Here is a 72,089-nt window from a genome sequence, read left to right as displayed (position 1 = left end):
AACGAGAAGCCACGTGCTGATTCAAATTCCGAACTACGGCTTCAATTTCATATCATTTCAAGATGAACTTGACTTCACGACGGAGGAGTCATCCGTAACTCAATTCGACAGGGAGTTATTGAAACATCAGAGTCAATTTTCAACTCCACCGAACGAAAAGTGTGTCTTTTAATCTTTGCCCTATCCCCGTTACACGACTATGGGCAAAGAGGGGCAGCTGTCAACACACCTTTTCGTCCTACTAGGATTCAAACTCCTAAAAATAGGATAGAATTTTGCTATGATTTAAACTCCTAAAAATAGGATAGAGTTCTACTATGATTTAAACTCCTAAAGATAAGATCCACAAGCACTATAAATAGCCATTGTAACTCACTATTGTAAGACACGATTTACAAACAAAATACAGAGGAAAACACGGAAAATACAAAGGCAAAGCTATTGTAAACGATTCGAAAAGGAAATAAAAGGTAGAAATTTTTTTTGATTCGTTCATTTCTCGCATGTGCACGTTATTTTTTTAGATTTGGTTCGAATAACCCAAAATGTGGGTTGCGCCGATGACCAAAAATGGGTGGGGTTTCGAAGTTTCGAACCTAGATCTACCCCGAGGCGTGTTCATTTTTATCCCCCAAATGCGTGATATCAACGTTAATTGTCTTTCAAATTTGGCCCCGATCTTTATTTTTCTTTATATTAGTCTTTTTATTTATTGTATAGATATTTTTATTTATTTATTATTTACATTATTGTCATTATATAAATATATATACGTATGTTCTTTTAAATGATTTTCAATTGATTTTTTTACACTATATATTATTATTATCTATACATATATTTTTTATTTATTTATATTCATTTGGTTATTTTTTAATACTATATTTATTTATATATATATATATATACTTTTTTTAAAAAAAATATTTTACTTATAAGCGTATTATTACTATATATATGTATATATATTGTAATTATCTTTATTTAGTTTTTTTTTACTTTATCATTATACATATATATATATGTATGTTTTAAATAGTTTATTTATAAGTCAATTATCATTATATGTATACTTTTATATTTGGTTTATATATTTATTTATTTTTGTTTTTGGTTTTTTTATATTATATTATATTTTCATATTACTATTATTATTGTTATGATTATTATTTTTCTATTTTACTCATTTATATATATATATATTAATATTTCATTTATTTATTTATTTTTCCTTTTATTTTTTTTACTTATTTTTATTCTTCATTTTTTCATTTTTTCCCTCTAACACATCTTATGACTTTTTAAGGGTATTTTTTGTCAATTAATCAGAGGTAAGTAATTCATTATCAAATTTTACCTTTTAATTTAAAATTATAATTTTCTTAATTAAGACAACGGGAAATTACGTAGTACCGAAAGGGCGGTTCAAGGGTGCTAATCCTTCCTTGACCGTAATCGACTCCCGAGCCCGACATATTTCTGGTAAGACGCAGATCAAGTAAGAAATAGGGTATCCGAAATACGGTTGCGACACTACGAAGACATAGGTACTTTGGACCCTAAAAGTTACTCGCTAGGTCTATACGAAGAATAAATTCTCACAAAGACGTCATTTTCACTCTTACATAAAAAGGACAACTCGGGTATAGATCGAATGTCATGAATGATACGTGTTGTGTGTAGGGAGAAATACTCAAACATTTAATCAAATTAGCAGAGCAAGGAACATAGATAAACCAGGCAATCTCATAAATATCTAATATCTAAAAAAGTCACTCAATGCACATATTAGTATAACTGGTTAAAAGAATTAGGGGAGTACGAAAGAAAATTAAAAGGAATAATCTAAAAGGAAGGGAAATTATAGGGAAATTAAAATAATCGGGAATGAAATAAGTCTAAATTTCCTAATTTTATAATATAGGGACAAAGTATAATTGTTTTAAGGCCTGACTCTTTGAGAAAACCAAGGGTTTTGGTTTGTCCCCAGTGGAGTCGTCAAACTGTCACAACGACTTTTCGAAGTGGTGGAAATCGGAATAAATTTAAAAAATTGAATTTAAGAAAAGATTAGAAAAGTTTGGAATTGCCATCAACCTTTGGGATTAGGTAGGTTGAAAACCTGAGATACACCTTTTTAAATAAAAATTTAAAAAGATAGGATTTGGTCTGCGATTAAGAGATTTTGGGTTCGGGAGTCGATTACGCTTGGGGAAGGATTAACACCCCCACAGCGCCCAAAATTGGTGCCTCCGATTATTAATTTGTCTCTATATTAAAAATTAAGAAATTTGAATTTTTATTTAATTAATGATTCTTTTATTCCCTAAAACATTTTAAAATTTTAGAGAGATGTACAATATTTGTTATTTCCAATTAAAGAAGAAACTAACCCCTAATTGGAATTAAGGCAGTTATTTCTTATGTTTTAATCGAAATAATGAAATATTTTCATCCTTAAAAATTAAATAATTAATCAATTATTAAACCCTAAAAACAAATATTAAAGGTGACAAATTAGACATTATAAACAAATGGTGACTAAAATAAAATAAATAAAAAGCCAGAGCCCACAACCAAACACGCTAAAAGGTGAATGCTCTAATGAAGCAAATAACCCGGAAATTCTATACTATAAGGCAAAAAAAACAACAACATGAAGCTCACTTTTCAACTCCAAAAATTCTCTCTTCCTCCTTATTCTCTCTAGCCTCCCAACCAAAAATCACCTAAACACCCACCATGTTCTTCATGTTCATCCTTTTGTTCATCTAAAAGCCAAGCTTTGATCCAAAAACAACACCAAAACTCAATCAATTTTTTTTTTGGGATCAAACACCCATATTTCTCATGAAATATCAAATGTTCATCCTAAAATCCAAATTTTGATCCTCTAGCAACACCCAAAAACAATCAAAACATGTTTTTCAAAGATCAAAACCCAACTTTTTTTTTCGTATACCCAAGAACCCCCAGAACATTCCCAAAATCCAAACTTAATGTTCTTGACTTCTAAATCTAACACCATGGTTCATAAGAACCATAACCCAACTTCCTCACCTAAACCCGAAAGCACCGACTAACCTCGACCACCATCTGACTCTAGCTGGTCGCTACCTTTAATGTCGACCGAAAACCCCTTCGAGCCTCGAAAAAAAACAAATAAATGTACAATAAAGGAAAGCTCACCTTGGTCCCAGGATAAGCAACGAACGGCGATGGTACCAACCCAAAGGTAAAAAACACTACTCTTCTTATTTCTTTAAGATTTTCAAAGTGTTGCTTGGTGATGATGAATATTGCTTCAGTTGATGATTAGTAGTGATTAATGATAATGATTGGAGTTCCTAATTATACTAATAATTTTCGGTTCATAATCCAATTGTTCTCTCTCAAAAAATGGTTGGAATGAGCTTGGATTTGATAACCAAATTTTTTTTATTGATTTTTGCATGCTTCGAAACCCAACCGGTGGTGGCGTGATACAACGGTGGCTCACCGAGGAAGACGACCGGACCGGCACGTGAGCCACACGCGACGATGACGTGCCGGCGAACTCTCCCCGGCCGACGGTGGACGTTGGTAATGCCCTAGGTTTTTGGAGAAGACACAATCTTGGCTCTTGGATCTATTTTTTGATCCAATGGCTTAGATTTCTTTGTACTTCTTAGCCATGGATCGATGATGTGGTAGCATGGGAGCCATTGGACCAAGATTTCCATCCAAGGGTCCTCATCAATTTGTGCTTGTTTCACTTGGATTGAAGCTTTCATGGCCTTTGGATCAAGGCTTATCAAGGGTTGTGATTTGTTTATGCTTCTAGACATGGATAAGTGATGTAAGCTCCATTGAAAGTTGAGCCATTTAATGCATTGTTTGACTTTAAAAATCAAAGCTAAAATTTCCCTCCTACACCACAAAATTGATGGCACACATTAGATTAGGGTCTTTCTTTGTTTTTTGTTTTTATTTAATAATGCATATATATTTGTAATAAAAGAGTGGGCTTATGTATTGGGCCTATGTAAATTAATGTAAATGGACTAGCACTAATGCAAATGGACTTATTTTTTAGTTTTATTATTACTAATTCATAACAATAAAATAAATGGGCTATTAATGTGAATTAATCTAACATGCAACTAAAATGCTAATTATACAAATGAAATTAATATGACATGTACTACTATTTATGAACCATATAATATGCAATGTGACATACTAATTATTTAACACCTAATGTAACATGAATTAATAGCATGCAATGCAACATGAATTAATAGCGTGCAATACCACATGAATTAATAACATGCAATTATTATTTAATACACTATAATACATAATATATTCAACTATATAATATGCACACTACCTTATGCAAAAAATGAAACTAGATGATGTAATGTATTTAATACCTAAAATATACTATATATATATATATATATATATACTATGCCCACATTATTTATTATATTTTATACTATAATATGAAATGCCACGTGTGTGTCACCACTCGGATAAAATGGGTGATAACATTTATGTGGTGAAAAAATTGAAGAACTTGTTGGAATTTTCAAATTGCATCAACAACCTCATGATATCTTTCAAATGACAAAATTATCGTTATTGGTGATGATTCTTTTACAAAGATACTTGATGAAATAAAAAAACTATTATAAATGAGTATGAACTAACTTGAATAATTAAAGGCTTTTATTCTGTCATGCTATTGTAATGTGCTACACCCGGAGGATATGTAGTAATGACTATTTCTAATTTATGGCTTGAAATATTTTTCCATAATCTGAAATTGTCTTAGATAATGATCCATCAGAAAGGTAATCGTAACTCTACTATCATGGGAAAATATGAGTATCTCATGTTGATTTATAACAGAGACTAGAATAGAGAAGATAATTCGTAAAAGTGGGTCTAAAATAAACAATAATATTAATAAAATATTAAATAATTCAAAAATTAATAAAAATATCATATCATTATATAATTGGGGAGAGAAAACTAAAAAGTTCAATGTTCAAAGTAGAATAAAGAAAATTGAAATTTTTTAAATTTTAATAACCAAAATATAGGTGAGAATATAGTTGAATGATGAATGATGTAATTTACCCGTCAAATAAATATTGTTCCCTGAGACAAGGAAAACACCCCAAAATACCCAGTATGGGTGCGTTTGGTTCACGGAATGTAAGATTACTTCCGGGAATAGGATTATCGGAATGTAACATTACCTAGCACATTATTGGGAATGTTACATTATTGTGTTTGGTTTGTTTGGCAGGAATGTAAGATTACAGTGTTTGGTTGAAGGAATAAAAGATTATTGGAATGTATATTTTATGAAATTGACATTTTTCTATATTTTTTAACAAGTGAAATTCTAAATATTTAAATGAATATATTTATATAAAAATTCATCGAGAATATATTACTTTATTATTTTTAATATATATTATTTTTAATAAAATTTATATATAATTTTTTTTATAAAATTTAAAAGATAAATGGATAGAATAAAAGAGTAAATATATCATGTATTATTTTAATTTTAATTAGTAATAAATTTTACATAATTTATCAAAAATATATTAAAATTTTACATCAACATTTAACTAAATAAGCATATGAACATTTTAATAGATGAACCATTTTACTCCTACCAAAATATAAAAAGATGACTTTATTATAAATGAATGCATTTACTTTTTAAATGTGTATACTTAAATTAAAATTTTATATATACAATTAAACAAAAATCAAAATTATATATATTATATAAAATTGTAAATTAATATTTATGTATTTCTTTTGGTACATAATTAATATTTATGTATTACTTACGCATTTAACATAACTAATGTGTAATTTTAATAATTATCCAAAAAAAAATCAAAACTTAATTCAAGTGATTCTTAGATATCTTATCATCTTAATTTTCTTCTTCCGCCGCAATCAAGCCATCAATATGGAAAAAATTAAGGCCCCTACTTTGGTAGCTTATGCATTGCTTTTCTAGCCTTATTATGAGGCTTGCCATGTAATTACTTGAAGATGTTAAAAGTAAATAGAATTTGATCAACTCTACATACTACAAGTTAAAAACAACTCGTCCTACAATTTTTCATCAAATTCAGTTTTCTTTGTTTGGAGTCCAAAATGGCCCTTGCTTGCTACCCAAAGTCAAAATCCAGGGACTAACATCTCAACCTTGATATAACTCAAAACCAACACCCCAAGCACCAAGTAAACCTCCTTTTGAGTTTAAGCAGTTTTAGAATCTGAACTAAAGGTTCAGCTTTATAGGCTTATGGTAAAAAAACAAAGACCTTCCACTTTTCTCTCTTACCAAAATTTGTACTACCGGAAGTGCTTAATGCATAAGTGATCTCGGAGGCACCTGTGTCTATTTCAGCAAAGTTTCACAGCATATAATCGTGACATGAACAGTTATAAATTATTGTATCCTTTAAAATTCAAAAGATTTGGTTGAGTATCCATTCTTACAAACTGTGCTGCCCGTTCAACGATCTCTTTTATCTTCTTTGTCGAAACATCATTGGCAATTTCAGCACAATATGTCCTGAAAAGCAATAAAAAGTGAAATAAGAACACAAAAATAAATTGTATATACATTAAACGGTTGCATAAAACACAGTATGCATTAGATTACCTGTTGTGCATCATCAAAAGTTCAAGTTCTCCAACATTGTGCACAACAAATTTCTTAAAGCCATTTGGGAGATAATGTCGTGTCTTCTTGTCTAAACCATAGCCAATGTTGGGCATCAAAGTGCATCCCTTAAATTTTCTTCTTACACAAGAATCAATACCCTTTGGTCTACGCCAGTTTGTCTGTAACAGCACATTCACAATAAGTCAAACAAGTTTCTCACTTAGAATTTGCAAGCATGGAAAAAAACTAAAAGGGTTACAAAAAGCATATCAATGTGACCAAAGGTTTTAGTAACAGAAAGCTTGTGTGAGAAAAAGCTAACTGTGTCGCAAGACCTGTTCAAAATTTTATATGTGCCCTCAAAACGAAATGTCCAGCTATGAATATATAAGAATTGCACATCAGATACCACGGGCAAACGACTGAGGGAAATCTCATCAAATATGTGAAGTTAATTGAAATTAAACAGAATGAGTTTAGTATAACCGATATATTTAACAAATGTTCAGTCTTTTTGCTGCAGAAAATGTCTACAATCTCAACCAAAAGATGGAAATTATTTTATATAATCATCACTGAGAGATCATGTCGATGATTCTTTTTCATCGTAGATTGCTTGGAAATGGAAGAAAAAGTAGGTACTCCAGCAATTAAATCAATTGACCAGAAATTTGAAAAAAATGCAATAGGGATCATACGGTAATACAAAAAAGAATACTCTATTTTAATAAGAATGGACCAGATTAGCTATCAATTGATATCACCATCTTCCATCTAGAGCTGAAAGTATGATTGGGTATCAAACAACAATCATCACATCCACTAGCAAAATGAAACGTTGAAAATAATGTCAACCATAATAAATGGATCAAATATACGAATGATATCTTACAACTCAGTGTCAAAGATTTACTTCTCTGTGCATGTTAACTAAAATTCAAATCAAACTACACAAAAGGATGTTTTAAATCGAACTTTTGAAAGGAAGTAAAAGATGAATGGAAATAGAAGATTTTGAAGTTACCTTAACAGAGATTTTGCGGTCACTCTGGGGTCTCTTGAACTTCTTGACCCTCTTCTTCACGATTTTCTTACTTAGAAGTGGTACCGCCATCTATCCTTTTCCTTCTTCTTACCTTTACAATTACCAAAGACCAAAACAAATGTTTAAATTGCACAACTTACGGAAAATCATAAGAACTCCTGATAGTAAGAATGAAGGTGCCTACAGTAAGAATGTTCAAACAACGAAAGCCCTTCTGTCGTCAGCAGCGATGAGGGTTTAGACTGCCCGATATGCTGTGAATCATTCAACGTTGTAGAAAACGTGCCCTATGTTTTATGGTGTGGCCATACCCTTTGTATAAACTGCATCCTAGGACTTCAATGGGCTGCTGTGAACTTCCCTACTCTGCCAGTTCAACTTCCGCTTTTCATCTCTTGCCCATGGTGCAATCTCTTATCGTTTCGCCTTATTTATAAGGGAAATCTCATGTTCCCTCGAAAGAACTATTTCTTACTTTGGATGGTTGAGAGCAGGAGTTGTAATAGGTTGAACTCTCGTTATCCTTTGTGCGAAGATCGTCAGCCAGACCGTTCGTCTAGCAACAATTTAGCATCGGGAAACCAATTGACTCGGAGTAACCACAGAAGGGAATACAATCTTGATCGTCATTCCGAGTCATCAGGGTCGAGCAGCAATCATGTTCACGTTACCTATGACTTCAATTCAGAACAAATACATTCTTTCCTTTGGAAATCTATGGTGTTCTTCATCCATCTGTCTGCCAAGTTCCCATTAGTGATCATATTTCTCTTGATCACCATGTATGCAATTCCTGCAAGTGTTGTCATCTTGGCCCTCTACATGCTTCTTACCGTTCTTGTCGCACTGCCGTCGTTCCTCATTCTATACTTTGCGTATCCGAGTTTAGACTGGCTTGTGAACGAGATCATCAAATGAGATTGTATTAGTTCCATGTTCTATGTATATCAAATTTTGCAGACTCAGCACCAAGTGCTCCACGTATAGCAGAGTTCTTGGTTCTGGTATGCATTTGAATTGGTCTTTGTGAAGCTTAACATGTTCTACTTAACACAGTGGAGACTGTTATTATTGGATCTATATGTTATAGATATGTGATTTTATAACTCAATTTTTTTTTGAATTTTTTTAGTCGAGTTTATGAAATTCAAATCAAGTCGAAATGTTTGAGTTTCTGTTTAAATTTATTTAATTATAAATATTTATAATATTATGGTACTAATTGATTATAATGTAAACAACTTTCTATAATTATATACGATATAAACGTATATTTCTTCATATTTTCTCAGATGTGATATACATATATCATACAAAATTGATGGGTTTGAGACTCTGAGTCGAACTTGAAAACGAATCCACTAATTACTTAAAGTTTCAAGTTATTTGGATTCTATTTTATAATTCAACTCGAATTTAACATTTTTTAGTTGGGTCGATTTTATAAAATTACAAGTCAAATTGAGATAAACTTTTTAACATTGAGTCAATTTGAAGAAATTACTTTTCCTAAATGAAATCTAGTTTTGTTCACCTTAATTTTGAAACCAAAATGAATTTATCAAATGGACCTTTGGATCAAATTTCTTTACACCCATGGGCTGATAAGATTTAGCGAAAAGTAAATAAAATTAGTTTAACATCCAAGTTAGTTTGAATTATAAGTAACTAAAAATTCTTATATAATTTATGTACGTGAGATTCGATTTTTCTTTTTATAATTATTTATAGTCTGTTTATAAATCAATTAATTTAAGAAAGATATTATAGATGTCTATTATAAATATGATTTTTTTTAATCCAATTTATTTTTCTTATACCGTATGAATTTAAAGTCTTAACTTTACATAAGAGATTTAACATTTTATCTCATCAAACTACTTAATAATTAATTTATTATTATTATATTATATATATATATATATATATATATATATATATATATATTCTTTATATAAAAAAAAAAGAAGAGGATAGAACATGGAGTGCCTTGACATGCGAAAAACTTGTCTTGTGGAACAAAAAATGAGCATGAAAGTTTAGGAGAATCAAAGATTTACAAGTATATGGTTAGGTTGTCAGCCTCCTCAACTAAAGCTACAAAATTTTGATAAATAAAATATTTGGGTTTTTTATTTTATAATTTTTGTGGCCATAAACTTCTTTATTGACTATTTCTTATTGAATAATGATTACATTAATAAATAAAGCTGCTAAGATCATAAACTTAGTGCATTGGTGGGGATTTCAAGGAGAATCCGAGGCCAAATTTTCCAATTCCAAGCAATAAACTAAAGGGTGAATTACAAATTTATTACTTAAACTATTAGTTTTGTTTTATTTTAATACTTAAATTTTTTTAAAATTATATTTAATATTTAGCTTTTGTTTCGTTTCAGTAACTTGTAGTTAAAAATTTAACATTTGCGCATGGTAAATTTTTATGGGTAAATTGTATCATTCATCGCTCAACTATCTTCTCATTCCTATTTCGGTTATTAAAGTTTATTTTTTAAATTTAGTTACTTAACTTTCAAATTAATCATAATTTAATCACTCTAACTTTCAATTTTATTTTTTATTTTTGATTATATATTAATAAAGTAATAATAAAAATGTCATATCAAAAAAATTATTAATAAAATAAATTAGAGTGATTAAAATGAGTAATTTGAAAGTTAAGTAGTTAAATTAAAAAATTTAAACTTTAGTATCAAAATAGGATTGATAAGATAATAGAGTGATGAATGATGTAATTTATCCAAAAAATGCAGCCCTTGAGTTTTTAACGGCGATGTACTACAATGAACAAAAATTGAACGTTAGGCATTGTTTTAAAAGTTTTGAAAGTTTAAGTACTAAAATGGATTAAAAGTAATAATTTTAATACTAAACACATAATTTACCCTAAAATCAAATAGAATACTACTCACCTTTTCACTTTTTACCTTGGAAAAGTCAATTTGTCCATCCGTACGGTTTGTTAGATGCTGAAGTAAACAACAACAACAATAACAAAACCCTATTCCCATATGCAATAGGGTAAGAGGGAGGTAGGGTAGTAGGCTACCCCCAACGCCAGGTTGAGAGCAGCTTCCGTAGAAGACCTCCGGCAATCAGAAAATTAAAAATATAGAAAAAATACAATGCATGTATAAATAAAAAAAGTACATAGTTGAACATTCTTTATATGCAGTCATCAAATGCGCGTCTGTAATGGGAAGTAATCCCTGCAAATAAATCACTGCGTAAAAATCTCTGCATGTAGACAGAAACGTAAGACCCGACTAAATTTAAAAGAGGAAACATGAAGAGAAGGATACACAAAAGTCAACGATAGCCAGCTACGAGAAGGAATAAAGCCAAATGGGTTAAAACCTAAACTAAGGCAACCTTACTCCGCTACCCTAGTTCTAAGCCTTTATAAATTTCAATGACAGAAACATATAAAAAGTAGAAGTCATGGAAATTACTACAAAGGCATTAAAAGAAGACAGAGATGATACACCCTATGGATGTGACCCGCACTACTCGGCTACCCTGGTCTTAAGTCTTCATACTTTCCTATCAGAGGTCATGTCCTCGGTAAGGGCTAAATCCATCAAATCAGATCTCAAGCAATCTTCCCACTTCCGCCTTGGTCGTCTTCTCCTTCTGGCACCGTCAACTGTAATCGACTCTACCCTTCTGACCGCATCCGATGGTTGTCGCCTAAGGACATGCCTAAACCACCGTAGTTTTCCCTCCATCAATTTTTCGGATACAGGCATCACCCCCCAAGGACATCCTAATAGCAGAGTTTGGTGTCATGTCCCACAGAGTCCTACCACATACCCATCGAAGCATTCTCATTTCTGCGGCCTACATCCTCCTTACGTGATCCTTCTTGATTACCCAATATTCTAATTCATACAGCAGCGTTGGTCTTATTACCATTCTATAAAAGTTTCCCTTAAGTTTTAGAGGCACCTTCTTGTCACACAAAACTCCAGTAGCAGTCCTCCACTTTAGCCATCCCGCCTTTATACGGTGTGTAACGTCATCATCTACGCCCTATCTTTATGTATCATAGACCCTAGGTACTTAAAACAGTCCTTTGAGGGGAGAACATGTCCTTCTATGCATACTTCTACGTCTTCATCGTTTTGGTTCCCACTGAAGTTTGAACATAAATGCTCAGTTTTTGTTTCAGCAACTAAGACAATGTCGTCAGTGACAAGCATACACCATGGTACGCCATCTGGTGTCGCATAATAGATGTCGTCCATAATCAAGGCAAAGATGTAAGGGCTAAGAGCCGACCCCTGGTGGAGTCTAATTTCCACCGGGAATGCCTCGGTGTCGCCAACTATAGTCCTGAGGTATGTAGTAGATCTACAGTACATATCACGAATCGCCTGGATATAAGTAGTTAGGATCCGTCTCGTTTCCAAGGTCTTCCATATTGTATCGCGGGGAACGCTATCATACGTCTTCTCGAGATCAATGAACGCCATGTGAAGTCTCTATATTTTTCCCTATATTTCTTCATAAGCCATCGAAGTAGATGAATCGCCTCCGTAGTAGACCTACCTGGCATATAGCCAAATTAGTTTTTCGAAACCCTAGTAACATGTCTCAACCTAGCCTCTATCACCCTTTCCCATAGCTTCATGGTATGGCTAAGTAGTTTAATACCTCTGTAGTTGCCACAACGTTGGGGATCTCCTTTATTCTTATAAATTGGTATCACCGTAGACTCTCTCCACTCCTCTGGCATCTTGGCGGTCTCTAAAATAATATTAAAGATGTTGGTCAACCACTTAACTCCCTCTTCTCCTAGGGCCGGCCACACACTGATAGGAATTTGATCTGGACCGATAGCTTTGTCCCTTCTCATCTTTCTAAGAGCCATTTTGACTTCCTCAAACCCAATCATACTTGTAGGGCAGTCATTGGTCATAGTATGATGGTCGGCTGACCTATCAACGATATTATCTCTATAGGGAGAGACACCGTCATTAAATAAGCCAAAGAAGTAACTACCCCAAACCCTCTTAATATCATGATCTTTCACTAAAAGAACACCATTGTTGTCTTTAATAAACCTAATGCTACCTAGATCCTTTTTCCTATTCTCCATGGATTTTGCAAGCCTGAAGATGTCATTTTGTCCTTTCTTGGTGTCTAATCTTTTGTACATTTGTAACACCCCAATTTAGGGGCTAAAATTAAGAAATTATAAAGTGGTGAATTTAATTGGTATTTTTAAAAGAAATTGGGGATTAAATTATAAAATCGTAAAGTTGGCATACCATTTTAGGAAGTGCAGGAAATTCAGTGGCTAAGCTCATGATTTAACCATTTTTCTTTTTGAGAGAATTATAAGTTCTCTCCCCCGTTGGTTTCCAGGGGATTTTTTTTCAGTTTTTCCTTCCCCTCAACCCTCCTTTTAACTCCGATCTACTCGCCGTCCGACCTCCGATCGATGAACCAAAACCATCATCGTGTTCGTTGTCGACCGATGAACAAACCTCTCGTTGTGAATCGGTGTCATTCGTCGTTAATTTCGATCGGAAGTATCATCAGTTTTAACTCAATTTCAGCTGGTTTTCGTCGATTCATGACGATCCGATCATCCTTTTTCGACACCTCCTGCACCATCATCTTCCTTTCATTGTTTCGAGTCTGTCGGTGTCCTCTGTTTCTCTGTCATCGCCGGCGCGTGGAGGGGTGAGAAAATCAAAGTTTTTGATGTTTCGGAATCGAGCTTACCACCGTTCAAAATTTTTCGACACCGTGTCCACTGTTCACGCATCCCACGCGCCACCCCCTGAGAGTGGGCATCGTCTGGCCGCAGGGTGTTAATTTTGTAATTAATTTCTGTTAGGGTGATATTTGTGTAAAATGGCCGACTGTTTACTGTTGACTTGCATTGATCGTTGACCACTATTGACCAGAACTTTGACCGGCATTGACCGGGCGTTGAATGATCTTTGACTTTGACCGAGTATATCTATCCTGACATTTTTCGACGTTCTGAGTCCGATTCCGCAGTTTGTTTTTCGGAATTCAAACCCAAAGGCCTCGAAATTATTAGTAAAACCCGTTGGCATTGATCAAAAATTTAAAAAAATTTAAAAGTCATATTTTATGTTTTTGACGTTTCGAATCTGTGTTTGGGGTCTGTTTCGCCAAACTTGAATCCTGTAAGCTGTTTTTGACTGATTTATCACCCGATTCGATCTGTTTTTTAGAATTAAGCTCCATTTTTTGTGTAATTTATGTTGATATGCATTTGAGAAATTATAGGAAAATGATTTCAAGATTGGGGGCATTCGAATGGAATTTTTATGGTCAATCAGTATGGCACGAAAATCGAGATAATACTTTACTACCTCTTTATACTTTATGGAACATGTTATTGGTAAATGCATGAATAAGATAATGTTGGTCACTTTTGTGGAGTTGATTAATTTATACACTCGTTATGAATGCGGTAGAAATTCGGTAACTGAATACGGATCGAATGACAAAAATAAGAGATTGAGGGATTGTTAGAATTAAATTACAAGTTTTGTGATTAGTGATAAAAGAATCAGCCCTGGATTTATAACTTATATTTTATATCAACAAAGGTTAAATACTAAAGATACTCAAATGAGAAAATATGAGAATACTCTGGTTAGGTAAAATTACAAAAATACCCTTATGTTATAAAATGATAAGAATTGTCCCTGGAAGTTAATTAATAACTCTGAAAAGACTTATTGATCTGATAAAACTACAGATGTGTATAAGAAATGCTAGTTTTGCTTGGAAAATTTGGATAACCAGTTTTTAACCACATGAGGGTTTGTGCAAGATACTAGAAGTCTGTTAAGGAATCATTTCAAGATAAGAGAATGTTCAGGAAAACAATTAACTATATGATCTCTATATTATAGTTATTTTTCGTTAAGAGTTAATACCGAAACTATTTGGTTAAGAAATTATGAAAATGCCCTTGAAATGTAAAAATAGTCCGAGTTGACCCTGAATGAGAAAAATACTTTGAGGATTCGTACTTAACTCGATAAAGTACATATTTAATTGTTAACATCTTGTCTTTGTATAGAAAATTCTTGATAACCTGTTGGTAACTTTTGAAAAGACAATTGACCTGAAAATCTCCGAGTTAAGAATAAATTATCGAGGGTGCTCTTTTGTCAGAATTGTTCAAAAGGTTTGGAAAAGATGATACGTTTGAATTAAATAATAAGATCAGATGGATGAAAAGAATTGAAATACATCGGATATGTCAGAATAGTTCGATAGGACTGACATAAATGATAAGTTTGAATTTAATAATAAGATCGGACTGAATGAATTATTGGACTACAATGGATCTGTAAAATGACCAGAATACCCTTAGAATGCAAATGACCAAGAATATCACCAAGCTCAGGAATGAGTGGATATCCTCGAGCTCTGAAATGAATAGAATAAAACTGAACACCAAAATGACCAAAATACCCTTATGGCCTATACTAAGTAAATGTCTTGGATTAATTAAGAAATTCAAATAAGCATAGGTGTTGGACTACCTTTAGAAGTTATGGAACACAACTTAAGTGAGTTGATCAATCTTAATGATATGTCAGTACCTGAACGACATAGATGTTACTTGAATGCGTGTTTGTCTTCTCAAGTGTGTTTCGATGATAATTTTGAAAGTACTAAGCTCAGCTCAACTCTAGATCGCATTCGGTAATAAGAAATTGATATCCGTTAGACAAATCAACCATGAAGACCAAATTAAATTGAACAAAAGTACAATGTGTATATGAAATTCAGAAACGTCTGGATTACCGTGAAAAACCCCGAAGTAACTGTAATGGACTTGACTGCTAAATGAATTAAGTAACCTCAAGGACTAAGGATTAAGTGATTTGGATGAGTCTGGAAACGTTAATGAACATACATAATGTAATGTTCTTATGGATCATGAACTACAAATCAAGCATGTCAGCAGTTCATGATATAGTGAAAGCGTGAACATGAAATTAAGAGCATTGGAATATCTGTTCGTCTCCTTAAGATATGTTCAATAATAACTCAGAAGATGATCTGTGGATAAGAATATTTGGTATTAAAGAGTAAATACCCTGGAAGGTTAATGAATTGACAAGTTGACAATTATTAGTTCTGGGAGCTATTCCTCTGGAGTTGTTAGATAATTCGAGTAATCGACATAGATTATAAAGGTCTTGAACCTTCATTTCTTCCTTCTCAGTTCAAGTTTCATTATGAATAACTAATGATTCCATTAGTTATTGATCTCTTCTAATAGGATTCTAAATTCCAACATTCTATCGACATACTGAAGATCTGTGTTTTTTTCTGCTTGATAAGATTATCCAGTACCTCTGAATAATATCTGTAAACTCCGGTGTGTTCCCTAATCGTATAAATATTTTATCTGATTTTTGACTTGAATTATTTTCTGATACATTACCTAAATTTTGTTCTGATTTCTAATATGGATTCTGTTCTGATATCTGATCTGAATTCTGTTTTGATTTCTGATATCACCGTTTACCGACGGAGAAATGTTTTATATGGGGGGTTTATTGTTGGAGCAAGATTATCTACAGACTTCTCGTCTTTGTGCTCAGGGTCTAAATGGCATGTGCGGTTGGGTGTATGGTTCTGAGGAACCTACACATTTATGATGTGAACGGATAGGGGTATATATATATATATATATGTTTTAAAAAAAACTATATCTTTTTACTGGTTTTACGGGAACACACTAGATAGCCTATTATGATCTCATGAACCTAGATATCTAAAATATTTCCATCTGAATATTATCTGTTACTACCTGAAATATCAATGGGACCTCAGCTCAACCAAAAAAATCTGTAAATATCTGAACCAATAAGGAAAAATACATTTATCTGTATCTATACGTTCTTCAGCATCACCTGGTAGTTCTGTATTACTGAGCTTTCCGAAGCTCACTCTGTTACTCACATTTTCAGGTTAAAAGAATCGTACCAGTGCGGTTATTGACTTTAGTAAGGGAGCTATTTCAGCGTTGGTTGTAAAGTATGGTACTTGTGATTAGGGGGCATGTAATTGTATTTTGTTTTAATATTTGAGTCTGAAAATCTGTTTTATTTATGTATACTGACAAATCATTTTATAAGTTACATGTTTTAATAAAAGTTTTAAATTTTCCGCTATTTTTTTATAGAGGGTTGCTCCAATGGCCCTAATATGATACTCCAGATCGGATCAGATTACCTGCATCGGTCTGAGGGGGTTACAACATTTCCTCGTATGCCTTATCCTTTGCTTTATCCACCGTTTTCTTGGCTTCCCGCTTTGCCTCCTTGTATCTTTGTTTAGCTCTCGACCTTTTTTCGTGGTCATTGCATTGTAGAAACTCCTTGTAGCAAGTTTGCTTTGTCTTTACCTTAGTTTGGACTTCGTCTTTCCACCACCACGATTCTTTATGTTCCTTGGCCTTCCCTGTTGGCAACCCAAGGGTATTTTTTCCCACCTCTCTGATATAATTTGCCATATTTTTCCATAACATATCTGCATTATTTGAGTCTGTAGTTTCAAAACCTGTATTAGACAAAACCTTACTCCTAAAGTCATTAGCTGTCGCTCCATGTAAGTTCTTCCAAAGGATCTTAGGTTTACCAAGTTTAGCCCTCCTATGAGTGCTTCACCCGTGGCGTACGCAGAACACCAAAACCAACAATCTATTTTGTGATGCACATGCCTCTTCAGGGAACACCTTATAGTCAATGCAAGCCCATCGATCTCGATTTCGAACCAGGATGTAGTCGATTTGTGTACAATGTCCCCCGCTATGAAACGTAATCAAGTTCGCATCTCTCTTGTTAAAGAAGGAGTTAGTGACCACCAAATCGTGTGTAGTAGAAAATTCAAGCAACGTATGCCCCTCATCGTTCCTATTACCAAAACCGAAACCCCTATGAACACCGTCATACCCGTCAGTTGCACTAGCTATATGGCCATTGAAGTCTCCCCCTATGAAAACTCTTTGGTCCTCCGACATGCTCCTAAGTACATCATCTAACTGATCCCAGAAGCAACGTTTTCCCCCTCCCATAGGCCAACGTGTAGGGCGTACACTGAAAGGACATTCACCACTTCCGCTTCTATAATAACCTTAATCATCATGATCATATCCCAGTATCTACAAACTTCAACTACATTTTCCTTGAGCCTAGAGGATACCAAGATACCCACCCCATTTCTAGCGTTATCTACGCCTGAATACCACAACTTGTACCCATTACACTCTCTGGCGCAAGCCCCTTTTCCACCTAGTCTCCTGAATACATGCAAAATCTATTTTCCTATTATTAAGTACGACGGTTAGCTTCAGCAGCCTAGCATTTAATGTGCCTACATTTAACGAGCAAACTCTAAGTCTAGTCTCCTTGACACCACTCTGTCGAGCCCTCCCCCTATACGCCCTATGGGATCTAAAAGAAGGATATGACCTCAAGTAATCATCTATAGCCGAAGCTATGAGGAACTATGAAAAAGGAATCCAAAGAAGATAGAAGATGCACTAATAAAACGCTAGAGAATTGAGGGGTACTAAGAAGCCTAGTTGGTTACTTAATAGGATTTTAAGACAAAATTAACACTATCTTACTTAACTTTAGGCCAACAGCTAGAAACTATAATTTAAATTGTTCAATAAATATCCGAGCTAAGCAAAAAAAGATTAAAACTGTACAGCAAAATATAACAGCAATGAAATCAATTCAAAAGTTGAACAAATGTAAACTTAGAAGTAACCCAAATCTTGAAACAAAATAACTAGTAAAACAATATAAAAAACAAAGGCAACCCCTAAATTTCTTATCTTAACCACATAAATTATCCAAACCCATAAATAATAACTGATTATATGTGCAAGAATCGATAAGAAAACAAAATAAATATAAAAACCCAAAAACGAAATCTATGAAAGATTAATAAAAACGCAAGATCTATATAAACAAAGGGGAAACATAAAATAATAAACAAAAGTGTGAATGGGGAGCAAAGGATCTAACCCATGATACTCGATCCTCCTGAGCCAAACGTCATGGGTGATTCACTGGAGAGTTTTTTTCTTTAATGGAAATTTAGAAATCTGATCGGTAAGGGAGAAAAAAGAGGAAGATGTAGAAGTCAAGAGTGGAGAGACCTGATCAAGTGCTGATGAGATCCAGAAGTGGAGGAGAATCAGAAAGAGATGATCTAGAAGTGATGAGATCCACTACAGATCTAAAATACCCAATACTTCTCAAATCCTAATCACTTAATTATTGGCAGATCTACTTCATTAAAAACAACTTTTCAACTAAATCAAGCTACTTAACTTAATTAAAGCTAATTTAAAGATAATTTTTTTAAATAGTTTGAGAAGCTAAAGATTATCAAAGATAAAAGAAGCTTTCAGGTTATGAAAGCTAAAATGAAAAAGCTTTCAGAGATTCAAGTAAAAAGGATTAACATTAAGGATAATAAGCTAAAAATCACAGCAATAGAACAAAGTAGATGAAACGTGGAAGTGAAAAGGATCAATGGAGACCAACGTAGATTGGACTTCGTTACCAGCACGAAGACAAGTTAGATGCTGAAGCAAAAGCTATTATAAAAACTTTTCCTTTTCTCTTCTTTTGGTGGCCAAATCATAACCAATGCCTGTGCTTGAAGACATCAAAGGAAATAAATTAATAAATAGATAATAAAAAATTATTTATATAAACAAAATTTTAACTGTATGCTTATCTAATTTAATTTAATTAGATTTGGGTTGTTGACGTCTAATGATTAGAGTACTTCTTTATGGTGAAATCATATCTTGCTGCCAATAAATTTAAATTAATTGATAATATTAATGAGCACATAAAAAAATAAGAACATTTAAAAAAAAATCAATCATCATCTAATCTTAAATATAATAATAATTAAATTAACTAAAATAAACTTCAAATATTCTATTACAATGTAATTATATTTAGCCATAATGCCAAAAATAGTCCCCTATGTTTATTAAAATAGTCATTTTGGCCCTTATTCTATTTCTTTTTTAGCATTTTAGCCTCCAACGTTTTACTTTGGGCAAAAAGCTCCCTTTATAGATAAAATTCATTAGTTAACACACGATTAATACTCCAAAATAAGAGTCTTTTTAACCTAAAATGAAACGTTGAGGGCTAAAATACCCCATAAAAAAGAATAATGGACGAAGTGATTATTCTGTCAAATGTTAGGGGCCTTTTTGTCATAAAATGAAACGTCGGAGGCCAAAATGCTCTAAAAATTAGAATAGGGGGCAAAATGAAAATTTTAATAAACATCGGGGACAAAGTTTGACATTATGCCTTATATTTATGATATTTTAAATATAAACAAATTTTAAAATTTATATCACGTTATGTTATTTTCACGATCTAATTATATTTCAATTGTTTTTTATATTATATTTTCATCATGTCATTATATTTTTTCTAATATTATCGTATTTAATTCAATATATTGCCTTTAGTTCCTGTCATCAATAAATTAAAATATGGGAAAATAATGGGAAAAACGAAAAATGTGTTTTGTAAACTATGCTATCATTTGATAGTTGCAAATGTTCTTGCGTATTTTAGTATAAAAACTATGGGAGTGATTTCTTATCTTAGTTTAGAAGAAACCAATATAATTAATTAGTTCCCATGGGATAAATTAACTTTTTAAATAATAGCTATATAATAGTACAAATATCGAAAACATATTTTATTTACTTTAAAAAATAATATAAATAATTTTAAAAAATTAGACATTATTTATTTATAAATAAATAAATCTGGTCGGTTCCATAGGCAAAAGAAGGAAATAGGGATCCCTAGCCATTGAAGTAATCTCCTCCAAACCGACCAAACAAACTAAAATAAAACAAATGAAACAAAGATGGGTGACATGATCATAGACTAAGAATAAAATGTATTATTCGTAATCTAATCTTAACTAAATATAATATGACAATGAGACTTTGGTATTTTGGGATCTCAAGTTTAAGTCCCATTTAATGTTTATTATGTATAAGTAGTTTTTGTATTTTTATTTTGATTGAAACTCTAATATTATGTATCAGTATCTTGGTTATGGACTGTCAATACTTCTCTTCTGGTATGGATATTAAGAGTTTGGTATCGATACCGGTGTATTTTTAGGAATTTCAAAGTTTGATTCAATATTGATATCCTAAAGAGATTGATATAAATACTCAATGTATGATATTGATACCGAAGAGACTTCAGGGTTATTTTTCGTATTGATATCCATGTATAGATATCAAAATCACCAATAAAACTTGATTACTGATCATTGAATTATCAAATAAGGTTTAAGGATGAGGAGTCTAATAGCAATGGAGATTGAATAGTAGCTAATAAGCGGAAACATGATATCAAAGACTCGTTAATTTGTGAATGATTGGTAAATCTTGGGTAATTATGTGAATGTTTGATGATGTGTGATTGGTAGGCTTAAAAGTGGACACTTGTTATTGAGAACTCAATAATAATAATGAGTAATAATGCGATGATATTGTGAATGATTAATAACATGATGAATAATAATTTGTGTGTTCGATAAGTATACAAATCTTATGACGAGAGATTTCATAAAATTTATATCTTTGTTTGACACTCGAAAAATAATGAGGATATTTGAGTTACTTGTGTATGAAGATCGTCTATTGTATTTGGTGGGTTATTCGGATATCCTAAGGGTTGTGTCGAGACACTAAAAATATGTTAGTCAGATGTTGATATAGAGCTCTTGTAACCTAGAATTATCCATATACTCTAGTTGAATAGGCTAGTTGGGTGTACGTTCTTCATGCAAATGTAACCTAGGCCTCACCCGAAGTAGTTGATCATCGATGGACCATTGAATGTACGTTCTTGATGTGAGAGTGACCCGGGCTTCATCTAAAGTATTTATGTCATAGGTTAGAAGGGTGTGTGTCACGTGATGCACATGTGACCCCAGACTACACCATAATCTCTTATTGTGTGAGAGTGACCCGGGCTTCATCTAAAGTATTTATGTCATAGGCCTTCTTGTTTCCGTTGTTGTCGGCGTGTGAGGAGGTGAGGAAGATAAAGTTTCCAATGTTTCAAAATCGAGCTCCCCGCAATTCACCGTTGTGAATCGAGCTTAGTAAGTGTCTTAAAACCCCTTAAAAAGAATTTAGATTTTTTTTTTTTGGAATTTTTCCGACCCTGTAAAGCCCCCATGTGCCGCCCTTGCATGTAGGGAAAGTCCACCTCCTGGTGGGTTGCTTGGAAATGGGTCGATCCAATCCGACCCGTGTCTGACCCGACTCGCTGACCCGTAACCGACCCGGTCCGACCGTTGACCACTAACCATTGACCATTAACCATTGACTTTGACCCTAAAATATAATTTTTAAAAATCATATTTTATGTTTTTCGACGTCCTGAGTCCAATTCTGAAGTATGTTTTGCCAAATTCTGACCCCAAAAGCCCCGAATCAAGCCCGTTAACCCGAAAATGCTTAGTATTTTTAGCATTTTGCTTATTTATTTGAGATTTGGTTATGGAATTGATCCAAGAAGATATTTTTATGAAGGTACTCGTGTTTCACCTGACTGAGGGTCAGTTAGATCTGGTGTTTCTCGTCCGTCAGATCAGCTCGATCCGTGTTTTATGAGAGTTACCCGTAGGTTTTTGTAAATTGTTTAAATAAAGGTTAATATTATTCATATTAATATTCCGATATAGATTTTCGATTCGTATGATCTAGCGCTGCCGCTGATCGTGATCGACAAACTCAGTAGTAGGCTTCCCTATCATATTACTCAGATTGATATGTTACATTACTGTTTTCAACTATCTGTCTGAACTGTTTAAGATTTCTGATAATATTGAATATTTTTACGACACAATACCTGATTTTGAACACGATTTATCTGATATCTGATTTATTGTATATTTATTATATGATCTCTATATTATCGTATTTTCGTATCTGATTTCTGAAAATGGAATATTTTCATGTTTTAATGGATTAAACTACCATTTTCATTAGACTATATACATTTTATTTCTGTCATTGAGGGTTTTATTGGAGGAAGTATCTCAAGCCTAGTCTATGACTCTTAAGACCTTACCGTTTTTCGTAGGCTCCTCGACTTTGTGCTCGGGGTAAGTCCTTATAGCAAGCTCCTCGGCTTTGTGGTTAGGGTAAGACCTTACTGCAGGCTTCTCTGCTTTGTCCATAGGATAAGACCTTACTGCAAGCTCCTATGCTTTGTGCACAGGGTAAGCCCTTACTGGGTGTATGGTTATAGGGAACCTACACATTCTGGTGATAGTGTTCATGTTTTTAAAACATGTTTGATAAATCGATTTTACTAAAATATTTTTTGTATGTTTTTATACACCGTAAGGAGCACACTGAGAGTTTTAGTTCATTCCGTAAATTTTAACCTAATAGCAGACTATGCTAGAAGACTTGGCATTAGGAGGATCGACTACTCCTACTTTTGTACTACTGTATATCTCTATGTGCCTTTGTTATACTTTGGCGACACGTGTTTTTCTACAGTCTTAATATATCTGTATTATTGGTATTTTGTTCTGTAAATGTTTTATATGGTTTTTTATATATGTATATATATGTTTATCGTATGAATCCTTATTATGGATAAATTTCATATTATATTGTTATACGGATTTTAACATTGTTCTAAATATAAAAAGAATTTCTTAATGCGATATGTGACCGCCTAGATTTTGGCATAACGTCCATGTCGGGTCTAAGGGTACACTTGGTGATATCAAAACTTTTGGTTTTAAACACTCAGACTGTGGATGAGTCCAAAAATCTGGATTTTCAAGATATTTTTCAAAAAATCGCGTCACCTTATTTTATGAATTTAAATATATTTGAGGTTTTTGATGCTAGTCTAACTTAGGTTCAAATTTATTTTGTAGAGCCTTGTAGATTTACTCGATGAGTGCGACTAGAGGTTGTAGGTTGGGTTGTGGTCGTGGTCGAGGGCGAGGGCGAGGGCGAGCGACTCGACCTTTTGTTATGATAGACGATTCTATGTCACCTCGAGATCTTTTTGTCCCGCATATAGATCCGTCTATTTCTAGAGATGATATGGTTGCTTTTGCTAGAGACCCTTCTATCACTGAGGACGAGGACACTGATATGGATGAGGACGCCATTAATAGAGTTGTCTTTCGCGTGTTCAGGAAAGCTACTAGATCCCCTGGTAATATGTATGCTGTTGAGATTTAGAAGTCTTTGGTAGCTGTTGGAGTAGTTCATTTCAAAGGCATTACTGGTGGACCTCCGACTGACGTTGAGTATTGGCTGGAGGATACAGAGAGGATTATAGATGAGATATATTTTAGGCCTGAGCAAAAGTTAAAAGGGCCCTAGTTATGCTAAAGAAAGAGAGTTTTCGGTGGTGGCAATTATTTTTCGATAGTTTTCCAGGAAATCAGTTGACTTAGGATCTTTTCAAGGCACGTTTTCGGAGTCGCTACATTGGAGAGAGATATCTACATGAGAGATGTCAGGAGTTTTAGAATTTGGAACATGATGATATGTCTATTATGAACTATGAGATTGAGTTTATCAGATTAAGCCACTTTTCCACTGGACTTGTTGACACTGAATCAGATCGGTGCTTGAGGTTTGAGAATGGAATCAGATATGAGATCAGGATTCGAGCTGCTACCCACTGGGAAAGGAACTTTGATACCTTAGTTGAGATAACTAAGACAATCGAGGAGATAGAGTGAGTGGGTATGGAGTGCAAAAGAGATCGAGATCGAGACATATTCAGGAGGCCTTCTGGTTTCGTTGATTCTTCTGCACCCAGCAAGAGAGGCAGGGATGAGTCTTTTCAGAGAGGTAAAATGAGTGCCAGGCCAGTGGCGTCAAGTTCTTTAATTGTTTCATCTTTTAGACATGATGGTTCTTCTGGGTCGTAGCCTTTGTCATCACGTGAGCATTGTGGGAAACGTCATTTTGGTGAATGCATGAGAAAATTGGGTACCTGTTTTAGATATGATTATGGTGACCATCTCTTGAGGGATTATCCAAAGACAGCTCCTACAGTTCAGACACCAACCCGTACTCCCACTCGTACTCAGAGTACAATTCAGACTCTTGCAGGGGTCGTAGTCAAGAGAGAGCATCTGATCGGTGAGTCGAGGTTGAGCTTCCCAGAGTAGGGGTCCAGCCAGATCTGAGGCCAGACAGCCTACATTGGTTTACATTGCTAGACGTCGACAGGATCGTGATGAGCATGATATGATTACAGGTATTGTTACTATTCATTTAGTTCCTTACTTTGCATTGTTTGATAATGGTTCTACTCATTCCTATGTGTCGCATTCCATTTCTGAGGGTCTTAATATCCTTGTTGAGATTACTAAAAATTCGGTGACAGTTCAAAGTTCCGTAGGCCAGTCCATAGAGTTAGATCGTATTTTTAGAGAGTGTTCTATAGAGATCCATGGGGAGATCTTTCTGGTTGACCTGATGGAGTTACCTTTGGAGGAGTTTGACTTGATTCTTGACATGGATTGATTGAAAAGTATCAAGTTAATCTCGATTGTGAAACCAAGAGAGTTGTTCTGAAGACTCTGGATAACCGAAAGATTATGATAATCAAAGAACATCGTGGATTCCTAATGAATGTTGTGTCTACTTTGGTAGTTGAGAGGATGATAAGGAAGGGTTCCGAGGCGTTTCTTGCTTATATTATGGATACTAGGAGTTCCCGATCTGACACTGAAGGCATCCAGACTGATAAGAAATTTCCTGATGTTTTTCCTGTAGAGTTATATGGATTGCCACCGGATAGAGAAGTTGAGTTTGAGATTGAAGTCTATTTCGGTTCTACCCTAGTTTCGATGGCTCCTTACCATATGGCCTCAAAGGAGCTTAAGGAACTGAAAGTCCAACTCCATGTGTTGTTGGATAGAGGATTTATTCAACCCAGTGTATCACCATGGGGAGCCACAGTTCTCTTTGTCAAGAAGAAAGATGGGACATTGAGACTCTGTATTGATTATAGGAAACTGAACAAGCTCACAGTTAATAACAAATATCCTCTGCTCAGGATCGATGATATATTTGACCAATTTCGAGGGTTTCTATATTTTTGAAGATAGACTTGAGGTCTGTTTATTACCAACTCAAGTTGAAAGATTCTGATGTCCCAAAGACTGCTTTTCGTACTCGATATGAGCATTACGAGTTTTTAGTGATGTCATTCGGGTTAACTAATGCCTCTGTTGATTTTATGGATCTGATGAATCAGGTGTTTCAATCTTACTTAGACCAGTTTGTAGTTGTGTTCATCGATGACATACTGGTGTGTTCTTGAACTGGAGCAGAACATGATGAGCATTTAAGGATTGTTCTGTAGACTCTAAGGGAAAATAAGTTATACGCCAAGTTGAGAAAGTGTGAATTCTGGCTCAGCAAAATGACTTATCTTAAACATATCATTTCTGCTAAGGGTATCCGGGTATATCTGAGTAAAGTGAAGGCTATTCTGAATTGGAAGCACCCCAAGAATGTCTTAGATATCCGTAGTTTTTTGGGCTTAGCTGGTTACTACCGTCGTTTCGTTGAGGGGATCTTCATTATTGCATCTCCTCTAACGAAACTATTGAGAAAATATGTTCCATTTGTCTGGTCTAAGGCTCAACAAGCTAGTTTTGAGGAACTGAAAACTGTTCTGACTCAAGCCCTAGTACTGATTCAGCCTGAGTCTGGGAAAGATTTTTCTGTCTATAGTGATGTTTCTCACTCTGGATTAGGATGTGTTTTGATGCAATATGGGAAGGTTGTCACTTATGCGTCACGTCAGTTAAAGCCGCATGAACATAACTATCCCACTCATGATCTAAAGTTAGTTGTCGTGGTTTTTGCTTTGAAGATATGGAGACACTATCTCTACAGAGAAAAGTGTTATATCTATACCGATCATAAGAGTCTAAAGTATCTGCTTACACATAAAGAGTTGAATTTGAGACAACTTCTCTGGTTGGAGCTTCTAAAGAACTATGATTGTGAGATAGAGTATCATCAAGGGAAGGCTAATGTGGTGGCCAAAGCCTTGAACCATGAAGCGATACCTGATCTAAGAGCTTTGTTCGCTAGCTTGAGTTTATTTGATGATGACAATATGTTAGCAGAGTTACAAGTTAAACCAACTTTGGCTTAGGAGATTAAGGGAAAATAGCTCCTTGATAGCTCATTGCTTCCTATTATTGAACAGGTTGAGCAGGGATAGATTTCAGAGTATACTTTGGATCATGATAGTATTTTGTACTTTCACGGTTGTTACTGCATCCCAAAAGATGATGAGTTGAGATGGGATATTCTTTAGGAGGCTCATAGTAGTCCTTATGATGTACATCCTGGCGGGGACAAAATGTACAAGAATCTCAAGAAGCACTACTTTTGGACTGGTATAAAGAAGAATATTTCAGATTTTGTGGCGAGGTGTCTGACTTGTCAATAGGTTAAGGCAGAGAACCAGTATTCGTCTGGATTGTTATAGTAAATTAAGATTCTTGAGTGGAAATGAGAGCGCATTATGATGGACTTCGTTACTGGTCTTCCTCTGACTCATTCCAAAGAGGATTATGTTTGGGTGATTATTGATCGACTCACCAATTCAGCTCACTTTATCCTTTTTCGGGTTAATTATTCTTTGGATAAGCTGGATAGATTGTACATTTATGAGACTGTTAAACTTCATGGTGTTCCGTTGTCTATCATACCTGGCCGAGATATGAGGTTCACTTCCAGTTTCTGAAAGGCTTTGCACGAGGCTCTGGGTACTTGTTTGAATTTTAGTACAGGTTTTGACCCACAGACTGATGGTCAGTCTAAACGAGTGATCCAGGTGTTGGAGGATATGTTACGGGGTTGTGTGATTGAGTTCCGTGGTAGTTGGGAAGATTTCTTGTCTTTAGCCGTGTTTGCTTACAATAACAGTTACCATGCAAGTATTTGCATGACACCCTACGAGGCTCTGTATGGACATTGTTGTCATACTCCTATCTGTTGGACTGAGTTGCATGATAGAAAGAATTTGGGTCCAGAGTTAGTTCAAGAGACTAAGGATACTGTCCGATTGATCTGTGACCGCCTAAGAGAGGCATTTGATAGGAATAAATCATACGCAGATCAGCGACAGAAAGATATAGAGTTTGAGGTTAGGGATCAAGTTTTTCTCAAGATATATCTGTGGAAGAAGGTACTGAGATTTAGACATAAGGGTAAGTTGAATCCGAGGTTTATTGGGTCGTATCGTATTCTAAAGAAAGTCGAACCTGTTGCTTATCAGCTTGAGTTGACTCCCCAGCTCAATCACATTCATGATGTTTTTCATGTATCCATGTTGAGCCGATACCATCCAGATCCAGGTTACATCATTCAAGTTGAGAAGGTAGAATTGAGACTTGATTTGTCCTTGAGGAGGAGGTCGTTCAGATTTTAGATCGGGATGAGAGAGTTCTTCGGAATAGGCGTATTACGATGGTCAAAGTTCAATAGAGTAATTGTGACCCCTCAGAAGCTACTTGGGAGACATTGGAGTCAATGGAGGCTTAATTTTTGCATCTGTTTATATCAGGTAAATTTCGAGGATGAAATTTCTTTTAAGGAGTGAGAGTTGTCACATCACAAAATAGGGCCTAAAATTCTCTTAAAAATATTTCGAGGACTAAATTGAATTTTGATTTAATTCGAGACCAAAGTGAATTTTTGATTAAATTCGTATCCAAATTCAAAAAGATAACTAAAGATGGAGGACCTATGGCATGATTTTGCCATTTTCTTTCTTTGGGTTTATATAACCCAATTGAACTTATTTTTTTCTCTATCTAAAACATTTCCTCTTATAGAAGGAAACATTTGATCACCGATTCATCGTCGATCGTTGCTCCATTTTTGACACCTCCTGAACCATCGTGTTCCTTGCATTGTCCCGAGTCTACCGGTGTCCTTTTTTCCGTTGTTGCCAGCGTGTGAAGGGTGAGGAAGATAAAGTTTCTGACGTTTCAAAATCGAGCTCTCCGCCATTCACCTTATGAACCGAGCTTGGTAAGTGTCTCAAAACCCCTTAAAAAGCAATTAGGACTTTTTTGGAATTATTTCGACCCTGTAAAGCCTCGCACGCGCCCCACGCGTTGCCCCTACGTGTGGGGAAAGTCCATCACCTGGTGGACTTCTTGGAAATGGGTCGATCCGACCCGATCTGTGTCTGACCGTTGACCATTGACTGTTGATTGACCGACCGTTGACTTTGACCCCAAAAAGTCAAAATTTTCAAATAGTCATATTTTATATTTTTCGATGTCCTAATTCCAATTCCAAAGTCCTTTTTGCCAAATTCTGACCCAAAGCCCCGAATCGAGCTCATTAACCCCAAAATGCTTAGTATTTTTAGCATTTTTTCTTATTTATTTGAGATTTGGTTATGAAATTGATCCAAGAAGATATTTTTATTAAGATACTCGTGTTTCACCTGACCAAGGATCAGTTAGATCTGATGTTTCCCGTCCATCAGATCCGCTTGATCCACGTTTTACAAGAGTTACCCATAGGTTTTTGTAAATTATTTAAACAAAGGTTAATATTGATTATATTAGGATTCCGATATAGATTTTTCGATTCGTAGGATCTAGTGTTATCGCTGATCATGATCGACAAACTCAGTAGTAGGTTTGCCTATCAGACTACTCAGATAGATACATGTGTGCTTCCTGTTGGTGTTACATTACTATTTTCAACTATCTGCCTGGACTATTTGAAATTTTTGATAATACTGAATTTTTTTACGACACAATACCTGATTTTTTGAACATGGTTTATCTGATATCTGATTTACTATATATTTCTGATATGATCTATGGATTATCGTATTTTCGTATCTGATTTCTGAAAATGGAATATTTTCATGGTTTAAAGGATTAAACTATAATTTTCAATAGACTACATACATGTTATTTATGTCATTAGGGGTTTTATTGGAGGAAGTATCTCAGGCCTAGTCTATGACTTGTAAGACTTATCGCTTTCCGCAGGCTCCTCGCTTTGTGCTCAGGATAAGTCCTTACCGCAGACTCCTCAACTTTGTGCTCAGGGTAAGTCCTTACCATAGGCTCCTCGACTTTGTGCTCAGGGTAAATCCTTATTGCATGCTCCTCTGTTTTGTGCACAGGATAAGATCTTATCGGAGGTTCATCTGCTTTGTGCACAGGGTAAGCCCTTACTGGGTGTACGTGTGGGTGTATGGTTATGGGGAACTTACACATTCTGGTGATCGGACGGGGGTAGTGTTCATGTTTTTAAAATATGTTTGATAAACCGATTTTACTGAAATATTTTTTCTTTATGTTTTTATACACCGTAAGGAGCATACTGAGCTTGTTAGTTCATTCCGTAAATTTTAACCTCCTCAGATAATAGCAGACTAGGCTAGCAGACTTGGCATCAGAAGGATTGACTACTCCTACTTTTTTACTACTGTATCTCTATATGTCTTTGTTATACTTTGGTGACACATGTTTTGCTACCGTCTTGATATATCTATATTATCGGTATTTTGTTCTGTAAATGTTTTATACGGTTTTCTGATATATGTATATATATGTTTATCGTATGAATATTTATTATGGGTAAATTTCATATTATATTGTTATGTGGATTTTAACGTTGTTTTAAATATAAAAAGAATTTCTGAATGTGATATGTGACCGCCTAGATTTGGGCATAATGTCCAGGCCAAGTCTAGGGATTACAAGTAAAGTGATGACAACTTAATAAGCATGTAGATATTAGAGTTTGTAATTGAGTCAAGCTGCAATATTTTATTTATGCATTGTCTTTTCAAACAAGGAGTTATGTATTTGTAAAATGTCATGTTTTTCATACATTGTATAATTGTTTTAAAATTTGAGTATATGATATTAAGTAAAAAGGGTTAGTGACTTTGGTGATTTCGTGTGATACTCAAATTATTAGAATTATGGTGTTACGTTAATTTGACCCAGTTTAAAATTGAGAGCTAAAGAGTGTTTAAACAAAAATATTCAAGCTAACTAATTATAACTTTAGCCTTTTGGACTAAAATGTTCCCTTTTATAGTAGAGGAAATATATTTTTTTAAAAGTAAAATGGAGAAATATTCATTTATCGGAAACCATATCAACGTCTTGCTAATTACAGACTGAACAAACACAATCGAGACTATCATAAAATCTTACAATGACCGCTTAGTGATAGTTTGATAAGCAAAATTATAAACAAATGAAGCAACGAAGTATATAAACTGATTGCACCAATGGCTTCGAGCACCAACCATGGAGGTGAAAAACTTGAAAAAGATCCAAAACGACAAACGGAGAAGGCGATCTCCCCTAAAAGGTAATCTCATTCATGGAAGCATATTGAAATACATACCAAGAAGAAAAACCAAGAGATAAACCTGCACAGAAAGTCCACAAACACTGGTAGCCATGATACCCTTTACTAGAAAAAGAGCCAAGAAAAAAAAGTAATATTAAACTATGATAAAACTAAAATTGAAAACTAGTAAAAGTAAAAGAATATAACGAAAAAATGGGAACAAAAGGGCAGGGATATGGCCGTGAACGGCCACAACCATTGCCCTAAAGATCCCGTCGATTTGCTTGTAACTTCTGAATTGCCGCAGAGATTGAGCAGATTTGGTAACTGTCGCAGAGAAGAAAATGGAGATTTGGTAACTGCCGCAGAGAAGATGGAGATTTGTCACTATCTAAAATAATTTTTAGATATGTTATAAGGATTTAAATGTTCCTTTTTATAGTAGATGGACAAATAAACTTTTATAAATATAATAGAAAGACTTGTAATATATTTTAACCAAATAATGTAATAGTGTTTTTTAAAATTTCATTGAAGGGGATAATTTCATTGACTAGGACAACTAGACACAACAAACATACTATATAAAATGTGACCTCACTACATATCAATCCTAACATTTTATTTATTTATTTTCTTTAGCAACTAACAATCATAATAAATCCAATTTTCCATATACCAATTGCAGTTCAACCAACGTAGATAACCCTATCCCCCAACCACAAAATGAATAAATCTTTATTTAATAGGTATTTTTTGCATTTACCCAATTTTTATTGTTGCATCCGAGTTTGAATTTTTGAAGAAAAAAATCAATACCTATACTGGAAAGCAGTCCACCAATTTAATTTATTGACAAGTAATATTATTCAAGATTTTAGGGTTATTATCTTAAGTTTATCATTACAGATGTTTTGGGTAGGAATGATAATTTTATCTGAAATTAATGGGTTCCGGCCCGATCCAACTTAATAAAGTCGAGTTTTTTTTAAAGAAAAATTTGAGTTTAGGCCGGGTTTTATATAGGATTAGGTCGGTTGGGTCGTTTTAGGATGGAGGGTGAAAAACCTTCAATCTGATCTGACCCAGGGATAATAGAGTAATTTTTTCATATAAATATATGGAAATTGCTATAACACCTCTTCTCTTTATATTTTTTTTAATTAGATCCTTAATTTATGTCATTAGGTCGGATCGAGTCGAGTTTATACTTCAAAAAATCGGGTTTAGTCGGATTCGAGCAGAGGATATATATTTTTCATATCGGTTCGAGTTCGGGTAGAGAGTATAAAATTTTCGGGTCAGATCAGACTGGCCAAAAATCTGATCTATTGTCACCTCTATTTTGGGGTATTATTGGCCTTGCAATGAGATACGTTTTGTGTCCATTATAATGTGTGTGTTATATTTTGGTGTTTGCGAATGAAACAAATTGGGTTGGGAGTGTCACCCTTACCCCTGTAGTATCTGATTTAGGTTAGTCGTTCAAAATATCAGACACCAGTGATTAATTCAAAAAAAATATTAAATCTAAATAACAACTTTTGAGTTAACAATTCGTTCTATATACATTTTAACATATTTTTGTTCATGTCTTCGTGTTATATTTTTTGATGTCATTTCATTCTTCACATATTATGTCATGTTGAATTAGTGTTTGAATGTTTATTAATTGACTCATAATTTATCATAATTAATTAATTCTAAAAATATATTAATTTTTTCCAAGATAATTTTTCATATGTTTAAGTAATTTTTAATAGTCAGAGTGATTACAAGATAATATATGTTTAGAACTTTTTTAATCTATTGACAACACATGCATATCTCTGCAGACACAATTACTTGAATTCAAGATCTCTAAAGAGAACAATATTCTCTTTTATCATTAAGACCACTTAATGAGTTTATATTTAAATAAATTTAAATATTTTAATACATTAATAAATCATTTTATATAAATTTAAATATTCATATATTTATGTCGTATTATGTTTAACATGTTATTTTCATATCATGTTTCAATTCATTTCATATTACATATATTTTTCGTGTTTAAATACTAATTCTTAAATTAATTATTTAAGAATGGGAAGATTGCATTTACCATAAATTAATAAAGATATTATACTTAAAATTAGATTAGGTCTTAAAAATATTATCCTTATTTTAAATTGGTTCCTAAATTTTAAAATATTTTCTATTAGCCCATTTTAAATTAGGCCCCAAACTTTAAAACATTTCATAGTAATCTTCAAAATATCAATATCATTTAAAAAATAATTTTTTTAAATGAGAATTGAACTTGTGACCTTCTGAAAAAATTAATATGATTTTGAAGGTCGTGGTAATTTTTTAAGAGGTACCAGGTTCAACTCCTAGGATCTTAAAATAAAGATTAACTTTTTAACCAATAGAGTTATCGGCCTGTTAACAGAATGATCAAAAGAGAATGATAATGGTAATTTGAGGATCAATATAAAATGTTTTAAAGTTTAGAGACTAATTTTAAATGAGTCCTAATTTAGACTTTGTGCAGTGGTCATTTGCTATTGCAATTTAAGATGTCCGCAAATGTGTTAATCTAACTAATTCAATGTCAAAATAAAAACCTTTAATTGCCATTATATTTTGATATTAATTCGATATATGAAACGTACCTTTTTTTTTTATAATTTTAAAGAAAAATAACAACATATTTTTTTATGTTGGACTTGTCGTTCTCAAGGTTTCGTCTTAACTAATTCTGATCGATTCGAGTCGTACACCTAAATTTTGGTGGGTGAGTCTCCTAACATGAATTTTCTGCATACACAAAGATTCAAAATCGATACTTACTTAAACGATATCAAGCTGCTTACTACTTGAACCAACCCATTAGTAAAATGACAACATATTTATATGCTTGAATATGTTTAAAAAGTTATCTAATAAGTAATTGTGTATATATATATATATATATATATATATATATATATAAGAAATGGACATTCTAAAAATAAATAAAACATGTGTCTAAAAAATAGTGAAATTACATTTATATGGTTGTATAGAAAGTTTATAATACCATATGGAAAAAATGAGCTTTGTAAGAAAGAATAATCAAAATAAATTATATTTTTAACGAGGTATGATTTGTTTACGTTCCGTATAAATTTTAGGTTTACATTATTTTAATATTATTGAAAGAGTAAAAATAGACAATTAAAATTAACAGTAAAAAATACAAAAATATAATATCAACCGTATATTTTTACTTAACCAACAATCATAAAAAAATATAACACTAAGTATAAATGAATCATAACTATTTTTATGTTATATCAATAAAAATTAAATTAATAAATTTAAAATAATTTTAAAAATAAAAATAAAATATATTATAATCTATAAAATTATAAATTATTGAAAATATTTTAAAAAACAAATATTACAAATAATATACACATATAATATATAAACATAAATATATATTAATTATATTCATGTAATCAAATTAATGAAACTAATAACCAACTAGGGTTGGTTGAAGTAGTAAGCAATATGATATTGTTTAAGTAATGTCTCAAGTTCGAATCTTTGTATATGTAAAAAATCCATGCTGTGAGACTCACCCACCAAAAATACTAATAAAACTAATATACTTTTAATTTTATATACATAAAAAAGCACTAGTAATCTTAACAACATATAAGAAAATTACAATCTTATGTTATTTATATGTATATAATAGCACGAACTAAATTATCTAAGTAGTTAAATGAATGATTTTTATTTTGAAAGATTTTAATCTCATACACAAGAGTTTATAAAAATATTTGAACTTTTATTTTTTAATAATTAAAAATATTTAAAACATATACTACCTATAATCCTCTTCCATTAATAAAAATTAAATATATATAATTAATTTAAATCTAATAATAAATGAATTCATATTTTAAATCAATTACTTACTACACCGACTGGGATTTGTAGAGAAAAGAAAAAGGAAAAAAAAAAAAGCATACCGATTGAGATATAGATACTTGTATTTCAGAAGTGGGTCCCACTCTTTTTCATAGAAATCTGCAACAAACCAAACGCGCAAATCAAAGCTAAAACCTACGAAAAGGGGAAGAAAAAAAAAAGTTGCTTGCACGATCTTCAAGCAAAAGAACAACCTTTTCGTGAACTTCCATTCCAAAAGGCTAAAAAACCATTCTTTCATTTCATTTATGTTCAGTTGCTTTACCTTCTGCTTAAGCACAGACTTCATTCCTCAGCCGTAATATATAAAGGTACAACTCCCCCTTCCCTTCTTATTACCCATTTCTTCCTTTACAAGGGTTTTTCTATTGTTTGGAACAATGGGTTTCTTCCAGATGGGCTTCAACTCATAATCGCTTGTTTCTTCTGCTTTGTTTTTGGTAGTTTCTCTTATTTTGTTTGATTTGTTCTTCGAATTTGGAAATTTCTTTTCTTCATTTTTTTCTGGTAAAAGTTGCCGTTTCATCAAGTTCTTTATTTGTTTTTTTTTTTTTGTTCAGTTGTGATCTTAGTGGAAATTTAGCTTTGCTTTTGTGTTTCTTTTTGGTATGGATTTTAGGTGAGACAGTGTTTATTGATGGATTATTTATCAATTTCTAAGATTGGTGGCTTAGTGAATTCTTCAACCCCTTCTTTTATTGCTTTGCCTAACTTGCTTGTTCTCATCAATGTAATCCCCCCCCAAATTTTTTTGTAACCCTGTTTTTATAAATAAAAATGAAAAAAAAAAGATTTTTCTTTTGTAAATGTTCATCTAGTAATTAACTGTTCGATTACACAGTAAACCCCACGGTGCTGTATATTTTATGTTTTCTTTTCCAGAAACTTTCCATTTTCATTGTATATTGAACAAAATAAATTCATTAAAAAGCTACTTGTCTGTTTTGTTGAATTGATCCAAGAATGCATTAATTGTTACAGTTGAATCAAGCTGGATATGCCAATTGATTCTTTTAAGATGGCGAACAAGAATAGAATGTATGATGAAATCAAAGATCATTTATTTTATATATGAAATGCTTATATTTATCTCTTTCTTTTATGTCATTGTTTTTATATGCTTTCTAGTTCATGCCGATTGTTGTATAATTGTCTTTCGAATTTGTTTCTGTTAGTTGTCTCTGAAGTTTAACTTGATCGTAACAACTAGCTCCTAATGATCTTTATTCTTTCTGTCTTGTTCTCCGGGGCAGACAAATTTTGTTAATCGGTTGAGCTAAATAATATTCGGTATAATAGCAGAACAGAGCTTGATTGGTTCTTTTATATGCTTCATTCATCTTGCTGTCGGTTTTATACATGTATCTGGTCTACGATGGAGGATGGACTAATATAGCTTTGGTTGGTTTCCAGGACTATCTGTTTTCTTAACTTGGATTCACTTCTACATATTTGATGGACGGGGAGAGTATCAGTTCACCAGTGGCACTAGATATTTCCGGGCCTGGAAGTTCGAGAAGAAAATCCTTGGCGGGAGCAGATTCAGTGAGCGGCAGAGAGAAGACACTTCCTCGTTATCTGAGAGCTTCTACGCTTCGTGTCATGATTTCTGCAAATATGGAAAGAAACATGAATCTGACGAGAATGCTATACATCCCTTCCGGAAGAGGAATATCAAAAAGCCGTCTGGTGACCCAAATTTATTTCGGAGCTTAGATTTACAGCAGAGGAAGAAGAAAACCGCTACTGAATCCAGGTCTTTCTCCAATTCCCGATCTCGTACCCCTGATATGCCTAAGGCCATGGAGCTTCAGCTTTCCAACGGCTCTCCTGATGGAAATAATTCTACGACTCATGGTGTTTTGTCAGAGAAAGAAAAGACATCAGTGGCAAAGCTTAAGCCCACCAATCATTCACCCAATTCCAGTGGTCGCCGTCATACGTCCAGTGTCCTCAAGCTAGAAGTGTCAACAAATTCTCCGGACAACCAAACTTCTAAGAAATATGGAATACTGTCTAAGGAAGAAAAGGCATCAACGGCAAAGCTTAGATCTTCACCCAATTGAAATCAAGCTTATCCGATGCCCCAAAAGTCACGCAGAGGGGTGGGTCACCATCTTCTAAGAAAGAAGGAGTCTCTTCAAAAGAAGTCTCTCTGAAAGCTAAAGAGAAGAGCTTTTCTAAATTGCACGGTACTTCGAAGCTGAAATTTCAGGCAGAAGCGCTTCCTTCAGCTTCCTTCCCGTCAGAATGTTCAAGTGTTAAGAGGAGCAATGGAGTTAGTGATATGAAGACTGGAAAAAGGAAAAATACCGCCAAAGTAGCTGTAAAGAAAGCATTATTATCATCATCGAGAGCTTCATTGTCTCCAAGAGCTTCTCTTGCTAGAGCTACGAGCCTAACTGCAAGAAAGAACCGGAACCTAAAAGTAGTGCCTCTACAGAAGAATCAGAACAAGGTTGAAAAGGCTGAAACTGAGCAACCTCTCGATGAACATGAGGTACGCAATAATGATGCACTTGAAGAGAAAACCCTTTATGTTATCAAAATGGAGTCGGAAAATATATTGTTGGAATCTGATAAAAATGAAAATTGTGCTGCTGAATTGTCTCCACCCATTACTTCATCTCCCAAGGCATCGAGTCTCCCAATGTCTCCACCTTTGTCATCACATGGCACTAGGGATGAAGATGAGTCTGAGTATACGGATGACTCAGGCTCTGAATACTACGAAGATGAAACTGTAAACACAGAAGAAGTGGAAATTTTGGAAGGAGAAAATGGCGGAAGGCCCAGAAATTCTGAGATGGTAATCTCTGATGGAAAGGATTGTCAACCTGTGAAATTATCTTTTAGGAGAGGAAAGGTCGTTGAAATTCAATCTGAGAATAATGGTCCAAGGAGGCTCAAGTTCAGGAGAGGAAGATTGCTTGGGGGAAACCAAAATGCTAAGGGCGAGCGGAGAACCTTTAGGACAAGAGAACGTGATGGTTCCATGAATGACAACCAACCCGGTGGGGAAAAAGTAGTTGAAAAAGTAGTTTTGAGACACCAAGATTTGCAGGGTAAGAAAGACGAAAAGGGTTTGTTTAACAATGTCATCGAAGAAACTGCTAGTAAACTCGTTGAAACCCGAAAAAGTAAGGTTAAGGCCTTGGTTGGCGCGTTTGAAACCGTCATCTCCCTCCAAGACACCAAACCTTCTGCAAACAGTTCCACTTGAGCTTGTGATAAACCATTTCCTTAAACAGTTGGTTCATAGGAAAGTGATAGGAGAATAAACCTAAGCTTTCGAGAGGTAACTATGGGTTTACACAGCTGTGGCAGTCTAAAAGTAGATTTTACCATTATGACTTGAGCAATCTCGGATCCTGTTTTGAAATCGAGATCCCGTGTGTACTGATATCGACACGCTTCACGTACAGTCTTGCGATGGGTATGCTTCTTCGTTTTTTTTTATGAGGTTATAATGTGATTATTTTCTATCATGTGAATAAAGCAATATACTCATGACTTTCATGTTACATTTAGGAGATAACGAGGATGTCTGGTAACTGCAATTTACGTTTTGTGTCGTGTTTTAAAGTGGCATATTTGCGGTGTTTTTCTCTCATCACTCGTTCTGTTTTGGCTGGTTGATCGTGTATTGTGTTCATTGTTGGTTATAACTGGTTTATCATGTAATGTGTTCATTGTTGGTTATCATGTATCCCCATATCAATATATCCCTTTATCCTTCAAATGTTTAGAAATGCCAGGTACACCCAATATTTCACATTTGCACTGATGCTAATAACATAGCTGTGCATAACTTGTCACTTTTTTATTTGCTAAATTTTAGTTAAATTTGTAATACTTGTTATATGAATAATACCTCATATATTATTCAATGCATAATACAAGTTTTTTATATACATTAGTTAAAGAAAATCCTTAACTAACTAACCAACTGATAATATAATGAAGTGTTGATCCCCTCAAGTTGGAGGTTGAAAAATATTTTTCATCCTCAACTTGAATGTCAAATTGTTGTGTTGCTCAACTCCGAGTTCCTTGGTCAAAATATCTATCCGTTGTTCGATCGAGCTCATATGTTTAGTTTTGATCAAACTTTGTATCTTTTTAGTTTTGATCAAACTTTGTATCTTTTCTATAATGAAGTAACAATCTATCTCAATATATTTTGTTCTTTCATGATAAACAAGATTTGCAGCTATTTGCAATGTTGCTTTGTTATCACCATGCAATATAGCTGGCTGCTCAAATTTTACTTCAGGTTCTTGCAAGAGGCCTTTTAACCGAACTATTTTTGCTGTTGTAACCGACCAGCTTCTGTATTCAGCCTCTGCTGAAGACCTTGCAACAATATTATACTTTTTGGACTCCAAGAGTTTAAAGATTCCCCTAATTTAATCTCTTATGTGATATTGAATTGCATATGTACAAAAGCTTACCAATTAATCTCTTATGTGATATTGAATTGCATATGTACAAAAGCTTAACAATTAATCTCTTATGTTTTGATTTATCCTTCAGCAATCATTTTCAAAATGTTAATTGTAATATTGATCGACGCTGGACCACGAAAGACATCACATTTGGTGAAGTAATAAATTGACCGCCAACCATGATTGAGCATACGGAAAGGTGCTAGCTGAAGAAGAATATATTAAAAAACGGATAAATTGAAAATTTATCTCTAAACTACTTTCGGTTTACAAAAAGTTAATAAATTGGAATTTTATCTAAAATTCAGAGGTTAAAAAAATTAAACTCTTTTACAAACGTCATGTCATGTCATCAAACTAACAACGTTTAATGTTACGGTGATCAAAATTTAATAAAACGATAACGTAAGTGATCAAAATATAACTTTTTAGAATTTGGTGAGCAAAAATGTACAACCATAATAGGTATGTGACCATTCTGATAGTTTACCCTTTAAAGAAACAACAAATTACTACGGTGTTTTTTAAATAAAAACAAAGAAATGATGTTATACATATTATTATTATCATTCAAACCACTTGTAAAACTAAAGTTATTTTCTTTTATTAATCTAGACGGTCGTATCTTTGAAATTTATGATGTTCAAATCTGAAATATTAAAAGTTAACCCTTTCTTTTATTTTTAAGAGTGCAACAAAATTATTTTTTAAATGAGGTACAATGAAAAATGGGAGTAACCAATCAGTAGATGCCACTAAACAAAAAAATCCATCGATTAAATTCCAAGAAATTCTATATTTCCGCGTGTCAAAACTTAAGTGGTTAAGAATCTTTCTGTGGATAGTATACTCGTCTGTCATTTTACATTTTTTAAGTCCCGACACAAAATTTCAAACATTTAACAGTAAAAACTAAGGACTGAATTTTCAAAACCCCGAAGGTCTGCTTTAAAAATAACCTCCAATGGGTTCTCGCCACGTGGTGAAAAGGGTCCAGCTAAAACTACTTAGACTCCTAGGTCACACGTGTGACAATATAATTAGTCGTTGATGTGTGAAAGAAAGCGTTGTCGTACGATTAATTTTTCTGAAAAATATTTAATATTTGTCTTTCTGCCACATAAAACCCCAAAACTTCTTCTTCAGTCTTCTCTCATCACCGTTTCTCTGCAATTTGTATTATTTTGGGGATTTTTTTTTCGGTTGCAAGAAAGAGATTTTGTATTTTACGGAAATGCCCTTCTGCTTACGTTAAAACCCAGTTTCAATTCTTCGTGTAAACGTTTCAACAATGATTTGACAGTTTTTTTCCTTTTTTTTCTAGGACTGAGTTTTGTAGGCAGGTGCAGGAAATCCCTAATATTTTTGTTAATTATCTTACGTTTTTGCAGAGTATTTTTGTCTATTTAAAGGTCTAAAGACTATGTAAAGATAGATTCGTCCAGGTGAAGGTGAGAGATTTGTCTTTGATCTCTAAATCTTTGTATTTTTGCTTAACTTTTGGTTAATTTGTAATGGATTTATTTATTGAAAGGGGGGGGGGTTCAATTTATAATGTGGATTTTGGAAATTTTAGTGCACAAGTGAAGTGGGTTTTTTTTTTTTGGATTACGCATTTGAGTTGAATTTGTAGAATGCATTTTTTTTAAATGTTTTCTTTTGATCTGAGCTTTGATAAATTTAATAGCATGCATTGGTCGAATAAATCAAGTTCTTTGTATTTTACCTTTTTGATCTAAGAATCTAAGTTAAGTTTGAGAATAAAATTAACTATGATATAAAGTAAACGACTGCTTTGGCCAATATGGAAAGATGACCAAATGTATTGATTGTTTGTGCATTATGAGCAATTTTGATGTCTAAATGGAAAATTTAATTTACTAAAAGCATGATTCTTCATTCTATTTATTGTCCGAAAATTCATTCCAATTCTTAGATGGTACATTGCATATCTGTGTTTCAGGTTTCCCCACCCTTTGATAGGACCTCAAACTAGCATATTAAGACTTTCTTCTATTGGAGGATCTGACACCGATTTTGAGGTACATTTGACATGTATTTAAGATTAGATATTTATTCAACCATGGCTGAAGTCTATCTCTTAGAGTTCTCTAGGATGCTGTTATGGTATCTTTGCCGACAAAGCGAAAGAACTTGGAGTTAAAATGTAATTTAATCCACCATATTGCAGATTATGGATCATACTCGGACATCTCACTTTTTATTTGTGTGAAAGTATAATTTTCATTTAAAATCAAAATTGAGAGCCAGCAGTTGATCCACTCCCCTGAGTTTCCTGGGAATTGCTGCCTGAGCTGCCTGCTAGAATTTGTATTAAGGCATGAGTTTGCAGTGAAACCTTAGCTCTTCTTTGCTTGGTTTTGTCCCAGAAAAATAATTTAGGCTTTGAGCTGTTAGTTTTCAAGTCATTCATTTTTTGCTCTTTCATTATGCTGTTAATTTTTCCATCCCTGAATGTTTATGCCAATTCTTCTGGTTCATAAACTTGATATTGATATTCAAGTTCAGGCTACTGAAAAATGGTGTGTAATTATGATGTTTTGTTGTTTTGTTTAACCAGGATATAGGATCATTGTTTCTTTTTGCTTGTGGGGATAATGATCCTGACAAAACAGTATCGTTGCATACACTCATCTAGTTGTCAATGCACAAAGGGTCATCTAAGTGAAGATGTGATTTTCTTAGTGTTTCAACAACTCAACTGGAATCCGAAGTTGATTGCCACTCTTTCATTAGTATGCAAATGGTTCGATGATCTTGCCAAGAGAGTACTTTGGAAAGAATTCTGCAAAACGAGGGCCCCAAAGATGATGCTTGATCTGCAGTCTAGTGGAAGTCACAGTGTTGATGGGAACTGGAGAGCACTTGGAAAACTGCTTATCTATTGTTCGGGTTGTAGTGGCGGTCGCTTGTTCAACAGTGTTCAAATACCTGGCCATTTTGTTTACAGGACCAGGTTCTCAAGGACTTCAGGCAAGAGCTTCCTTTTACCACAATGCAGGACTGATATTTTATATGTGTCTGACCCATGTGAACATCTGGACCAAGGGGAAGAGGGTGATATGGGATTTTTTAGAGGAGTTTTCAAGTCATTCTTGGTTTCAAAGGTTCGGAAGAGGTTGATTGACAGGGCAGCAAAGCTTCATCCAACAGCTGTGTGCCCTTATTGTAAGGCAAAGTTGTGGGACATGCTGCAAGCAAAAATGATTCCACAAAGTGCAAGCTGTAGGCTGGGTGCCTATGAGGATTGCATCGAGTATTACGTGTGTCTTAATGGACATATGCTTGGCATCTGCACCCTATTACCGTTGTCTGATTCTGAAGAGGCATCTGGATCGGAGTGAGTGATTGAATGCAAACCAGGTAATATCATGCAGCAAGAATTCATATTTTAACAAAAAGGAACTGGGTTAAAACTCTTGAGGAAAATGGCAATGATTGTGTGCGGTTAGTTCAAAACACAAATTGCTCATTGGAAGACCCGTTCGTTCTTGGTTGCAAGCCTATACCCCATAGGCAGACATTTGCAGTAACTTTTTTAGTTTGTCATCCATAGTGCTACGTGCATCTTTTTTTTACTCCATGCTAAAATCCCATTAACTATCCGTTCTCATATAACGAGCAATGCATATGGTGTAGGTTAATAATCTATAATTAGGAGTTTATGTGAGTTCTTAGCTGAAAAAATACGCCTATATCCGACTAAATGTATATCGTGTTCTTTGCAGTTTGTTTGCCATCTCATGTGTGGACTGATCTCCCGGTGGATCAGATATAGATAGAGGGGAGACAAGATGGACTGTACTAACTTATCTCTGGACCTGAAATCAACCATCATAACTCGGCGTCTTCTCTCTAGTGCTTTGCTACTTTGTCTACAGTACTCACCGAGTGTTTTCTAGAAAGGTTAGAAGCTATAGTTAACCATTTTTGCTTATTTCAATTGTCCAATGGTTCGACAGTGGTCAGTGTGAAACATGTAATACCTGTACTTTGTACATTTATCATGTATGGCTCATATGTGTTTGCATAGCTGATTGGCATCTCCGATGATTCATGAAGTAGTAGTTTAGATCATTCATCCCCTTGTTTGTTTACCTACTTTTCAAAAGAAATTCATCCTGATTTTGAAGGTTGTACTCCACAGAACTTTGAAAAAGGGTATTTCCGAATCCGATTTTCGACGAGTTCCTTGTTCCTATTACATTCATTCACCGTCTTTCCGTAGACCTTTGAAAATGGTGTCTCTGAATCCAGGTCTTTGAAGAGTTCATTGTTCCTGTTGTATTTCCAGCACCTTGTGCTTTCTCTCCTGCCAAAATGCTTTGTTGCAGATGGGTGACTAGATGGGGATGGGATGATTAATTATCAATGCATTTATTATTATTATTATTATTATTATTTTTATAATAATATATTTATAATATATATAAACAATAAGTTAGTTAACCAATCAAACTCACCGATATTCAATAGGTTTGGTTATATTATTTTAGATCACAAAGATCGATCAGATAGATAATTGTTGGATAAAAATACAAATCGAGTCAATTAGTTTAACTTATTCACCTTTAATTGAGTTGAATTACTCAAACTTATGGTCTGTTTGTTTGGCTGTAATTGGTTATTTAAAAAATGAATTATTGGAATTTGAATTACTGGAACTGAAAAATGAATTACTGGAATTTGAATTCTAGAAAATGAATTACATTTCTGGAAAATATTTTTCGGAAAATGTTTTCCGTAAAATGAATTACATTTTTCTGAAAAACATCTGGAAAACATTTTATGATGTCTGGAAGATGTTATTTAAACCCTTTTCCACTAGTTGAAGAGTTTTTTTAAAATTATTTATTATAAATATTAAATGTAATAAATAATATTATTTATCATAAAACTTAATATTATTATTTTAAAATATTAAAATAATTTATTTATTATTAAATATTATTTTTATAATTTTATTAATAAAAATAATAATTTTTGTATATTTTAGTGAAATAAAATATTATAAATTATATTAATTATTTATTAAAGTAATAGTGTTATATTATATTTTAAACATATTAATTAGTATATTTTAAATATCTTTATTAAAATATTATTTAAATATATAAATAATATTATTCATTATTAAATATATAAATTTTTTATTATATATTATTAAAATAAAAATATAATATCTTATATTATTATAATATAATTGATTATTTTATATAATATTAAAAATATTATATTATATTATTATAAATATTAATAAATAAATAAATAATATTTTGATGAAAATGATATTAAAATATTTTATTAATATTAAATTCATAAAATAAAATTATTTTGAGTATTTATTCTTTGAAGTGGAAAGTTCAGAAAATGACTTATGTACAGAAAACACAAAGGAAATTATGTTACTAGGAAAATGAATTACATTCTGGAAAACCAATTACGTTAAACAAACATGGGAAAACATTTTCCGGAAAAAGAATTACGTGAAACAAACACGGAAAAATATTTTCTGGAAAACGAATTACGTAAAACAAACACGAAAATTTAAGGAAAATCAATTCCGTAATTCCAATTACAGTAAACAAACACACCCTTAAGGTTAGTCTTATATGTTTTAGAAAATATTAAATTCAAAAATAAATTATATATATATATAAAATGAAAACCTCGAGTTAACAAAATTAAATAAAATACAAATGACATTAATAATATACATGAATTCAAGTCAGAGTCTAGTCTCAATTATCTTCTTGGGTTCTTGCTCATTTCTTTTATTATTTCTTTTGAATTACACATAAATTCTTCACATCCACCCCCCATTCTGACATGTCCGCTACGGGTGGGGCGGGTGCGGATATCCCCTCCCCCATCTTCATACTCACATAATATTTTTTAATTCATCATCCGCCTACTACCTATGATGGGTATAAATTTTTAAATCCACACTCGTCCACGCAGGTACATTTTCAAATTCATCCCCACACCCACTACCCACTAGCGACATACCCATCTAGACCCGCCTGACAGCAAACTAATGGGATGTTGGACTTGATTCTCAGACAGTTCGTGATGGGGTAGCAGCGCATGCTTCAATTTGTCAGAAGAATAGCTCTACGAATGTTATGGAGACAGATTATAGGGAGCATGTAGTCGTAGAGCTGGATTGTTGTGTTGCTTTCGATGTTAATGCTGATAGTGCGCCTAATATGAGTTTTGAGGGGATAAAGAACATGGAAACTGCTGCTTTTGATGTTAATGCTTATAGTATGACTAATTTGTGTTTTGATGGGCAGCATGAGCTAAAGAATATGGAAAGTGACTTGGTTAGTGGGATTATGGGTTTAATCAAAGAGCCGAATATTTCTTTAATTAAAGACCAGATTAAAGACTAAATATCATTAATATTTGGATAAATTATATGTTATATATTATACAATATTAAAATTTATAAATTAGTCTCTAAAATTACACCTAAATTTATAATGATCCAAAATTTAATAGATATTTAGCTGGGTGGGTGGATGTGGGGTGGGCGGATGCGGGGCGGTAATGTCTCAAACCCATTACCCGCCCACCACCCACAACGGGTACTACTTTATAAATCCACACCCGCCTATTACCCGCTAAAATTATACCCATCCCCACTCCAATTAAAACGAATGTAATACAAAATCCACGAAACTGTACTCGTTTACATCCTAAAGTCCGCTGTGTTTTATGAGAGAATATAATGATGATGTATAGCAATCTGGCCTGTGTTTCATTCAAACTTTAGGTCCATTGAATCTTTGAAAATTGCGTTAACAGAAAAGAAAGAAAAGAAAAGCTTTGGACATATAAGTGGATCACACCTGCTGCATCTGAAAACAAAGCAATGATATGACAACCTACACTTTTGACTGCTCCATTTCACACCATTCAAACGGATGGTGTGTTACTTGTACATCACAAAACAATATGGAACATCTTTGAATGTATTTATTGATATCAAAAAAATTAATCAACATCGATTATCGATGGTTTATCTTTTTTAATTTAGACAGAAAGCTGTGATTAAAAATTTAAACGGTGATCAAACAGTTACGTAGAAAATAAGATATGGAGGCAAAGCACCAGAAAGAATGCTCATGAACTCTCAAATGACTTTCTTTATGTTTATATATTGACTCGCTGTTTATTCTCTTGTCCGTTAAATATATTGATTTTGATTTGTCAAGGTTAAATCATGAATTCGATCAGGTCAGCAACAGTCAAATATATCTATTGTCTTCTAAAATACTTTGAGATTCGGATATCGAGAATTATCCTTTATTATTGTCGGAACGTCTTTCGGTTGGGGCCCGAAATCGGGCTTCGACTTGGATTAAAAAATGATTTGGAGTCGCCACGACCATTTTAAAATGAATTTAGGTGGGTCGGACACCATCTTACCTGATCTGCGTTATACCAGAAATGTGTCGGGTTCGGGAGTCGGTTACGGTCAAGGAAGGATTAGCACCCTTGAACCGCCCTTTCGGTACCAATTAATTTGTCGGATGCCTTTAATTGCAAAAATTGAAATTTAAATTTCAATTAACCTAATTCAAATTATTTACCTTCGATTGAAAAAAAATCCCCTAAAAAGTCAACAATATTGTTAGATTGTAAAATAAAAATAAATGAAAAAAATAATAAAAAATATTAATATAATGATAATAAAAAATAAATAAATTAGATAAATAAAATTGAGTAAAAAAAACTAAAAAATAATAAAATATAATAAAAAACAAAATAAAAAAATGTTAAAATGAAAATCGAACACAACCAACGAAAGAACGAAAAAAATAAAAAAAATAAAAGGGACCAAAATGAATGATGTTTAAAATGGAATATCATAACAAGAATTAATCCTGAAAACTCAAAAGCATGTTACTTGCACATTACCATATATAAACGTGGTCCCCACATGAATATAATTTAAAGGGTTTTTTACCCAAAGCATTATAGGCACGTGAAGTCCATTTGGAACCCCACCAAATATGCTTGTATTCTAACACCTTCAAGACTTTGCTTCAGTCTTTGCAGATCTCATTAAGGCTTTGCTGCCGCCTTTGCCTTGGTAATTCTCTTGAGCCTCCTTTCACCTGGTATGTAATTCGAGACCAAGAATTGATGTTTTCCCACGCGTATCTGCTTGGGTGAAAACCCTTTACTCCGATGAAGCAAGCAGTGGTCGAGCCTCCTCCAAAGGTCAGTTTTATTCTTCCTTTCGAACAAATTTCTTTCTGGGTTCGAATATGGTTGGAGATTTTTCTCTCTGGTTTTTTTTTCACACTGAATGGTTTGCCTTTCAAATAGGTTCGAATACCCTATTTTTATTTTTTCCTCTTGTTTCCTGTTCAAGAACCCTTAAAAACGGTTCACTCCTCCGTATATTTCTTCCCCCGTATTTTCCAGTGTGATTTTTCGTGTGCCCCCTGTGTGTAATATGCGTGATCTCCCCCTGCTCTCGTGATTTCATCGAATATTTATAGCCTATGATTTTAGTGTTTGATTCCTATTAGAACTCTAACTCCTTACTTGTTGGTGGTTATCTTGCGTCGGGGAATACGGGGTTGTTGGAGGTGAGAAGCCTTCATTGACGCATGATTCGTTTGTTGAACCAAGATAATCGGTTGCGTGGAGCGTGAGACATGGCGACCGAGCGGCTGGGGTCTCCACGTGGCGCTGAATGAGATACGAAAGTTAGGGTTTCCAGTTCAGGTGTTCTGTTGATTTGGGTGCGTGTGTTGGGTCAGTAGAGTGTTGGCCGTTTTTCTGGGCCATCTGGTCTTGGTCCTTCATTTGCATTCGGGCCCTGTCACAAATGTAAACAAATGGATATGTAAATATGTGTGCAATATGTGTAATAAAATATATAATATAAACTATAATGTAAAAATATTATATAATTTTAAAGGACGAAATTTAGTGTCTACAGCTGTCCCTCTTTGCTCATTATCGTGTAACGAAAATAGAACAAAGATTAAAAGACACAAATTTCGTCTATATCGAATGTCCTTTGTTTGTCAAATTGAACTGAAATATAAAATGACTCCCTCGTCGTGAGGTCGAGTCAAAACTGGAAAATTCTGAGCACGAAATCCTTCGTCATGAAGTTGAAATCGAACTCAAAGCTTTGGCCAGTAGCTCCTAGATCGTCTTCTAGTTCAAGATACTTTGTCGTGAAGGTGAAACTTGTCTTGAAGACTTTGGTGGTGTTACAGATGACCCCTTCGTCGTGAAGTTGTATATGTATGTGGCTCTTTCGTCGTGAATTTGAGCTTGAAAATTGGATATCCTTCGTCGGGAAGTTGAAATCCAATGTAAGTTACGCTGTTTCAAGGCCAATATTCTTCGCCGTGAAGTTGAAATTGACTCTGAAACTGGAAAATTTATTGACAGACACTCCTTCTTCGAGTTGAATATCCTCCGTCGTGAAGTTGAAATCCAATCTAAAGATGGATGCTGCTTGTGTGCACGATTCCCTTCGTCGTGAAGTTGAAACCGCGGGTAGCCCCTTCGTCGTGAAGTTGAGCCTGTAATTGGATATCCTTCGTCGTGAAGTTGAAATCCAAGTAAGTTGTACTGTTTCGAGTCCAATATCCTCCGCCGTGAAGTTAAAATTGACTCTGAAATGAGAAGTTGTTTGTTGACAACCAGCGGTCCCTTCGTCGTGAAGTTGAACTTGCGTTGTCTGGAGTCCAATATCCTTCGCTGTGAAGTTGAAATTGGCTATGAAATTGAGAAGTTGTTTGTTGACAACCAGCGGTCCCTTCGTTATGAAGTTGAACTTGCGTTGTCTGGAGTCCAATATCCTTCGCTGTGAAGTTGAAATTGACTCTAAAATTGAGAAGTTGTTTGTTGACAACCAGCAGTCCCTTCGTCGTGAAGTTGAACTTGCGTTGTCTGGAGTCCAATATCCTTCGTTGTGAAGTTGAAATTGACTCTGAAATTGAGAAGTTGTTTGTTGACAACCAGCGGTCCCTTCGTCGTGAAGTTGAACTTGCGTTGTCTGGAGTCCAATATCCTTCGCTGTGAAGTTGAAATTGGCTCTAAAATTGAGAAGTTGTTTGTTGACAACCAGCGGTCCCTTCGTCGTGAAGTTGAACTTGCGTTGTCTGGAGTCCAATATCCTTCGTTGTGAAGTTGAAATTGACTCTGAAATTGAGAAGTTGTTTGTTGACAACCAGCGGTCCCTTCGTCGTGAATTTGAACTTGCGTTGTCTGGAGTCCAATATCCTTCGCTGTGAAGTTGAAATTGGCTATGAAATTGAGAAGTTGTTTGTTGACAACCAGCGGTCCCTTCGTCGTGAAGTTGAACTTGCGTTGTCTGGAGTCCAATATCCTTCGCTGTGAAGTTGAAATTGGCTCTGAAATTGATAAGTTGTTTGTTGACAACCAGCGGTCCCTTCGTCATGAAGTTGAACTTGCGTTGTCTGGAGTCAATATCCTTCGCTGTGAAGTTGAAATTGGCTCTTAAATTGAGAAGTTGTTTGTTGACAACCAGCGGTCCCTTCGTCGTGAAGTTGAACTTGCGTTGTCTGGATTCCAATATCCTTCGTTGTGAAGTTGAAATTGACTCTGAAATTGAGAAGTTGTTTGTTGACAACCAGCGGTCCCTTCGTCGTGAAGTTGAACTTGCGTTGTCTGGAGTCCAATATCCTTCGCTGTGAAGTTGAAATTGGCTATGAAATTGAGAAGTTGTTTGTTGACAACCAGCGGTCCCTTCGTTGTGAAGTTGAACTTGCGTTGTCTGGAGTCCAATATCCTTCGCTGTGAAGTTGAAATTGGCTCTGAAATTGATAAGTTGTTTGTTGACAACCATCCATCCCTTCGTTGTGAAGTTGAACTCCGCTCTCGAGCAAATTATGTTGTTTCGAGAGAAACTTTCAATCTGTCGAGTTGGTCGAAGTGTAACTTCTTGCTGCTGAGTTAAGCAACCAACATGAATCTTTAAAGGTGCTTTTGAATCGAGTATCTTTCGTCTTGAAGTCGAAACTTGACTCTAAAAGCTGCAAAAATTATGTATGTGGAAAATGATAAATATGATGCTCTAAAATGTATGCATAAGATGCATGTAATATGAATTGGTTCTATTTTATCTCCTGAAAAAGGTCTGATAATTTGCTTTGGGATGTTGAATCCCCAAGTGATGCCCCAATATCAAAAAATGTCGCAACATTTGATGTTGAATCTTCAAAGATGCCCCAAATGTTCCTCATTTCTTGCTTCAGTATTGATTCTGAGCATGAGTATTGTGTCTAAGAGTCACATGTCATTTACCAAGATCCACTCTAGAGAGACTGTCTTGTTTGAAAAAAAATGTTTTTCTTTCTCTTTTATTTTCAAAGTTCTGAAAATATCAATAAAGAGTTTCGAAAAATGTTTAATCAAAAGTTTTGAAAATATTGTCTCTTTCACGGTTTTACAATTGAGACGAATCATAAAACTAGAGTTCATTGGATATCAAATGTTTAATTACAATGTTAATCCTTCAATAAATTATAGCTATTTGACACGTGCCAAGATCAAAGCTATCTTTGGGAAATAGTTAAGTAAGGAAAGGATAAAAAGGTCTCAGGTTATTGTGTTTGGTCAAAGGTTTGGCATTTGATGCTCAAAGGTTTGGTATTTGATGCTCAAAGGATTGATGGGGTAGCTTGCATGCTCCTCTGCTAGAAGTGTTCTCTGACTTCCAACCTTCGTTGTCACACTCGGATTGTGCGATGCATTATCAAGAAATTTGCGTGATCGCCTCAGTTTGCACAATTTTATATTCGAGCCACCTTTTTAGGTTTTTAACTCGAACCCTTCTTTGGTTTTAAGACGTTATTCATGATTTACGTCTTGAACCCCCCTTTGTTATTTTTCTCTACCATGCATTAATTACATTATTTTTTGCAAACAAAGATTAATCCTGATGGGCGGGATGAAATCTGAAGATAGTCTCTTCTGTTTAGAAATCCATGTATGATTAGAAGGGACATTTAAGGCACGTAATGTAGGCCAGGGTTCATGGTTATGAAAGAAAAGGATAAATAGGCCCAAACAAGTGTTTCAGGGTGTTGAACCAAGGATCAATTCATTCTGATGCCTTCAATCATGTCATGCTCAAAATGTCTCTCTCTTGATGCTCTATAATCTTCGAGTGAAGTGATTCAGTGATTCGGGAATGTTTGTGCTTGATCAATCTCATAATTTGAAGCTTGATGCGCCATTTGTCTTCAGGGAATCTTTGCATGTGCTTTTTTGTTCCTTTTTCTTTTTGATTTTTGTTCTTTCTTTTTTCTTTTTTTCCTTCTTTTTTTCCTTCTTTTCTTTTTTCTTTTTTCTTTTTCTTTTTGTTTTGATTAAATCTTCGCACTTGGCATTTGATTCACCTTTCGGTATCTCATCTGAATCAATGCATTCACTCATGCGAGCAGATTTGCTCCACCTTGCCCCCTAGTGTGGAGGGTGATCCTTGGTTAGGGTTGAATCAGAAGAAAAACACTATAGGCTCAAAAGGGGACACAAGGGATATATTTTTTTCTCCTGTTGTGAAGGGATAAAGAAAGATAGCCGTTCATCATTTCATACATGGAAGTCCTCACAGAAGAGGTATCCCCAGGGGGATAGATTTGCAGGATTAATTCTATTCACATAAAAACATTGTAATTAATGCATGATATGATTATTTCGAATGAATTGTTTTTTATTGCTCCTTGCTCCCAACATGTCTCAATGTTCAGGCTCCTCGCGAGATGCCCCAAGTTGTGTCTTTCGAAGAATGCTCATATTCAAATGAACAACTCAATGCCTTGGGTTTTAACGGTAAGAAAAGGTTAATTTTGAGTCTAAAAAGACAATGATGTGATATTATTGACTCAAAGAAAGGTATGGGTGTATCAAAAAGATAAAGACAATGTTCAAGAATTTCAAAGGGAAGTTATGTCAAAATTTGGTCTTTTTGGTAATGATCAAGGTATTTCATTTTGGGGTTTGAGACATGATAAGAAAGGTATATTCTTGTCATATGTCAAAAATCTATAATTTTTGAAGAGTTAAAAGAATCCTTAATTCATTTAATATTCGAATAACTAAAGATTAAAATTTGTTCAATTGCTCCACCTTAGAAAGTAGCATAAATTCAATCGTTTAAAGGATTAAGCAAACATGAAATATCAGTGACGTGTTCAAACAAAACAATCCTCTAAGTGCAAATGGTATATGCGATGCCCCCTTTACAGTTTTCAGATGAATATTTGGGGCTTCTTATGTGGTAACAACTAACAACTTCAACATTGTAGCCCTTAGGATATGGGAATTCTGTTCTCAGATCATCTTGGCAGGCTTTGTCCTACAACCAGCTGATCGGGCTCCCACTGTACTGATTTCAGTTTTTCCATGATATTATAATCTTGCTTCCATGTGGTGTCATGTGGTTCAAACCACTTCATTGAATTATCCATGAAGAAATTTCATGTTTATGAGAATACTTAAAAAATGAAATGTATATGCAAAATGCAAAATGTAAAATGTAAAAATGCATGAAATGTTCGAGGCATTGATCCAAAAACATGTCTGTTATTGTAAATAACCTTTATTGGGACAAAAGTGTTTTATCTTTTAAGAGACAATAAACATATTTAAAGGTACATTCGGACTAAATCCTCTAGACCCGGAACAGGTTGACTAGTCATTTGCCTTCGTCTTTCACCGGTTGAATAACCTGTCGAACCGCTCCGGCCTCTCTGGATGAACCGTGAAAATGTTGAGTTTTTATTTTGTATTGGTTCCCAAAAAGTGTCGAATGACTTCATCTCTGGCTTTCATCCTTTGCTGAATCGGAAATTCCATTGAAATCCTCCATCAAAAGGATTATCCGAAGTTCATTTGCTTGTTTCTTGAATTTGTCGACAGTGACTTGCCATCTTGTTCTTGTTGTCTTTGAATGGACTCTCGAGGTCAGTAACCTTTTTTCGTCTTGCCCCTGCCACCTTTGTCAACCCATTTTTGAAAAGTTAACTTTTGATGTACTTGATTGTGAGCACCATGAATGTGACACATATTTGTCTTGCAAATTGTCCTCATTTCTTTCTGAGTCTTTTCTGACCATAGCCGGACCCCTGCGTTCTTATCTCTTGTATTACAACCCCTTTGTCCATTAATGCAGATTATTCATGTTTTAACAAACAAGTTTTTTGGTGGATCAACACCTCTTTTAAATGATGCAAATAATGAAAACAAAATAAAAGAGAACAAAAGTAAAATAGAGTTAGTGAGATAAATCAAAACAATAATAAAAACAAAAATCCTACCCCACATGATATCTACCCCGCATGCTTTAATTCCTACCCGGACATGATCTCTATCCCGCATGCTAATTTCACACAAATCCTAACCGCATATTTGTCTAGTTCGCATGCTTTGAACAGAAAGTAAAGCAGGAAATAATTCCGGCATCCTAGGGTTTGAAATGAGGTTTTGAGGTAGGCTCTAACTCCTTGTAGTCTCCCGAGTTAGGTTCTAAAAAAATGGTACCGAGTTCTCCTTGCTGGTGCCTCCTTAGGCTTACCAGACCCTTAGTCCTAAACCCGTCACAGGCTTGTGTGGACTAAGTTAAACTCGAGAGGAAACATTCCCTTATGCCCATACGGAGAATAAATTCACACGAAGACATAAGGTATATGAATCCCGAAGGCTACTTGCTAGGCCCGCACGGTGAATAAATTCACACGAAGGCGTCGCTTTTACCCCCACTTAAATAGGGTTCGGAGCTCGGGTATAGAGCCTTAGATGAAAAAGACTTTAAATGCTGAAATCATTGAGAAAACGGTTAGTACAACTATTTATTTGAAAAATAATCAAAGATAAATAATTGGAATCGAATAAATAAATTAAAATTTAAATTTACCGTTTTCGCATAAAAGACAACCGAAAATTAATTTCGGCCTGACTCACTTACATGTCCCCAGCGGAGTCGCCAAGCTGTCGGAACCATCTTTCGGTTGGGGCCCGAAATCGGGCTTCGACTTGGATTAAAAAATGATTTGGAGTCGCCACCGACCATTTTAAAATGAATTTAGGTGGGTCGGACACCATCTTACCTGATCTGCGTTATACCAGAAATGTGTCGGGTTCGGAGTCGGTTACGGTCAAGGAAGGATTAGCACCCTTGAACCGCCCTTTCGGTACCAATTAATTTGTCGGATGCCTTTAATTGCAAAAATTGAAATTTAAATTTCAATTAACCTAATTCAAATTATTTACCTTCGATTGAAAAAAAATCCCCTAAAAAGTCAACAATATTGTTAGATTGTAAAATAAAAATAAATGAAAAAAATAATAAAAAATATTAATATAATGATAATAAAAAAATAAATAAAATAGATAAATAAAATTGAGTAAAAAAAACTAAAAAATAATAAAATATAATAAAAAACAAAATAAAAAAATGTTAAAATGAAAATCGAACACAACCAACGAAAGAACGAAAAAAATAAAAAAAAATAAAAGGGACCAAAATGAATGATGTTTAAAATGGAATATCATAACAAGAATTAATCCTGAAAACTCAAAAGCATGTTACTTGCACATTACCATATATAAACGTGGTCCCCACATGAATATAATTTAAAGGGTTTTTTACCCAAAGCATTATAGGCACGTGAAGTCCATTTGGAACCCCACCAAATATGCTTGTATTCTAACACCTTCAAGACTTTGCTTCAGTCTTTGCAGATCTCATTAAGGCTTTGCTGCCGCCTTTGCCTTGGTAATTCTCTTGAGCCTCATTTCGCCTGGTATGTAATTCGAGACCAAGAATTGATGTTTTCCCACGCGTATCTGCTTGGGTGAAAACCCTTTACTCCGATGAAGCAAGCAGTGGTCGAGCCTCCTCCAAAGGTCAGTTTTATTCTTCCTTTCGAACAAATTTCTTTCTGGGTTCGAATATGGTTGGAGATTTTTCTCTCTGGTTTTTTTTTTTCACACTGAATGGTTTGCCTTTCAAATAGGTTCGAATACCCTATTTTTATTTTTTCCTCTTGTTTCTTGTTCAAGAACCCTTAAAAACGGTTCACTCCTCCGTATATTTCTTCCCCCGTATTTTCCAGTGTGATTTTTCGTGTGCCCCCTGTGTGTAATATGCGTGATCTCCCCCTGCTCTCGTGATTACATCGAATATTTATAGCCTATGATTTTAGTGTTTGATTCCTATTAGAACTCTAACTCCTTACTTGTTGGTGGTTATCTTGCGTCGGGGAATACGGGGTTGTTGGAGGTGAGAAGCCCCATTGACGCATGATTCGTTTGTTGAACCAAGATAATCGGTTGCGTGGAGCGTGAGACATGGCGACCGAGCGGCTGGGGTCTCCACGTGGCGCTGAATGAGATACGAAAGTTAGGGTTTCTAGTTCAGGTGTTCTGTTGATTTGGGTGCGTGTGTTGGGTCAGTAGAGTGTTGGCCGTTTTTCTGGGCCATCTGGTCTTGGTCCTTCATTTGCATTCGGGCCCTGTCACAAATGTAAACAAATGGATATGTAAATATGTGTGCAATATGTGTAATAAAATATATAATATAAACTATAATGTAAAAATATTATATAATTTTAAAGGACGAAATTTAGTGTCTACAATTATCGTACTTATATGTCTGGTCAAGTTCATGATATATTTTTAATAAATAAAAATTAACAAGTTTTGGTCCTGAGATTTTCAAATATCATAGTATCCGTACATAAGTTTTTCAAATATTTAAATAAGCCTTTTAAACATACATTCATCGGGTATATATGCGCGTCTTCACTCTCGTCAGACGCGTACAAGTACTTAAATAATATTTTTATACAGACTTTAGTGATTTAAATATAATATTTTATTGATTTAACAAATGATAATTCGATTGATCATTTCTCTAAGATTAATACTTTAATTGAGTGTTTAAATATTTTTTTACGGATTTAATAAATAATTATTCGGATAATCATTTCTCCATCGTTAATACTTTAATTTATTTTTAGTTTGGTGACCAATGATAATATGTTTATACAGATTTTAACAAATCTTTTTATATTATATATTTTTATGTTTTTGTCATATATATAATTTCAATAATACTTTTATATAGATTTTAAAAAATCTTTTTATATAATGTATCTTTCATGTTTTTTGTCATACATATATAATTTTTAAATTATACTATTTTTTTTGTAGAAATTAATTTATATTATTTTTAGGTCCTCCCATGCTTTGATTATTTTTTAAGTTGGACATAATAACATTTTAGACTGAAGCATGAACATTTTATATATATATATGCACTTTATGGATGAGAAAACAAGGGATTTAGAAAAGCATTATGAAACATGAACATTCATGAAGGGTAGTAATGAAGAGAGGAACATTCCTATGCCCGAACTCTCCGTTTTCTTCAAGTATCCGTATTCGTATTCAACACTTGCTCAATCCTGAATACACATATTCGACTCTAACATGCAAAGATTCAAATTTATACTTGGTAAAAGTATGAGCAGCAACATGACTTAATTTAAAGCCAAGGACTAGGGTAGAGCGAAAAGGAACTGTTGATCAACAAAAGCCACCTGAAAATAATGTCATCCCCTCTTCAAGCTGCGGATTATAATATGACACAAACACATTTGTTCTGTTTCGGTTCGTTTATTATTTTCTTTTCTGCACATTACGGAAAGGTAAACGTGTTACTTCACAGAACTGTATGGATTGCGGTTTTCAGACCGAGGAGTATTATTATTATAGTTTTTTGAATTGAATGAATACTAATTGTACCTTTCTCCAATGGAGGATGTTGAACAACAACGTGCATAGTCGTTACTCCACCAGGAACATCACAAAGAGGGCTCTGACACTCCCCCAGTGTTTTGTTGTTCTCCAATATTTTCCCTACATTAATTAATTTGACATCCTTCACTGTCCTTGGACCATTCTCCTTCTCTGCCCGAAGTTAAAACGAGTATAATTGATCAGAAGAATGTTAATTGGCTAGAACGAAATAAAATGCCAGAAGGTCATGTCATATACAGGAATAACGAAAGAACATAGAGAGAAATCCAATTTCATTCAATCAAAGAGAAAAGTTGAGACTTCCCCACAACCAGGGACGGATGCAGAACTTATAAAATTCTAGGGGGCGAAAATAGATATCAATAGAAAATACAATGAAAATATATAAAATATATGATAATACAAGCAATCCATTCCTTATTATCTTGTATGACATAATGTATGCACACAACCATTCCTTTTTCCCTTGTCTTTCTTCTGTTAACTAAAAGTAGGTCACCGTGTTTGCCATTTTCCTCTTGCATGAATTGCAGAACTTAGCTCAAACCACAGTTTTAGTCAACCCGCATAATTATAATTTATAATAAAACTTACTGCAAAACTTACATATGGGGACTACATACATAAGAAATGCAAAGCACTTAAGAGACAGAATCAAGAGAGTGAAACGGAGGGATGAGTTGAAAGCAGATCACACTAATACGAACAATACAAGCATAAATCTTAAAAATTCCATCTAGATCATCTCAGTTCGGAACTCAATTATAAATTGTTTGACAAAACTGCCTCAAACGTGCATCACTCAAAATAGTTTGAAATCCTGCATCCGGCACAGACATAATTATCAATAAAAAAAGGCTGTGATGCTATGAAGCAAACCAAAACCTTTACAGTATGTTGGTTTAAATGTAGCATACTAACCTACTTCATAGTTTGAAACTCAATAATAAATTGTTTGACAAAACTGCCTCAAACGTGCATCACTCAACATAGTTTGAAAGCTTGCATCCGGCACAGACATATATATCAATAAAAACAGCCTGTAATGTTATGAAGCAAACCAAAACCATTAGAGTATGTTGGTTTAAATGTAGCATGCTAACCTACTTCGGATGAATAAAATTATCATTTATCCATAAAAGAAAATATGAAACAGCATTAGTACACCACAATCTTTGACCAATACGAATTTGAGAGTATCATCTTATAACCGGAAAAGGCCCGAACTGGTTTCTATTCATATTTGTGATAGTAGTCAAGCATTTGCAATCCATTTACTGATCAAAGCATTCCAGCTACTCTACCATGGAGGATTGAATTTTGGGTCCTAATAATGATTCTATTTTCTTGTATAGTTTCACTCATCTGAAAATTAAACCAGCAAAATGAATAAACCACGAAAACATCAAAAAAGAATGTCATGAATGCGATACCATGATTCCAATCCTTCAAGTTCAAACCAAATGCTATAATAAAACAGTAACCAAAAACAAATTATCAAGTGAAATAAAGCTGAAAGATTCACCACAAAAATGCAATTGCATTTCATCAGACGCGCCTAGCTAACTAACCTTTGGGCCATTGAGCAATAACACTTTCCTTCAAAGTTGCAACACTTGTAGCAGCTGGAAAGGTTTTCGGACCGATATCGGATCCATCAGTCAATCGAAACTTGACCTCCAATTGATCTTGAACACTAGCCATCTCCAGAAACCTGAGAGATTCCAAAATCTAAACCCTCCCCAAGATCTTTACTTGGGACTTATCCTCAAATCTATACAAAAAACCCCAATCTAGAAGGCTGCAACGATGCTAAAATTCCTCTCAAGTACTTAGTTTCCTATATTTACAACAATCACATGCCCACCAAGAATTCTCATCTGTAAATTATGCAGAACTGAAATCACAAAAAGAAGAAAATGAATTAAATATGCAAGCAATCTATTTAAGGATAAAAGTGCAGAAAAAGTTCCCAAGTAACGCAAATTGGGTAAATCCAAAACCATAAAATCATTAAATAAGCAAAGATCCACCAATATAAAAATAGAACAGAAAATCTCCAAACTAAAGTATTTAAGAAGTGAAAATCTCCACACAAAAATCCAAAAACTTCTCCACCAAAACCAAATAAATAGAGAAAAAAAATAAGAGCAAAAGCCTAATGGGTTATCTTACTTGAGCCAAAAACTTATATGGGTTGGTTTCTTTTGGATGAAAAAGTCAAGTTTGAAGAAGGAAAAAGAGAAACCGATGGGGCGGCTTTGATGAAATCAACAATAGGAAGAGAGAGGAAGATGAAGAACAAGAAGAAGAAATCAAAATAGAAATCAATGTATATAGAAGAGAGAAGAAGAGGCGGTTTTGGAGTTTTCAAAGTCTTCTAAATCTAAATCTATGGTCAATGCTTCCATCCTTCCCATCTTCCAATCTCCTATGCTATGGAAATTTGCACTTTTCCTTTTCTCTGTAAAATATATATATATTGATGTGGTTAATTACAGACTTAGTCATTGAACTATTACTATATTTTCATTTTGGTCATAAACTAAAAATTTAAATTTCAACATTAACCTTTTATACCTTTTTGTGTACACTCAGCTGTATTTTCATTTTAGTCATTATTTATAAAAACTTTTTAATTTCATCACTACGAATTTTTTTATGTGTTACACTTCTGATAAATAGAAGAACTACCAACTAATAAAAATCATTCAATTTATAGTTTTTCCATATCACTATTTTTGACTCATAATTAACTTCTATGTAATCATCACTTTTATGTTTCCGTGAAAAATTTTAGGGTATATACACGAAGAATTTGTAAGGTTACACATTATTTTAAAGGTAAGAAAATCAAGTGGATTTGAAAAATCTTTAGTATGGAAAACTAAAGTAGTAGATGTAGACTTGATTAAGAAGTTGAACCGCACTAAATCGTTTTATAATTTTTCTATCTTTAAGTTGTTTCTACTTAATTTTTCAAAGAATCTATTCATCTCTTCTTGACACATTTCAGTTGTGTCGTACCCGTCTTTCGGGTGGGTCTGGAATTGAGCTTTGACTTAAATAAAATCATTAGAGTCGCCACCGATCATTTAAAAAAAATTTGTTGATCGGACACCATCTTACTTTATGTGCGTTTTACCAGAAATATGTCGGATTAGGGAGTCGATTACAGTCAATGAAAGATTAGCACCCTTGAACTGCCCTTTCGGTACCATTTAATTTGTCGATTATCTTAGTTGCGAAAATTAAAATTTAAATCGAAATTTAAAAATTCAATTCGAATTGCCTACCTTTGATCGATTGAAATTACTACTGAAAAAAGTCAAAAAGGTGTTAGATGATAAAATAAAATATTAAATAAATCACAGAGAGAAGAAATTAACTTAAGAAAATAAAAAAAGTAAAAAGAGAAAAAAATAAGACGAAGAAAATATTAAACTAAAATAAAATAAAAAATGAATAAATGTTAAATTTCAAAAGAAATAAAATAAAAAATAATAAAAAAATGAAGAAAATGTTTTTTTTTTAAAAAAAGAAATATAAAAAATGTTAAATTTAGAAATAATAAAATAAAGGAAATAAATAAAACTTAAGGGATCAAATTGGAATAAATTGAAATTTATGGATCAAAGTGATGCAAAAAATGAAATGCAAGAGAAAAAAACAAAAATTAGGGGGTTAAATTACAAAATACGAGAAGTATAATCGAGGATTAAATTGAAATAATTTGAAATTCGGGGGTCAATTTATAACAGGTGACCAAAATGAATTACACATCAAAACTTGATGGACTGCGAAAATAATTTAACTATTTTCTAAATACAATGTGGTCCCTCCCTTATAAATACCCCAAAACCCAAAATATATTCATTTCAAAACCAAACTAAAAAAACACAAAAATTTCTCCCAAACACTCTCCCCTTAAAACCAACCAGCCGAAGGGCTGACCACCGTCCCAGACTCGCACCATCGCCCAGACTGCCACTTCGGCCACCATGGAAAAAATAAAATTCCCCAAAAACGTTCCCCTCAACACCCTGAAGTGAAATCCGAGCTCAAAACCTCCTAAAAATGCCTCCTCCGACGTAGATCTAAACAAAAGTTTCGATTTTTACTCTTTTTTCGTCGGGGTTTCTTCACTTTTCCTGGTGACCGACGATGCTTCACGCTCCGATGACCCTCCTCGAGACAAAGCTCTACATTTTTGTTTTGATTTTTGGCTTGTGAGATTTTTCGTATATGCTTCCTGTATATGGCTCGGGTTTTTTATGTGCTGGTTGTCGTTTGTGTTTTTGGTGTGTTGTTGCTCGATTGATGTCTTGCTGTTCATTTTTGTATTGCTCTCCTTGTTTGGTTCCGTTGTGTTCCTTCGGTGGTTTTCGTTACTTCCCCATTGCTTGGCCTCACTGAGGCTTTTTATAGCCCCGATTTTGGTTGTTTTGAGCCCCGAAAGGAATGGGGTTTGTGGCTATTTGTGGGTTGACGAAAACCCCAGGATGGTGCAGTCCCAGGTTCTTCGGCTAGACGTTTCGGCCGGTGATTGGAACCTTGCTGGCGCGTGGCTTTCACGCGCGTGATTTGATCTCCCATGCGGCGCGATGTTGAACGTGGAACCCTAATTAAACCTTGGGCTGGTTCAGGTCCATTTAATTCCCTTGGACTGTTTTAGACCCTGGGCCAAAATAAAAAAATTAACATAAAATAATACATAATATATATATAACTAATATTAATATAATATATAATAATATGTCGAAAAAATAAAATGTTTTCTAAATTATATAATATATGTTTTCAAAAATTGATTTTCAAAACTATATAATATATATTCAAAAGTTGATTTTCAAAACTATATAATATATTTTCAAAAATTGTTTTTAAAACTATATAATATATTTTCAAAAATATTTTCAAAACTATATATTATATATATATATATATTTAAAACATTTTTAAAAACTATATATTATATACATTTTCAAAAATATTTTCAAAACTATATATTATATATATTTTTAAAAATGTTTTAAAAATATATATAATATATATATTTTTAAAATGTTTTCAAAACCATATTATATATATTTTCAAAAACCGTTTTTTTTAAAAATTATATATTATATATTTTCAATAACCGTTTTAAAAAATATATGTTATACATTTTTCAAAAAATATTTTCAAAAACTATACTATATTATTATATAAAAAAATTCCAGACGAAAATGAGTGTCTAAAGCTGCTCCACTTTGTCCTTTTTTGTGTAACGAAAAATAGGATAAAGATAAAAGGACACAAATTTTCGTTCGATATGAAGGAGTCCCTGAGTCTAATATCCTCCCTCGTGGAGTTGAAAATTGACTTTGATATTGCAATTAGGAATATCTCCCTATCAAATTGAGTTGCAGATGACTCTTCCGTCTCGAAGTTGAGTCAGTCTTGAAATGATATCATTCTTCATGGAATTGAAATCGTAGTTCGGAATTTGAATCGGAAGGTGACTTCTTGTTGCCAAATCGTAGTCAACCTTAGTCTTTTCCTTGATTTAAAGACCTCAGTTTGAAAATTCGACTGAAAAGTAGTTCCTCGACACTACCATGTGGTTGATATGCCTTCGAGCTGAATGGAATCGAACTCGAACGTTTTCGTTGACAGATAACTTTTCTCGAATTAAGTTATGTTGTACTAGGCTAAGAGATTGCCCCATATCGTCTTCTTGACTTAAAGACCCCGTCTTAAACTTTAACCGAAAATTAGTTCCTCACTGTCATCGAGCTGAATGGAATCGAACTCGAAGGTTTTTGTTGACAGATAACCCTTCTAGCCTTGAGCTATGCTGTAAATTTGATATGCCCTTGAGCTAAATAAAATCGAACTTGAAGGTTTTTGTTGACAGATAGCCCTTCTCTCCTTGAGTTATGCTGTAAATTTGATATGCCTTTGAGCTTAATGGAATCGAACTTGAAGGTTTTTTAAAAGATAGCCCTTCTCGCCTTGAGCTTAATGGAATCGAACTTGAAGGTTTTTGTTGACAGATAGCCCTTCTCGCCTTGAGCTATGCTGTAAATTTGATATGCCCTTGAGCTGAATGGAATCGAACTCGAAGGTTTTTGTTGACATATAACCCTTCTCGCCTTGAGCTATGTTGTAAATTTGATATGCCCTTTAGCTTAATGTAATCGAACTCGAAGGTTTTTTGTTGACAGATAGCCCTTCTCGCCTTGAGCTATGCTGTAAATTTGATATAACCTTGAGCTGAATGTAATCGAACTCAAAGGTTTTTGTTGACAAATATCCCTTCTCGCCTTGAGATATGTTATAAATTTAATATACCCTTGAGCTGAATGTAATCAAACTCGAAGGTTTTTGTTGACATATAGCCCTTTTCGCCTTGAGCTATGCTGTAAATTTGATATGCCCTTGAGCTGAATTTAATCAAACTCAAAGGTTTTTGTTGACAGATAGTCCTTCTCACCTTGAGCTATGCTGTAAATTTGATATGTCATTGAGCTGAATGTAATCGAACTCGATGGTTTTTGTTGACAGATGCCATTCTTGCCTTGAGCTATGCTATAAATTTGATATGTTCTTTAGCTGAATGTAATCGAAATCGAAGGTTTTTGTTGACATATAACCCTTCTCGCCTTGAGTTATACTGCGAACAGTTCCTTTAAGTGAAGAATGGCTTCCCTTCATGGGCCTAAGCCGATCATTATTCTTTAGATGACTCCCCTTCACGATAAATCCAAGTGGTATATTCTTCATGTGGTTCCCCTTCACGGGTCTAAACCAAGTGAGATGATCTTTGGATAACTCCCCTTCACGGGAAAGTCACGTGAGATTGAAATATGGCTTGAAAACTTTAGATGGAAACTAGCCACTCACCGTTGAGTTAAGCTGAATTGGATCTGTTCTGAATTGGCTCTCGAACCCGTCTGAAGTTGATTATAAGATATGTCGATCTTTTAATATGTCAAGTTGGTTTAGGTGTAGCTCTCTATTACTGAGTTAAGCAACCACCATCGATCTTTTTTGAAGGTGCTTTTGAGTCGAGTATCTTTTGTCTTGAAGTTGAAACTTGACTCTAAGCTGCAAAAATTATGTATACGAAAAATGATAAATGTGTTGGTCTTAAGTATGTCTAAGATGTATGCAACATGAATTAGTTCTGTTTTATCTCCTGGATGGAGCCTTATTTTTGTCTGTTGGTCTTGTCCTTGGAATCAATCATGCCCCATTTTCTTCTCGGGTTGTTGACAACGTCACGAGTTCTATCTGATTACTCGGACTATTTTCTTTTAAGAATGTGAAATGCTCTATTATTTTGTAATTGTTTATTCTTTCTTCAATAGAGGCAAATTGAGCCTCAATAGCTTCAAGGACCTTTCACATTTGAGATTGTTCTGTTTGAAAACGTTTTTCTCCTTTCTTTTATTTTAGGAGGGAAAAAAGATCTAAGAATATAATAATTTTGTAAAACATTACCCCTTAATTCAGGCTCACAATCGAATCAAATCATAAACATGAGTTCATAGAAACTCAAAAGAATCAATAGCTCTTTAATGTTTTCAAAGTTATAGCTATTTGACAAATGTCAAATTGATGAGTTGGCTTCAGGTTGGCCTCTTATTTTCTAAGGTTTTGGAAATAATTTTTTTCTCAGTCCTGTTGAACATTGCAACATGCCCCTCTTTCTTGGCTTGGTATTTTAATCAGATGTGGATAAAATGACGCAACTAGCATAATCAATTATTAGACCGTCTATTTCGGTTCTCTGAAACCTTCCATTTGTTCAAGCTTCGTAGACTCCTCTAACAAAGGTAGTGCCGAAATATCGATTTAAAAATGAAATTCTTGAGTGCTCCTGTGAAATTGACTATAACAGGTGTTTCTTAACTCCCTTAGTCCATCTTTACCAAAACTCCTTATTTAGATAAATTTGATTTAATTTGACATTGTCTAGCTAGCTGAATCTTATCCATAAAGCCGTGGCATTTAACCAATTGCTTTATAGGGAGGACATAAGCTTTATTGTATAGATATTATAATCACCTTTAGCAGACTAGCTGAATCTTATCCATAAAGCTGGGGCATTTAACCAATTGCTCTAGAGGGACAGCTCAAGCTTTATTGTATACATATAATATTATAATCTGGGTATACGGATCCAATTTCTTAAGTTTGTCAAGAAGAACCTGTTATAGTCTAGGTGTTGTTGAAAGTCAAGAAATCTCATTTTTAGAGTTCAATTTCCAAGCAATTTACCTAAACTAGATTCATCTACTCGACTATTCTATCTGTGAAGATAATCATCATCATCGAACGTCCTCAACAAAAGTATAGTAATGTCATACAAAAGAGATGCCCCATGTTGTCCACTCCTGTGCATACCTAATATCGAGCCTCTTGTTCATTCCCTTATGAAAGGAGAAGTTTATATTGGTCTCTGCAAGAGAAGGATATGGTGTTCGAATGTGTCTTTTAGGGTAAGGTCAAGGGTCGTTGTTTTACCAATTTTTAATCATGTCACTTTGTCAAAGATCTGTAACTCTAAATCATTTACAGAGTTTTTTTAATTCAGTTGATATTCAGAGAATTTCAAGTTATAAATTTGATTCAATGCTCACCATTTTTAAAGTAGCATAAACTCATTTAAATACCCTTACAAAAAGAAATATGTGAAAGTTCAAACAGGATGTTGCAATATGGAATAAAAGCCTCATTAGGATGCCCCATCCCTTGGAACATTCATTTAATTCAGTCCAAACAACATTAAAATAATCTGGTCAACCAATGAGTCTTGGTTCCTAGTGATGGAATCCAAGGTATTTTGTTGATTTTGACTTATGTTCTCTTCAAGTTGAGCAATCTTAGTTTACATTTCCTTTTTATTTAAACTTGGTATTGTAAGGATGAGGTGTGTCCAATGCTCGGAGTGTCCAGTGTTTGTTCCTATTTTATGAGACATCTCTTGTTAGTTAATGTGAATGTAATGAAAAAAGAAAAATAACGCGAAATATGTAAGAATGCATGATGCATGAAGTTTCGAGGCACTGATCCATAACATGTATGTTATTATAAATAATCTTTATTTGGATAAAAGTGTTATTTTTTTAATAGACAAAAATATCTTAAATGTATATTATGACTAAGTCCTCTAGACCCCGAACAACTTCTAATAGGTTGACTAGTCTTCTGTCTTCGTCTGTCACCGGTTGATTACCATGTCGAACCACTCCGGCTTCTCTGGCTAAACTGTGCAAGTGATGATATGCTTTTTGTACTTGTTCCAAGAAGTCTCGGATGACTGCATCTCTTGCCTTTTTGTTCCAAGAAGTCTCGAATGACTGCATCTCTTTCCTTTACTTTTTGCTGAGCTTATTCCCTAACGGAAACACCATTGGAGCCTTCTATCGATAGAAACTATATGAAAAATGGCCTCTAATTTCAGCTATCGTTATGCCATCTTGTTCTTGTTGTCTTTGAAGGGACTCTCCAGGTCAGTAACATTTTTTCATCTGCCCCTGCAACTTTTGCCAACTCAAAAAGTTGACTTTTGATGTGCTCGATGTAAATCCCGGTCCATTCTGAGTCTTTTCTGACCATAGTCGAACTTTTGCGTTTTTCACCTCTTGTATTATAACCCCTTTGTCCATTAATGCAAATTATTTATGTTTAACGAACACATTTTTTGTGGATCAACACCTCTTTTGAATGATGTAAATAATAAAAAATAAAGTAAAAGAAAACAAAAAATGAAAGGAAAAAAGTTAGTGAGATAAGGATAATATAAAAAAAGAATAATAAAAATAAAAAGTCCTACCCCACATGATATCTACCCAACATGCTTCATTTCTTACCCATACATGTTTTCTATCCCACATGTTAATTTCAAGCAAATCCTAACCGTATATTTGTCTAGTTCGCATGCTTTGAACAGAAAGTAAAATATGAGATAATTCAAGAATCCTAGGTTTTGAAATAAAGTTTCGGGGTGGACTCTAATTCCCTGTAGTCTCATGGTTTATGTTCTAAAGAAAGATACCCAAGTTCTCCTTGTTGGTGCCCATTGGGCTTGCTAGACCCTTAGTCCTAAGCCCATTACAAGCTTATGTGGACTAAGTTAAACTCGAGATGATACATTCCCTTATGTCTATGCGGAAAATAAATTCACACGAAGACATAAGGTATATAAATCCCGAAGGTTACTTGCTAGGCCTATATGGAGAATAAATTCTCACGAAGGCGTCGCTTTCACCTCCACTTAAGAAAAGGTTTGAAGCTCGGTTATAGAGCCTTAGATGGAAATTTTAAAAATCTGAAATCATTGAAAAAACGTTAGTACAACTATTTACTTGAAAAATAATCAAAGGTAAGTAGAAAGTATCGAAAAATTAAATTAAAATTTAAACTTACAATTTTCACTTAAGAAGACAACTGGAAATTAGCCTTAGCCTAACTCACTTACCTGTCCCTAACAGAGTCGCCAAGCTATCACAACCGTATTTCGGGTGAGCCCGAAATTGGGCTTCGACTTAAATAAAATCGTTAGACTCGCCACCGATCATTTAAAAAAATTTAGGTTGATCGGACACCATCTTACCTGATCTGTGTTTTACCAGAAATATGTCAGATTCTGAAGTCAGTTACAGTCAATGAAGGATTAACACCCTTGAACTGCCATATCGGTACCATTTAATTTGTCGGTTGTCATAGTTGCGAAAATTTAAATTAAAATTTAAATCAAAATTTAAAAATTCAATTCGAATTGCCTACCTTTGATTGATTGAAATTACTACTAAAAAAGTTAAAAAGGTGTTAGATGGTAAAATAAAACATTAAATAAATCAAAGAGAGAAGAAATTAAATTAAGAAAATAAAAAAAGGTAAAAAGAGAAAAAAAAATAAGATGAAGAAAATATTAAACTAAACTAAAATAAAAAATAAAAATGTATAAATATTAAATTTCAAAAGAAATAAAATAAAAATAAAAATAAATAAAAATAAATAAAAAACGAAGAAAATGTTATTTTTCAAAAAAGAAATATAAAAAAATGTTAATTATTAGAAATAATAAAATAAAGGAAATAAATAAAACTTAAGGGATCAAATTGGAATGAATTGAAATTTATGGATCAAAGTGATGCAAAAAATGAACTACAAGAGAAAAAAATTAGGGGGATAAATTGCAAAAATACGAGAAGTATAATCGAGGATTAAATTGAAATAATTCAAAATTTCGGGGTCAATTTGTAACAGGTGACCAAAATAAATTACACATCAAAACTTGAGAAACTGCAGAAATGATTTAACTATTTGCTAATTACAATGTGTTCCCTCTTTTATAAATACCCCAAAACCCAAAAATATATTCATTTCAAAACCAACTAAAAAAATTAAAAATTTCTCCCAAACACTTTCCCCTTAAAACCAACCGGTCGAAGGGCCGACCACCGTCCTAGACTCGCACCACCTCCCGGACTGATGCTCCGACCGCCGCAGAAAAAACAAACTTCCCCAAAAACGTTCCTCTCAACACCCTGAAGTGAAATATGAACCCAAAACCTCCTAAAAACGCCTCCTCCGACGTAGATCTAAACAAAAGTTTCGATTTTTACCATTTTTTCGTCGAGGTTTCTTCACTTTTCTTGGCAACCGGCGATGCTTCCACGCTTTGATAACCCTCCTGGAGACAAAGCTCTACGCTTTTGTTTCAATTTTTGGCTTTTGTGTTTTTTCGTATATGCTTACTGTATATGGCTCGGTTTTTTTGTGTTGGTTGTCGTTTGTGTTTTTGGTGTGTTGTTGCTCGATTGATGTCTTGCTCGTTTTTGTGTTGCTCTCCTTGTTTGGTTCCATTGTGTTATTTCGGTGGTTTTCGTTTCTTCCCCGTTGTTTGGCTTCACCAGGGCTTTTTATAGCCCCAATTTTTGTCGTTTTGAACCCTGAAAAGAGTGGGGTTTATGGGTTGACTGAAAACCCCAGGATGGTGCAGTCTTGGGTTCTTCGGCCTGACGTTTCGACCTGTGATTGGAACCTTGCTGGCGCGTGGCTTTTAAGCGCGTGATTTGATCTCCCATGCGGTGCGAAGCTGAACGTGTAACCCTAATTAAACCTTGGGCTGGTTCAGGTCCATTTAATTCCCTTGGACTGTTTTGGACCCTGGATCAAAATAAAAAAAATAAAAAAAATAAACATAAAATAATACATAATATATATATATATATATATATATATAATATAAATATAATATAATATATAATAATATGTCAAAAAAAAATAAAATGTTTTCGAAATTATATAATATATATTTTCAAAACCATATTATATATATTTTCAAAAACTGATTTTTTTAAAAAATTATACATTATACGTTTTCAATAACCGTTTTAAAAACTATATGTTATACGCTTTTCGAAAATATTTTCAAAAATTATACGATATTATTATATAAAAAATTACGGACAAAAATGAGTGTCTACAAGTTGATCAACCGAACTAACAATTGATACGAGTAACAATAAATTCAAGTTTCATTTTTTTTTGTTGGGACTATCAAAGCAACAATGGTTAAGTTACTATGAGCATCGGGGCCATTTAAGCAACAATACGTTTTAAAAAAAATGAGTTTCCTACTGTTAGGATCATGTGATAACTTGAACAATTTTATTTTATTATTCGAAAGTTATTTGGAATTAATGGGTTTTAGCAACTTGTTTTAGCAACTCAAAGTTTGCAAGGCTGTTGCTCTCCTTGAGATCTCTTTCAGCGTTTTTATATCTGGAAAATCTGATTTGATAGAGGCGTTTGCTTTTAAGTTTAAGATTTGGGTTTTACTTTGAAAGTTGTATGAAATCTGGGTTTTGAAGAACTTCACTCAAAAAGCAAAGCAACCCTATTTCTACTTCTTTTCATTTTTTCTATTTCTATACGTTATTTCTTGTTTTGTACAGGCTATCTTCTCTCCCTAGCGCCGCCACTGCCGCTGTTCAATTATCGCAGTCGTGGACTTGAGTTATAAGTTCCTAAAGGTTAAAAAATAGATCTGAGCTGAGCTTTCCCCCATTTCAAGCGAAAGGAAAAATAACCGAAGGGAGGATCAAATCCATCTGTCTTTTTCTTGGTTCGACCGCTTTGATTTCTCATATCACCCTACGAATCTGGTGTTTCTGATCTTACTTTTCCCATTGCTTTTAATTGCATTTGATCTCTGTTTGATTGTTTATATATGCTTGAGCTGTCTATCTACCTTAGGTTCCCAACTTCCACTTCATTTTGGTTCTTTAATCTGCTTCATACTTTTCTTTTCTAACAAGGGTTTTTTGGGGTTTCAACGTTTTATTGATTAAACGTTTGTTATTAGTGCAATTATAAAATTATTTTTTTGAATCTTCGTGGTAATTGTTTTTAGATATAAAGAACTATTTCTTTGTCTTGTTAAGTTTACCAAATTACTTTTACAATAGTATTTTATAAATTAAAATCCTATTAAGTAACCAACTAGCTTCTTAGTACCCTCATTTCTATAGCGTTTTATTTGGTGTCAGCTTCTGTCTTCTTTGGATTCCTTTTTCATAGTTCCTCATAGCTTCGGATACAAATGATTTCTTGAGGTCATGTCCTTCTTTTAGATCCCATTGGACGTATAGGGGGCGGGCTCGAAAGAGTGGTGCCAATGAGACTAGACTTAGAGTTTGTACGTTGAATGTAGGCACATTAAATGCTAGGCTGTTGGAGCTGACCGACGTACTAAGTAATAGGAAAATAGATTTTGCATGTATTCAAGAGACTAGGTGGAAAGGGGCTCACGCCAGAGAGTGTAAACGGGTACAAGTTGTGGTACTCAGGCGTAGATAACGCTAGAAATGGGGTGGGTATCTTGGTTTCCTCTAGACTCAAGGATAATGTTGTTGAAGTTTGCAGATACCGGGATAGGATCATGATGATTAAGGTCATTATAGAAGAGGAAGTGGTGAATGTCCTTTCGGTGTACGCCCCACACGTTGGCCTAGGTGAGGGGGAGAAATGTTGCTTCTGGGATTCGTTAGATGATGTACTTAGGAGCATTCCGGAGGACCAAAGAGTTTTCATAGGGGGAGACTTCAATGGCCATATAGGTAGTGCAATCGACGGGTATGACGGTGTTCATGGGGGTTTCGGTTTTGGTAGTAGGAACGAGGAGGGGCGTACGTTGCTTGAATTTGCTACTGCTCACGATATGGTGGTCACTAACTCCTCCTTTAACAAGAGATATGTGAACTTGATTACGTTCCATAAACGGGGGACATTGTACCCAAATTGACTACATCCTGGTTCGAAATCGGGATCGACGGGCTTGCATTGACTGTAAGATGTTCCCTGATGAGGCATGTGCATCACAACACAGATTGTTGGTGTTGGTGTTGGTGTTCTGCGTACGCCACGGGCAGAGCACTCATAGGTGGGATAAACTAGGTAAACCTAGGATCCTTTGGAAGAACTTGCATGGAGAAAAAGCTGATGACTTTAGGAGTAAGGTTTTGTCTCATACATGTTTTGGAACTACAAACTCGAAAATTGAAGATATGTTATGGAAAAATATGGCATATGCCATCAGAGAGATGG

General features: G+C 34.0%; 5 protein-coding genes across 5 annotated transcripts in view; 3 read left to right on the top strand and 2 right to left on the bottom strand.

Annotated features, from left to right (window-relative positions):
* LOC120138404 (60S ribosomal protein L32-1-like) overlaps positions 1-7,825 on the bottom strand; it is a 17,909-nt gene extending 10,084 nt beyond the window's left edge. The window contains exons 1-3 of the mRNA XM_039153876.1: positions 7,716-7,825; positions 6,689-6,870; positions 6,523-6,598 (exon numbers count right to left, since the gene is read on the bottom strand). Coding sequence (XP_039009807.1) covers positions 6,523-6,598; positions 6,689-6,870; positions 7,716-7,805 — 348 coding nt within the window. The 5' untranslated portion in view covers positions 7,806-7,825. The remainder of the gene's footprint in view (positions 1-6,522; positions 6,599-6,688; positions 6,871-7,715) is intronic.
* Positions 7,826-7,928: 103 nt separating this feature from the next.
* LOC120138403 (tripartite motif containing 13-like) lies at positions 7,929-8,669 on the top strand (the record flags this gene model as incomplete). The annotated part of the gene is made up of 1 exon (XM_039153875.1): positions 7,929-8,669. A coding segment is annotated over one exon (726 nt), but the record flags the coding sequence as incomplete, so codon positions are not given.
* Positions 8,670-35,325: 26,656 nt separating this feature from the next.
* Positions 35,326-38,695, top strand: LOC120138383. Its single transcript, XM_039153861.1, has 2 exons — positions 35,326-35,495; positions 36,598-38,695. Exon 2 carries the CDS (start codon positions 37,472-37,474, stop codon positions 38,405-38,407), a length of 936 nt encoding a protein of 311 aa, XP_039009792.1. The 5' UTR covers positions 35,326-35,495; positions 36,598-37,471; the 3' UTR covers positions 38,408-38,695.
* Positions 38,696-40,766: 2,071 nt separating this feature from the next.
* On the top strand, positions 40,767-43,707 carry LOC120138437 (EID1-like F-box protein 2). The gene is made up of 5 exons (XM_039153901.1): positions 40,767-40,908; positions 41,024-41,083; positions 41,596-41,674; positions 42,214-43,016; positions 43,382-43,707. The coding sequence occupies exon 4, from the start codon at positions 42,251-42,253 to the stop codon at positions 42,995-42,997; it is 747 nt and encodes a 248-aa protein (XP_039009832.1). The 5' UTR covers positions 40,767-40,908; positions 41,024-41,083; positions 41,596-41,674; positions 42,214-42,250; the 3' UTR covers positions 42,998-43,016; positions 43,382-43,707.
* A 13,472-nt stretch (positions 43,708-57,179) lies between these two features.
* LOC120138389 (membrane-anchored ubiquitin-fold protein 2-like) lies at positions 57,180-59,942 on the bottom strand. Its single transcript, XM_039153868.1, has 4 exons — positions 59,658-59,942; positions 59,054-59,379; positions 57,468-57,632; positions 57,180-57,353 (listed from the first exon to the last, which is right to left on the bottom strand). Exons 2-4 carry the CDS (start codon positions 59,184-59,186, stop codon positions 57,298-57,300), a joined length of 354 nt encoding a protein of 117 aa, XP_039009799.1. The 5' UTR covers positions 59,187-59,379; positions 59,658-59,942; the 3' UTR covers positions 57,180-57,297.
* Positions 59,943-72,089: the final 12,147 nt, after the last annotated feature.

This window comes from Hibiscus syriacus, unplaced genomic scaffold, assembly GCF_006381635.1.
Source record: "Hibiscus syriacus cultivar Baekdansim isolate YM2019G1 unplaced genomic scaffold, ASM638163v2 tig00110691_pilon, whole genome shotgun sequence".
Taxonomy (NCBI): Eukaryota; Viridiplantae; Streptophyta; class Magnoliopsida; order Malvales; family Malvaceae; genus Hibiscus; species Hibiscus syriacus.
This window is presented reverse-complemented; position numbering and strand designations above follow the sequence as displayed.

What these genes read in the sequence shown, in the direction of transcription:
- LOC120138383 (XM_039153861.1), top strand. Translation starts at nt 37,472, where the DNA reads ATGAAGACTGGAAAAAGGAAAAATACCGCCAAAGTAGCTGTAAAGAAA.
- LOC120138389 (XM_039153868.1), bottom strand. Translation starts at nt 59,186, where the DNA reads ATGGCTAGTGTTCAAGATCAATTGGAGGTCAAGTTTCGATTGACTGAT. An exon ending in TATTGCTCAATGGCCCAAAG is followed by an intron (nt 57,633 to 59,053) that starts GTTAGTTAGCTA and finishes AACTTCGGGCAG; the next exon opens with AGAAGGAGAATGGTCCAAGG. An exon ending in ACATCCTCCATTGGAGAAAG is followed by an intron (nt 57,354 to 57,467) that starts GTACAATTAGTA and finishes CGTAATGTGCAG; the next exon opens with AAAAGAAAATAATAAACGAA.
- LOC120138437 (XM_039153901.1), top strand. Translation starts at nt 42,251, where the DNA reads ATGATCCTGACAAAACAGTATCGTTGCATACACTCATCTAGTTGTCAA.